We start from the raw sequence: 72,089 nt of genomic DNA, 5'->3' as shown, positions 1-72,089 counted from the left end.
ATATATTAACCTCAATGTTAATTGTTCCTATAAGGGGTGTAAATGTAAATTGACCTCGGGGTGGTGATGGTCGAGTCCTGCCAAGAGAAGCAATATTACAATTCGCTCTTCTTCCATCAATCACTGGGTTTGGATCAGAACATGCTCTCCTTGCTGATTCTTGATCGCGGAACGTTACCTGCTTTATTTTCATTCATCGTGAGAAATAATGAAGAAAAGGAAAAGAATGAAAAGAATTAAGAAGAAGAAGAAGACATACGAAACCGTAGCCTTTGGATTTTCCTGTGTTCTTATCAGTGATGATAACGGCTTCAAGGATTTCACCGAACTGGTCAAAGTACTTTCTGAGTTCTTCAGTTGGAGTCTCCCAAGCTAAGCCTCCAACGAAGAGTTTGGTGAATGTGGTGTCTCCGAACTGATGTGGCCGGTAATGCGGATATGCCATCGTCCGATCAACCAAAGAAGCTAAGAGATCAGAGCGTGGTCCTTCAAATCAAGCTGCTTCTTCTTATTATGCTAATGAGACCATAGATGTGTTGTTTCATTCTGGAAGAAAGAGAGAGAAAAGAGAAGTGCAAACGCTAATTTGCTGACGAAGAAGAAGATACAGAGAAGAGAAAGAGAATGGTTTTGTAGTGGGTAGTGACAGCTGCGTAACTATCTCACTAGAGAGAGTGTGTGAGTGTACATCCTCTCTGTCTCTCTCGAGTAAATAATCAACTTAGTATTTAAAAAATCACTTGTTTTTTTAATTAATTTTTAAAATATTTTTTTAATTAAATTTATATTAGTGATCATGTTAGTTTTTCTGTTTCTCTCGCTTTATCTGTTAATAATATCAAAATTTATTAATTAATTCATTAAGTAACATTTTAATATATATCTAATAGTCTTAATTAACTATTAACATAATAAATTTATGAAATTAGATCAATTAAAAATTTAATTGTGACGGAGAACTTAAGACATTAGAATTCTTTATTTTGGAGTTGATTTTATTTAATTTCATAAACTAATTATGTTAATAATCAATTAAGACTTTTAAATGTGTGTTAGGATGTCACTTAACGTGTCACCTTAGTAAATTTTGATATTATCAACAAATAAAATGATAGATAAATTAACATAACTAATTTAAAATTTTTAAAATACGAATTTAATTAAAAAATCTTTTAAGATTTAATATAAAAATAAATAATTTTTTAAAAATTAATTTGACTATTTCTCTTTCGTTAATATACTCGAATCATATTAAATATATACTAAAATTAATTATTCATATAAAATATAAAAAAAAATTGCATACAACAATCTTTATATAAAAATAATATTTAAAAATTATTAAATAATTTAATAAATTTAACTAAATCATATACTTTACATCAAAATAATACATGAATATTTATCATAAAATATATATTAAAAATAAATTAAATAATATATATTTATATATAAATATATAATAATTAATTTCAATAGTTGATATTAATATAAAGGGTAGTGCTAGGGAGCCAATGGCCTAAGTGTATAATGTGTACAATGGATACCAAGGATAATAAGCATCTCAATAAAAATTTAAACTGATTTTGGAGTTCACTAAGGATCGAACTCTTGATCTTTCGGATCTAGAACTCTAATACCATATTTGAAACCACTCATCCTAAAAGCGTAATCTGACAAAATAATGTAACACTAATGGTCGTATCTCTGATACTTCCTAAACCTCCATTGTACATATTGTACGCTTAAGCCATTGGCTCCTTATACTTTCTCTAATATAAAAATGGTATCTTTGAATATACTCGCTTCCTACCGTCAATCACTTCTTCCCTTTTAGTTCTCTCTATGCTTATTGCTAAGTACTCTCTATTATTTTCCCTTTGTCCTCCGTCTTCTTGTTCGTTGATTTTTCGCTTCTCTTTTTTTGACACTTCTCCACCAACACTCCCACATGTCAATCTCTTTTTTTATTCAAAATTAAAAACTTCTTTATATATATGTATTAATTAATTAAGAAACATGTAATATATTTTTACATGAAAAGAAGAAACTAATACTGTTGAAATGGATTATTACAATAAGGTGCATGCTATGCTGTGCTTTGCAGCTTTGGTTTTCAGTTACAGAGTGGGGCTCAATTTTTTTATAGTTCCCTGGCCTCTCCACTTCTTTCCATGCAGTTTAATTTGGTTGCATTGCAAGAGTTATTCATCATGTTTATGTTATTATATAACCAAGTGTTATTACCTCCACTACTTTAATTTTTAATTTTTAATTTAATTTGTTGCCTACAGAGTTTTCATTTGTTGGTCAATTACATTTGACTATGTTATGTGCACACATGCACTAGTGTAATCATCTGCCACCAATCACTATTACACCTTTTTCCTTTTAATGTTGGGACCAAAAATATATATCCACATGACCCCATGTTCCTAAGCCACAATCCCCTAATCTTAAACTATAAACGGACCGAAAATCAAACATTTTACAGTTAGGTTTTTTTTTTTTTTCTTTAAGGAAAATAGGAAATCATGTGCCACAGCCATATGGCAGCAAGAGAAGGGGATAATGGCAAAAACAAAGAAACATGTAACCTAAGATCACTAGTGTTAATTAATTATGAAATGAGTTATGTTGTTTCCATCACCATCGTATCATTCCCTTGTCAATTCATGATCCACAATAATAAGAATTGTTAATACCAACTATATATAAGGGTAACAATAACATGCCACTTATTTTTTAATTAATGATGTATATGGTAGATCATTATCTTATCCACAAGCCCCAGGAGACATGAGAGCCACAAAGTCCTATCCCTTCTCATCTCTTGCTGCCACTTAATTAATTAACAAAAAATATACTACTTTTCTTCCAAAGTATGATTCTTCCACAGTCATACATAGTTGGATCATACATGTTTGGCACTCCCATCATGTTTATATTACACCTTGCCTTTAATCATCAAATAACAACATATATAACTTTCTAAATGACCCCCCCTCTCTTTTTTTCCCCTTTCTAAAAGTAATGAATTAAAATTACAGACTATAGTTAAGAGTTGATTAAATGATAAATATATAATATGATGAAAAAATTGGTATCAAAATGGCGTCAACTATATTGTATACTAACTAATTTTGTATGAATCTCGCTAGGGGTTAATGGAATATCTGTATAATGTGTATAATGAGTTGTTTATTTGATCTAATATGAATTAAAAAATGAATATTCAGGATAATATACTACTAATTTATCAAACACAATATATCCATATTATCCAGAATAATCATTCGAATACCAGGGATAATAAACATTTGATATTCTATTAAATCGAATATCCAATTTAAAATATTTAAAACTAATCACACAAAGATATCTTTACTATTCTAAAAAAGATATATATGAACATATTTAAATAAACATCCAATACTTTAATTTTAATTTAAAATTAACCCTATTATATACATTATACAATACATGTATTCACTCTCTATACTTCTTCATTTCTCATTGAGGCTAGGAATAATTAATTAAGATGTGTGTAATGGGTTTTGGACTGACCTGATTAGAAGTTAGAAGAGAGAAAGAAAGGGTGATTATGTAGCTTGTTGCCAGCTATAAGGACCCTCTAGTTTATATATGTTTAAGAAGCATTGCAAAAAAGAAAATTAAAGGAAGAAAGCATTGAATTGAATACAAGCTAAGGTTAATGAGTCCGTGAACTGGCAGTACTGGCCACATGGGGTCCTATGAGTGCTCAAGAACTATGAGCTGGATTTCCATCTACTACTTAGGGGAGAGGATATGATACATTACATATTAGGCAAAGTACATAATATAACTTGCACTGGTTTTCATCAACCAACACCCACCAATCAATGCCCCCATTTATAAAGTTTTCATCATATTCACATACTTGTTACTAACCCACTACTACTCTTTTCACCATATCCATAAAAGAAGTATCACTTGGCAAATCCTTCTTCCTTATAGATTTCCACTTTGGGACTTATGTTTCATGTCTTTGTTAACCCTCTTCTTAACATGTTTCTTCTTTTGCCCATTGGACAAACCCTCTTATTATTATACTATTATATATTATTGTTCACAAAAGTCGTTGTCGACCTAACAAGATTCTATTTCTAATGTTAAGATAATATTATTCATTTTCACAAACTCTGATAAGTTTAACGGCCTCTCACATCTACTATTTATTTAGCTAGTTTGACAATTAAAGAATATAGGAAGAAAGAATCTTAGCTAGCTTAATATAATCCATATATCTAAACATTTATTAGTATGATGTGCTGAAAATTATGTTAAAATAATTGTATGTATTCTTTTTTTTTCCGCAACCATAGGGAGATCAACAACTAGCACCTATTGCTGCGATGTCTATGCCAAAAGAACCTGCCGCACTCAAGGGGATAGTTGGCTCCATAAACTCTTAATAAATAATCATCATAACGATATAGTTAAGAAGAAAATTATTAACTATTTTTGGAGTACGTATGACGTGTGTTGTATTTACAAATAATAAAAAGATGTAATTTTAGAAAAAAAAATTAACAATGAATTTTATCTTTATAAACTCAATAAGCGTGGCTGTGTGCGTATATTCAAGTTGTATTTTATAAGCACCGGATAATATGCTCTCGTCGAGTTTCATAATATAATATTAGAATTTTTATGATAAAAACTGAGTTTGATCATTGGTATTTTCTAAAAATAAAAAATATCATAAGATAAATAAAAAATAAAAAAAATTATACCAAAAATTCAATTAAATTTAAAAGATATTTTTATTTAAAAGAACATATTAAAAATATAATTATTTATATATTTTTTTCTATGAACTTAAATTTTTAAAAGAAATGACATAATGATATAGTATTAAAATTTCTATAATAAAAAAATTTAGAGTTTAATTTTTGGTAAAATCCAAAATAAAAAGATTTTTATCATAAGATAAAAATAAAAAAAAAATTATAAAAAGTTTAAATAAATTAAAAAAATATATTTGAGAAACATATTAGAAATATAACTCATTTTATCCATTTAAATTTTCGAAAAAAATAATTTCGTGAGGGAACTAATGGTTTTGTTGGCATTGTAATATTAATATATTATAACTACAGCATCCAAATTTAAAAGAATGGTTTTAAGTAATAAAGATGGCATAAATTGAGCTAGACAGAGCAGACAGCTAATCTGATTGGGATCAGAAGTAGCATTAGCCATTAAGGTGAAAAATTAATGCTCCTTTGGTAAGCACTTTAAGGTGTTTTTTCCGTGATTACAAATGCAGCTGACAAAATTAGAGAAGGAAATTATTATTGCAAAGAAGTTTGGTGTGCAATCTTAATCTTACACTATTGTCATAAGCATCTTCATTCTTATTTTGACTTCAATAGTGGTACCTCAAAAAACAAAAAATGAAAAAGAATAAGAAATCCAATGTAATTGAACGTGCACAACCGAGCCTCAAATTTTACCCATTAACAGTCAATTGATAAGACTAAGAACGGATCCACACTCTATTCTGTTTTCATCGGAGACATAAATTTTATGATTCAGGAACTCATCATTACTTTTGTAGGGGTCTACATACAATTTTATTTTCTCTATATCATTCTCAATCACATCAAAATCCTGTTCTGTCTAGAAGGGTAAAAAATACAAAGAATCCAGCTCTATAAAATAAAAAATAAAAAAATTACCCTGTATAAGATGATTATTGTCAAAGACCTAACATGAAGCTGTCGAATTATACTAGACAATACATAAAACCATTGTAGACAATTTCTTCTTCACCAGCTCATAAACCCATCATCTTGGTTCTCAAAACAGGCCCTTGTACAGGTACAAAAACCTTTCTGGCTTCTAGCAAACTAGCACCCAAACCATAGAAGACAAATGTGTATGATCTTAATGTTTTTTTTTTATCTTTATTAGAGTATTAGTTTTTAAATTTATCTTTTTCTTATAGACAGCTCATTAAAACTTTCTAAATATTCTAGCAATCCTGACAATGGTGTTCGGGTTAATTTTGCTTGTGTTAGCAGAGATTGGAAGGGAAAATGGCAACAAAGCTGTCTGGAAACAATTTAGAGTCGTAGTATTTTGCAAGGAGAGTTGTTTGCTATTTGGAGAAACTTTCTTTTTTCATGAGATTCGAATCAAAGAGACATTATATATGAGACAGACTATATAGAGACTTTTACTATTATCAATAATTTACATGATTGTTCTGGTTTTATTGATCCTTTAATTTGGTGTTAAAAATCCGAGATATCTTGTCTTGTAAATGGCGTGCTGATCTCTTATTGATCTTGAGAGATGCAAACACAACAACAGACATCATGACAAAGACTATAATGAAGATCGTTTCTCCTCAAGTGGAGCTTCAGTTGGAGTTTGAGAATAGTATTCAGTAGGATTGTCTTTTTTAAGCAGTTTTTTGTTTATTTTTATTTCTTTCTTTGTTGTTATTTGTTTTTGTTTAAGCCACACAAAAAAACTTTTTAAATATTATACTTTTTCAAAAATAAATGTTACTAGTGTAAATAAAATAAAGCAGCTTTTTTACTCCCCTTTTTTTAAAAAAAAAAGAAGAAAAATTTGAAAGCCGCATCCAAAGACGCTTAGAATCTAATAAAAAAAGTTTTGTTTGTCTCTCTTAGTAAGTCAATCCAAACGCAAATTTATATGACTCATACTTAATTTTAACTAACCATTTCTGTTTCATATAAAAAGTTAGCATCATGAGGGATGAAGAGGATGATACCATAGCGGCAGAAGGGAACTTGGAAATGGGGTTTATTAGTTATGGATACGTGTTAGCTAAGGAACTCTGTTCTTAAATTATGTTATTGTGATCACCTGAAAATGGTTCCATATGAGGATGATCATGATCCTTTTCAACATGGGAAGCACATTTGGCCATGGTTGGAACTTAGAATTTAATTTGCTTAATTATTTCATCACGAGAAGAGAACAGGCATAAAAGTAGCTATAGGGATAATTATTGAGAAATGAGAATGCATTTCTTATAATTTACAATGTTTTTATCTCTTACTGGCTTGTGCATACTTAAAAAAGGAGAACAATAATAGATGGAAAATAAAATAAAATCAATGAAATCATTAATTTTTAAGGTATCAAATTATTAGCACATGGTTTACATGGTTGATAATTTACACGCAAAAGTCATCCATAATAATGTATCGGAAAAGTGATGATTTTATGAATAGTGTAACTCGGCCCGAATACTATTTTTCTTTTTCTCTCTGGTCTATACTCTGGAGTTTAGAACATGTATCAACATTATTTTCTTTGGGGTGTTAAAGAAAACCTTTTTTTTCTTTTGTTGTAACAAAAAAGAAATAAGTAACTCTTGTTTGTTGAAAATAAAAACCAGCCATTTACATTAAAGGCCACTATTGGTAAAGGGCCTGTAAAGGAGCAAGGCTTATAAAATAATAAAATACCAATAAACCCAAATAACATTGACCACTCTTACCAAAAACATTAATAAACTTCAAAACCAGTCTGACAAAAAAAATCTTCAAAACCAGAAAAAATGAAAATTAAACAATTATGCAGATCCAAGTCCAAAAAAAAAAAACAATTATGCAGATCTTTTTTGGGCCTTTACTTTCTTGGTTAGGAGGCCTTTGGTTCAAGCTTTATTGGGTGGCATGTTGTCCTTGGGCTAAAACAAGACCTTTCATGAGTATTTCTTCTACTTTGATTCTATGTTGGATTGCAGTGCAATTTTTGTTAACAATAAACTTATTGGTAAAAAAAAGGGGGTGGTGGCGCAGTTGGCTAGCGCGTAGGTCTCATAGCTTAAGAGTTATCCTGAGGTCGAGAGTTCGAGCCTCTCTCACCCCATCTTTTTTTTGTTCTAAGTTCCTTGTTTTCAGTCTTTTTGGTCAACAAACTCAATGGTAATTTGTGAAAAATATTCAACCCATACAACATGCAATGAAACGTTTTTCAAGTTACATTTTGGTTTCTGTTTTCTTCATTTGGTCAACAAGTGATTATAATCACTAATTAGATTATGCTGCTTTTTGTTTTTTCACGTTCGTTGTGGACCAAAGACAGGCCATGATAATACTACTTTTTATTGAACTTGTGTACGCATGCATGTGCATGTCGCTCTCCCATGCTGCCTGATGAAACCCTAAATTATTCATACATGCCCATTCTTCAATCATGTTATCTTGATATGGCTTGTACTAATACCCATTGGTGTTGTATGTGATCGTCATGCCATATTAATTGTTACATGTACATGTAATATGAAAATCACATATAATTTACATAGAAGTAGGATATATAGTATGAATTTAATTTTAAAGCAATGATAATGTAAAAAAAAATATATAGATATCTAATTGTATATTGTTATATTAGTAATTTTTAAACTTATTATTTAAGAAATTATTTAGATATATAAATATGATTAAATTATCATGTAGGATAATTCTTTCACTATTAATAAGCTCAAATTAAACTCATATAATTTACTAATGTTATATTAAAAAAATAATAACAGAATTCTTTATTTCTTGATGTATAGTCACATGCAGTGCGGGGTCTAATGCTATTAGGTAGGCTTACTAAGTTGACATGCCATATTGGTTATTGATGGAGCAATGATTGAATTTGTTGAAAGAAGTGACATGCAAAACGCAACTCCGATATCCCCCCCTTAGTGGATGACATTTGTTGAAAGGAATTCCCATAAACAATAAATGGGTAGGAGTGGATCAAATTAAAGTACGTTCCAATCTTGGACATGAGGAGGTAGGCCTAAATGTCTACTTCTATATTGGCTATACAATTAAATGGATTATGATCCGCATGTGCACCGGTAAATTTATAAGCAAAAGTTGTTACCACATACAGGTAAATACTATAACAAAAATCTACATTATTTACACTGAAATCGAAAATTCTATTTGTGCATTAAAATTAATTATTAATTAAAATTAATTATTATGTATTTTGTATATAAATATATATTATTTAACTTATTTTTATTAAATATTTTATATTAGTGACTGATTTTAATATACATTAAATATAGTTGCACAAATATTTAATTATGAAATTAGTTATTAGGGCAATTTACATAAATAAATTATTTGTTCCTCAAATTTATGCAATTGCATTGTTTTAAATATGAAGAAACAAATACATTGTTTCATATATCTATATAAAGCGCTACTGTTAGTAGCGGTTTACCGAAACACATAATCCGCTATTACATGCGAATGAAGAACACAAAAATCACTAGAGGTTATAACGGTTTCTGTTTGTTGATGCTTGACCATAAACCGTTACTGCAGTAGCGGTTTATGTGTAATGGGACACGTGTGCAGCAGTTTACGTGGAGTATGAAAACAAATAGTAAAACTAATCTTTATCTAAAAACATAATTACAAAACAAATAATTAATGGTATATACTATTTAAATAATATCATAAATAAAAAAATTAATTTATCATTTCACAATATAATTTAAAAAATATAAATATGTATGTAATAAATTTTTTATTTGTATTATTATTAAAAGTGAGACTAAATTACAAATAAAAAAATACAGTACTCAAAGTATTAAATTATATAAACCAAGGCTAATTTTTTTATTCTCATATCTTTTAAAATTTATAAATAATAAAATAATTTATTTTTAGCCAAAAATTCCCTAAAACATATATTTTTCTTTTTAAAAACCACTTCATTCTCTTTTATTTATATTAACCATACAAAGAAAATTCCGAGAGTTTGAAACATGAATTGTGTTCTTTGCTACTGATTTGCATTTGATGTTCTAGCTAAATAAATTTTTTTTATTTGTGCAACTTTGTTGTCTTATGCCAAAAAATAAAAACTATTTGTATTTTATAGTTGATTGATTGGATAAATAATAGTGATAACATCATAATTTTGATGAATAAAATAAAAAATATAAATATGCATGTAATAATTTTTTATTTATATTTATTATTAAAATGAGACTAAATAGCAAATCAAAGAGTGAGTACTTACAGAATACTAAAATATATAAACTAAGACTATTTTTTTTTATCTTCATCCCTTCTAAAACTCATGAATGATAAAATAATTTATTTTTAGTAAAAAATTCACTAAAGCATACATTTTTTCTTTAAAAATTACTTCATTTTTTATCCATATAAATCATATGATTGCAAAAAGATGGAAACTCAAGTGCAGTCGACTTCATGTGAAATTGATACTTGAGAGCTGTTAGATGATTTGACTAAATTTTCATCTAACGGCTCTTAGATATCAACTTCACATGAAGTCGACTTCACCTAAGTTTTCACCACTCAACGTAAGTTGTCTCTAGCGGTTTACGCACGTGTCCCAATATACATAAACCGCTGCTGCCAGTAGCAGTTTATGGCCAAGCATTAACAAACAGAAACAATTTACATGTCTGCTGCGACAGCCTCTAGCAGTTTCTGTATTCCCCCATTCACATGTCTGCTGGCTATAGTGGATTATGTATTTCGATAAATTGCTATTGGCAGTAGTGATTTCTATAGATATATAAAACAATATATTTGCGTCTTCATATTTAAAACAATGCAATTGTCTAAATCGGAGGAACAAACAATTTATTTATGTAAATTGCCTTAATTATTATGTATATGTATATAAATATATATGATATTTAACTTATTTTTAATATATATTTTATATTTTAACGTATAATTTATACGAATAATTAATTTAGTAACTAATCTTTTTATATATACCTAACATAATTGATAATATAATAATATTATTTGCATTTAACTTTATCTTAGTTTGTAGGGTAAATAGTGTTTTGAAATATTTTTATAGGCCTAATACTAAAAGTTAGGTTTAAGAGTATAAGAAATTTTAAGGAGCTGGTTTGATAATTAAGTATTCTCTTATATTCTAAAAGATATGTTATAAAAAGGACACCAATTTTTTATAACTCATTCTAATACCTTATAACTCAATTTTATGAGGTTAATTATTACATTATAACTATCATTCTACTATTAAAAAAAAATGTTATGATATTGACTATATAAAGACCTAAAAATATTATATAAAAGAATATCACAATAAAATATCAAATATCTTATGATTAGAATAATTCATAAAAAATATGTACACTAAAGTATGATCTTTAATTTAGTTTCTCTTGTGATTCATACTAACTTTAGCGTCAAAATCTTTGTAGCAACACCCTTCACCATCGAGACATTAGAAATTTAGAATAAGAGGATGACAGCAATATCGTGTCTCCAACTTATTCTCTATAATTTTTTTTAGGTAACTTTCAAATTTAAAAAAACAAAAATACTTCTGAACAAATAGATTGATTGAATGTTTAACGGATAAATAAAAAAAACAACAAAAAGTAATAATTATATATTCAGAGTATTTTTTTTGCTAATTTAATGTTGAAGAAACTTGACAACTCGTAGAATCATGCACCAACAAGATTAATTACGTTGAAGAAGGTACCTACAATGACAATGTCATGCTTAAGTTAGCTTTGTATGTTTTGTCTTTTGTGATTATGAAAGTTAGATTTATTCTTTTCAATTCTTTCTTTTTTCTTATAGCATTTTCCCCTCCGTTTACTGAAATAACGACTTTTCTTTTTAACAAGGTATCATGATTCTGTTTGTTACATCCATTATAAGCATTTTAATATTATTTATCGGCTCATAATCATTTTCTCATGCCGATTTTAAGGCATCAATTCGAAAATTTTGAGATTTTTCAGGTCTTAATTCTTTCTTTTCTATGGATCCTTTTTTGTAATGACCTTTTTAGATCTCATTTTCTTTTTAGCTTGGACTTAATCTATACAAACTAGTTAATAGATAGAAGTTTTAGATGTATACATTGTTTTTTAATATATTTTTATATTTTGTTGTTTCTCTTATTAATACCAGTAGATAAATATTTTGGGACATTCATGACTATGATACCTAAATTTTGTTACTTCCATAGATTTTAAAACCAATCTAAACCTACTTTCTTTGCTTACAACTTTGCTTACTTACATCTCTTACATATATTGAATCTCATCCACAATTCCACATAAGATTAAATGTTCTATGTTCCAGATTAAGACTGAAACGTAGTTAAATGTATGTGCTGTTAGTTTCAAAATTGTGCTTAGTAAAAAATTTTTGGGTCATCAATTTTTAGTATTTTTTTATCATGATTTAGATAACATAAATATTAAATTGTCTTTAATAAATAAATTTTTTTTATTTATGTATGTAAATTCTGAAAAATATAAGTATAAACTATATTGATTTATATGTGTAAAATTTTAATAAATATAGGTACAAACTAAATGTTTATTGTGTACAAAACATTTATAAATATAAATATAAATTATTGCTGGTCAAAATAATAATATTTACTAGCAATATAGTATTGCTCTTTAGGTAAATTATATAAGAGTTAGAATCAAGTTGTAAGGGACAGTACCAACTTAGTTAAGTTAAGTAGCAAAACAGAACAAGAAAACCAAGACTCAAGTGTTAAAATAGTTAGTTTTCTTATAGCAGTTGTGAGAGTCTCTGACTTTTATTTGATGCACTAGGTTATAAATAATTCTCTCTATGTAATTGAAGTGTAGTTGCTATCATTTTTTTAATAATAGTTTAGTTTACTTTCGGTTTAATTACTCTATTGGTCTTTATAATTTTGCGAAATTTTCAATTAGGTCTCTATAATTTTTTTCTTTTAATTGGGTCCCTATACGTTAGTTTTTTTTAATTTAGTCCCTATTAACGTTAAACGTCAAAAAATGTTAGTGAATTGTGAAATTACTTTTATACCCTTAGAGACCTAATTGAAAAAAAAATATAGGGACTTAATTGAAAATTCGGTGAAACTATAAATATTCAATGAAAGATATTCCTATAATCCAATTCAATAATTCTAAGACATGAAAAATATTCCTATAATCCCTTTTATTTTATCAGTATCATTCTTTTGCTTATTTATATACAAATTGTACCAAAAATACCTTCTCTTTTTTTTTTGACTTTCAAAATACCTTATCTTGAGAACCTAAAAAAAGAATGGATAAAATGAAATAGAAATAGTAGTAATAAGCATATATAAAATTCACTTTTCATCCTTCAAGTATTCATTATGATAATGTAACATTTTACATTTGTGTGGATTTATAGAATATAATTTGTGTCTTTATCATATCATGATACATAATAAAAAATTACAAGACTATGTAATTTGTGTTATTGAAATTTAAAATCTGAACATCAGTTCTTGTGTTGCAGCCTTCTCACTCTCTGAACTAGTATAGAGTAGATCAACATATCTATGTACATTTTCATAAGCTGAATGAAAAGCATCTTCACTAAATACAAAGAACAAACCTAAAATTAACATTAAATACAACCAAATCCACATTACTGCATGTAAAAATATACTAAAAGAACTAAATTAAGAAATAATTGCAGAATACACATAGCATATCAATGATATGTTTTTCAGTTGATTATGAAAATATTTTAATGTAGTTACTATCCAAGTAAATTAAGTATAACCAAATTATATATCAACTAATCAAAAAGATTTTACTGTTGGAATTCATGTCTCAGAAATCACACACACATTTGATATAATATGATCTAATGACTAATGACAGCATAAGAAACTTTACATTAATACTTAAGAGCATACTTACATCTAGTTTGGAATTAGAAGAATACATCCACTAATTGATATTGTATACAAATAAGCAATAATCGATGTAAAATAAAATACTACAATTTTGTGTGCGCCCTTTAGCAAATGGGCAAAAGATTATCACTATAAAAATCCATGCTATGCCTAATGAATGCAAAATTGGGTGACTTCAATTCAATAGGTAGCTACTCATTACTGTCTAAGAATTTCTCTATAACGACTGAGAATGCCACAAAGCCAGCACAACCAGCACATGCTGCTTTTGGACCACCTACAATCACAAAGCAACACCAAAGCATTCTGAAACAAAGGCAGAGAATACATTTTTGAACTAAACAAGAAACATTTAAATCTTAATTGAAAACAGTGTATTCATGCCACATTTAGGATCAGAATAATTATAGTTCTTTAGATCATCCTGGAAATTTTCAACTCATTTTTATCCTCCAACCAAACATACTCTAGTATTAAATTTTTAAGGTAATTTGCACGTTCACAACTACAGATTATGTCAGAGGCAGAGCAAAGCTTGAAATCAATACCTTTTCTAAGTTTATCAATCTCCCAAACAGAAGCATAAGACTAGAAATAGGACTTCAAATCAATGGCCAGCCACAATTTTGTTCACAACTACAACAACTAGGTTTGATCCATCACTTTAAGTAAAAAACGAACGATAGTATCTAAGCAAGAATTATCCCAAAAAGTGTTACTTCAAAACAATATCTATATGAATACCAAACACTAAAATTAGAGCAAACCAATTTTAATCATCTTCGAAAAAATTGACATATGCATAAACACATTTCATTAACATCGAAAAAATGAAAAAAAATCAATTTTAATGTCACCTATTTTGACAAATCGAGTACAGGCAGATCGAGGCGCAGCGCGGTGAGGCGCGGCACGATGAGGCGAGGCGCGGAGCAGCGAGGTGACGCGAGGTAAGGCACGGTGAGGGCTTTAACGGGCAAACAACGCAGAAGACCACAAAACAGAGCGACGCAAAACAGAGCAGCACAGGGAGGAGGATGCGACAGACGGACGACCACCAAGCCTTCGCCACGGATGATGACGACTATGGATGAAGACTACGAACCGATGGAGAAGAAGTGCAGTGCACACGACCTTTAGAGAGCAAGTTAGGGCTGGATAGGGTTTTTTTTCTTTGGGATAAAATATCAGGGGTTCTTTTGGTATTTTAAAAAAATAGATGTATTTTCAACTAGCTATTCTAACTAATTCATAAGAATATTCGTTTTTTAAATAAAATATTCCGTTATCTTAAACGTTATACTCATGGCAGGGACTTAATTGAAAAAAAATTAACGTATAGGGACCCAATTAAAAGAAAAAAAGTATAAGGACCTAATTGAAAATTTTGCAAAACTATAAGAACTAACAAAGTAATTAAACTTTTACTTTCACTACAAGTTATCTGTTTTTCTAGCTTCTCGATCTTTTCTATTTAGTCCTTATTCATTCTTTTTTCTTTCTTTCTTGGGAGAGTTTCTAGTTACTTGTCATTCATTAAATTAAGAGAAAAAGCTTTCACAAATGAGGCCAATATGAATTTAAGCAAAATATATATTGCTCATAACTTATTATAATATTTTTAATTTTTTTATTTCAATTTCACGTTTCAAATTACGTAAAATTATTATGTTTACATAGCTGCATATAGTGGGTAAATTCCCCACACACGCACAAGTTGCGCTCGCAGGTTTGAAGAGCGCCATGAATTTTATTTTCACATTACAATTTATATTTTGTTCTACAGTTAATTAAAGTTAACAATATATTAAAGGTTCTTCCATTATTAATATTGTACAACCAAGATTAATTGTAACGTGAAAATACTTAGGCTCGTAATTTAAAAGAGTTCGGTGAATTTTGATCGTTATTGATTCTTTTTCATTTTTTTATCCTTTATTTTTTTTAGTATTGCTAATTATTTGACTGTCATGATTAGGTATAGCTCATTCTCTTGACAGTTAACTCTGAGTTTTTTGTCTCTATTCCGAGCTTCTTATCCGGAAAGGGATGCGTCTTGGTGTAGAAAGAACAAAGAAGAAGATACCTGCAAAATGCATTCCAATACTTAAATCAGTCAATGTATGCATAAAAGTATAATATGTTTTTGATAAGGTGTCTTACTGTCTTACCTCTTTAACAGTTACACTTTAGAAATTATTTGCGTTAAAGAAGAGTAATATCATATTAGGATGTTATGATATACGTTTTGGTATGCGGGGCTTAGTTATAACGTTTGAACGAGTTATAACACACGAGACTGATTTATGGCATTTTGATTGGATTATAATAGCTATATTATAGCCCCAAGCTTGGCATGTTGATATTTTGATAAAGCAAGTTGAGCTTTTTAAGAGATGAGTTATAATCCGGTGAGTGTTACAGATATAGAACCCTCAGTTCAACATACTTTATTAAAATTGAATATAAAAGAAGTCAATAAATAATTAATCAATTAAATAGAAAAATTCATAAATAGTGAGAGAAAATTGATGACATCATTAAAGAGGGTGTTTTACCTTTCACACTTACCTATGGTATTTGGACCGTTTGTTGTGAAAGGATATAATGGTGGTGATTTATGAAATAGAATTGAAGCAATTTTTTAACTGACATGTAATTCTATTTTAGAATCTAAATAGTTTTTATAAATTTCACTTCCCTTTCATCAAAACGTGTTGGAAAGAATACTGATAAAGACATGAGTAAAAGGGGTAAGTACTTGCGTTTGTTTTCTTGATTTTATTTACTTCTTCTACTTTTCTTTTTCGTTTGAGATAGAGATGGATAATGAGAAGGGGAAATTGGTATAGTTAGTGGTAAAAGATTGTACATATGAGTGGGTTAGTGAGGATGTGAAGATACGGGGTCACTGTTTGTAGATAAAGAGAGTGTTAGTGAGATAGATGTGACGAAGATTGTGAGGGTAGGTTCTGAAGTGTATGTCGAGTTGTTGTCATGTTCTAGGGCGGATCGTGTGTTCCATAGAAGAAGTGATTTTGAGTTTTTCTATATGCATAGCTGTGTTCTTGAATAACTGTGCGTTAAGCTTCCGTTTACTGTTTTTGAATGTAATATATTGACGCAATTAAACTGTGTGTCATCACAACTGCACCCAAATGGTTGGGCATTCTTGTAGTATTTTGAAATTTTGTTGGATTTTTTGGATGTAAAACCTTCACTGGAGTTGTTCTTTTCCCTGTTTCAGGCGAAAGAAATTTGGAAGGGAGGTTGGATAATTTTAAACAGTACTCTTAGATTTTTTGTCTTTAAATTGTATAAATCTTCATTCAAAAAATATTTTTAAAGGTGAAGAATGCTGAGGATATGTTTCCATTTTATTTGGATGAAAATCTGACTGAAAAGTTTTCCTTGTTTTGGTGTTCTCCACTCCAGCACATTATGGGCATTGAGAAAATTAGTATGAAAAATGAGTGTGTAATTGAATATTTGGTAGAAGTTGTGGATAGGAAGAACTTGATATCGGTGTTTGATTTGCTTCCCTAGAAAGACAATAAGCAATCTGTAATAGATTATTTGGGTAAGAATTTATAGATATACAAGAAATAGCTAGGGATCATGTATTTTGGATAATTTTGTTGATTTTATTTTGTTTGTTTTGTCAGGTGCAAAGTATCCAGGAGTCTTGCCTGCAAGCCTGAGAGCTCAGTTTAAGAGTAAGAATTTGAAAAAGGAGAATTCATAATTAAACCCCAATAAAAGAGGTGTAGAAGACAAGGTGAACCAAGCTCACTAAAGACGAAAAAAGGTTATTTTTAAGAAAAGAAAGTCAGATTTCATATATGTTGGTGTATTTGATGATTTGTCTGAGAAAGGTAAAGATATACCATTGAAGAAACTTATTGCTTTTGCGAATAATCAAAAGAGGCTCCACGGGTTTGCCGAAGATACTGATGGTTCTTCGATTTGGGGTAAGGATTTCCCGTTTATGGTCGTTACGGATGAGGTATGCCAAGCGTCGGCCGATGTGGCCTTGTCTAATGAAGTTGGGGATATAGCCATTGATCAGTATATGCAGGTATGGATTTGTGATGTTTATATTAGTAACATGGTGGTGCCTAATTGGTGTTTTTTTTGGCAATTAGGTGCTCGATTTGCACTTAGCTAGCTTAGGTCAGAGTTAAGAAGTGAAACATAAGAAACTATTGGGCCTAGCCGAAGAGCCAAACAAGCTGAAGGAAGAGTTAGATCTGAAGAAGAATCTAATTGTGGAGTTAGAGGCTAAACTTGCAGAAAAAGAAAAAGAGTTAAATGTTGTGAAGAGTAATTATAAGAACGAGTCTGAGTTGCTGAATAAGAAAGATGATGATTTTTGTACTATGAAAGATGAGGTTATCGAGGTTACTGTAAAATTGAAGGATATGGAAAAAGGTAAGCAAGCTGATATTTTGGATACTTTCGTAGAAGGTTTTGAGCATGCTGTGATGCAAACCAAGTTTTTAGTACCAAGTCGAGATTTTTCTCAAATGGAGCCTGGTAAAATAGTTCGTGAAAGGGCTTTGGTCGATGATGAGGAAGGAGTTGAAGAAGGAGATGAAAATTTGGGACAAGATGTATGACTTTTCTTAGTTTGTATTTTGAATTAGTGGTTTAGATTGATCTTGTTTATCATCAGTTTTAGGATGATAAGAACTATTTATATTGCGCCAAGTTTGATTGGCCTTTTTCTAATTGTTTTGGTGATATGAACTTTTTGTACATATTGTATGTTTGGAATGTTTGCTTTTCGAGAATTTGGAATGGATTGGTAATGTTGGTTGTACGAGGAACATTGCACGGGTATCTGAGTGTTCCTGATAGATTAGTAGGTATAAGATTGATTGATTGATTGATAACTATCATTGATGATAGAAGAAGTTTGATTCCAAGAATGTTTGGCATTAATGGATTAGATTGAAATGTGCGTTAAGCATGGATTTGTGATAAAATTTGTATGACGTAAGTCATTATTTGTTTTTTTATTGTTATATCTCAGAGAGATATAAATCGATATAGAGAGGAAAAATATAAATTGATAAAGCAAATATGATGATAATATTATTGACCTTTGCGTACAAAAGTACAGGCAGGCTAGACTTGTTAAAACTTCTCCAAGCAAAATCCTTTTTGGAAAAAATCTTGTGAGTAGGAAAAAGAGTACCAACATGTCCCTGATTTTTAACTGTAATAAATCTTTAAAAGGGATATATTATATGTATTAGGTAGAGTTATACCATTTAAAGATTGCAAACGGTATGCACTATTTCCTAAGATTTCAATAACTCGGAAAGGACCTTCCTAAGTTGCGGCTAACTTTTCATCTGCTGGAGGTCGCCTTGCTTGTTCAGTTTTTCTTAGCACCAAATCATTTACTTGAAAAGATCGGTGTTTGACCTTTTAGTTGTATCGCCGAGTTATATGTTGTTGCATAGCTCAGTGACATAGGGTTGCTATACCTCGGATTTCTTCAATGTTGTCCAAATCAATTTGCCGAGCCATATCTTGTAATTGATGATCAATGAATTGAGTTCGAAAGGATTAGCTCGGTCCACAATCCTTTAGCATCATCTAGCTTTTTGCATAAAGCATGTAGAATAACCTTGTTCGTTGTTTCTGTTAAGCCATTTGTTTATGGGTGTTCCACTGAAGAAAAGTGTTGTGTTATTTTTAAGTTATGCAAAAAAGAGGTAAATTTTTTATCGGCAAACTGGCGGCCATTGTCAGTGATAATGTGTCGAAGTATACCACATCTACATATGATATGCTTCCAAATAAAAGAGATCATTTGTTGAGATGTTATCTTAGCTAAGGGTTGAGCCTCAATCCATTTTTAAAAATAATCGATAGCAACTATTAAAAATTTTACCTGGCCTGGTGCTAAAGGGAAAGGGCCGAGGATATCAAACCCCCATTGATAGAATGGTCAACTTACTTCGGAAAAGTGCAATATCTCGGTTGGAATATATGTAATCGGAGAGTGTTTTTGACAATTAGGGCAAGCTTTCACTTTGGCATTGCAGCTTGTTGTAAGGTTGGGCAGAAGAATCCGGCACTAAGTATTATAGAAGATAAGCTTCGCGCTCCGACGTGTGTTCCACAAATACCTTCATGAGCTTCTGCTATAGCTAGGTCGGCCTCGGGACTGGAAAGACATTTTAACAAAGGTCGAGAAAAATCTCGTCTATATAGACAATTATTGAATAATGTAAAGAAAGACGCTTGACGTTGAAATTTTTTAGCATTATTAACACTGTGTGTGATGTTTCCAGTTCTGAGATATTGGACATAGGGCCACCGCCAATCTTCCTCCTGTGTTACACTTAAAACTTCTGGTAGATTGATGCTTGGTGTGAGCAACGTAGATTGATCAAGAGAAGAAGTATGTGATTGTGTGCTTGCGAGCTTGGATAAAATGTCAGCTCAGTGATTATTTTTCCTAGGTATGTGATGGATTTCAAACTTAGAAAAATTGGTGACGAGGGATTTTACAATAGCCAAGTATTTTGCTAATATAGGATTTTTGACTTGAAAGAGATTGTTTACCTATTGTACGACTAGTAGAGAATCGCAATATACCTTTAGTTTTGAGATATGTAGGTCAGTTGCTAACCTTAAGCCCGCAATCAGAGCTTTGTACTCTGTCTGGTTGTTACTTGTTGTGAAAGAAAGATGTAAAGAGTGTTCAAAGACAAATCCGTTACCATCTTCAAGGAGGACTCCAGAACTACATCCTTGAGGATTGGATGCTCCATCCACATAAAGGGTCCACACCGTGGAATGTGCTTCCAAATTTGGAAAAGTGAATTTGGCAACAAAATCTGCTAAGTAGTGTGATTTGGTTGACCCTATGCTTTGATATCTAATGTTAAATTTGGAAAGCTCAACCGAGCATTTTATAAGTCGGTCAGCTAGTTCCGGTTTATTAAGGGCTTGCCGTAGTGGTTAGTCAATTTGGATATTGATGATAAGGCTTTGAAAATATGGTCAGAAACATCTAGCTGAGAATACCAAAGCAAAAGCTAGCTTCTCTATCTTCGGATAGCGAAGCTCAGATGCTATAATGACTTGCTTACGAAATAAATAGGCCATTGCACTTTTTCTCTTTCTATAACAAGAATTGAGCTTAAAGCCCAGTCAGTAACGGATAGGTAGAGATAAAATTCTTCTCCTTGAAAAGGTTTTTGTAAAATTGGAGGCTTTGAAAGAATATCCTTGAGATTTAAAAAAGCTTTTTCACACTCATCAGTCCAGTTAAAATTGTTTTTCTTTTTCAATGTTTGGAAAAAAACAGGAAGATTTATATGCTAAGCATGGCAAGAATTTAGATAAGGCAACAAGTCTCCCTGTTAAATGTTGGACTTCTTTGATTTTCTGTGGGCTTTTCATGTCCAGAATAACGCAGCACTTGTCAAGATTGGCTTCTATACCTCGTCTTGTAAGTAAGAATCCTAAAAATTTGTCTTTCTGTACACCGAAAGCACATTTTTCCGGATTGAGTCGCATGTTATAGCGTCTAATTTGGTTAAAAATTTCAGTGAGATCATCAACATGCTGGTTGTCAAGCTTTGTCTTTGCCACCATATCATCAACGTAAACTTTCATGTTCCGTCTAATTTGGTTTGCAAAGACCTTATCCATGAGACGCTGATAGGTTGCTCCTGCATTATTAAGTCCAAAAGGCATAACCTTGTAGAAATAATTACCATATTTAGTAATAAAGGCAGTTTTATTTTTATCAGAAGGATGCATTAGAATCTGGTTATAACCAGAATATGCATCCATAAAGCTTAATGTTGCATAACCTGAAATATTATCAACTAAAGAATCAATAGATGGTAAAAGATAAGCATCTTTTGATCATGCTTTGTTAAGATCAGTGAAATCAACACACATGCGCCATTTATCATTGTTTTTTTTTTACCACTACGATGTTGGCTAACCAAGTCGTGAACCTTATTTCCTGTATGAAGCCGGCATTGATGAGCTTTTTAGTTTCCTCCAAGGAAGCTTGTTTCTTCTCAACGCCAAGGTTGTGTTTCATCTGAACTATAGGTCGGACAGATGGATTGAGTGCTAGCTTGTGAGAAATTATTGAGGGATCAATCCCAGGCAAATCAGCAGGAGTCCAAGCAAATAGGTCGGCATGTTGCTGTAAGAAGTGTGTCCTTCTCTTCCGCGCTTAGAGTGGTACCTACATAGGTAAATTTGTTTGAGTCGTTAGTGAAGTAAACTTTTTGTAACTCCTCCATGGGTGTTGGCCTTTCGAGGAACTCAGCTCTTAGATCTAGGTCAACTGGTACTAGATGCTCACCAGAGTTCTGGACCGTGTTTACTTGTGCACATATAGCTCAGTTTGGAGTTTGCGACTTGAGGCTGATGTTGTAGCACTGATGAGCTTCACGATGGTCGCTGTGAATTGTTGCTATTAGGTCATCCTGCACAGGAAACTTGACACAAAGATAAATTGTAGATACTATAGCGCCGAACTTATTTAAGAAAGGTCAGTCAAGTATTAAATTATAAGGATTGAAACAATCAACAACTAGATATTGAACATTAGAAGTTTTAGCTAAAGGATGCTCACCCAGTGTGGTTTGTAACCACACAAATCCCAATACCAAGACACGTTCACTTGAGAACCCTACCAGATCTCTAGCGGATGGTTGGAGTATGTTATTGCTTAGCTTCATTTTCTAGAATGTGGAGTAAAATAAGACATCTACGCTGCTTCCAGGATCAAACAATACTTTTTGTACTAATAGGTCTCCCAATTGGATAGAAATGACAACAGAATCATCTAGATTGGTTGTTATGGTGTTGAAGTCCGATGGCTGGAACGTTATTCATGGGAAATGAGGTAGTTGCTGGGACTCGTTGAAACTACCCTCCACCGAGAGCATAGCTCGGTAGGTTCGTTTTTAGGCGGAATTCGAAGTCCCCCACCTGAGAAACCACCAGATATGCAGTTAATGACTCCTCGTGGTTGGTCAGGATAATTATTAGTCATCTTCTCCTTGTCTCGGGAATATTGTCTTGCGGAAGAATTGTCTGCAGAGTGTGTTGTACGCTTTTGAATATGGCCGCTTATGTATTTATCCAAATGGTCTTGCCGAGCTAATCACTCTAACAAATTTTTGGCGATCACACACTCGTCAATAGTGTATCTATGCTTTTGGTGGAAGGTGCAATATTTGAATTTATCCACATTCTTCATGTCCTGATAATTACCGGCCTTCCGGGGAAGCTTGATGAGATTTGCATTTAGGATCTCTTTGATTATGTCGTCTCTCTTTATGCTGAACTGTGTATATGAATCATAACGGGGAGTTAACTTAAAGGTCTTTTTGCTTTCCCAAGTTTTATCCCCGTCCTTGTTACTGTAGATTTTTTCTGATTTCCGAGCTTGACGAGCTCCTCAATCTCCATTTGACCTTTAGCTTTCTCACAGAACTCGGCGAGTGTTTTTGGCTTTGCTACCGTGATTGCTTCTTGGAATTTTTCTGGTCGAAGTCCGCTTTTGATAGCATGTAAATGCACCTCAGGATGAAGATTTGGTATAGTAACTACTACCTTAGTAAAATGAGTAATATAGTCTTTCAGGCTTTCATTTTGGTCTTGTTTGATTGTGTTCGGATAATCAGAATCATGTAAATAAATAGAAGACGCAACGAATTGATCTTCAAAAAGTTTCACCAATTCCTGAAAACGAGAAATAGAATCTGCAAGCAAAGAACAAAACTAATAAAGTGCAGGACTGTCTAAAAAAAGTAGGAAAACAACGACATAAAACAGGGTCAGAAGCACCGTTTACTATCATGATAGATTGAAATTCTTGATGTGCTTCTTCGGGTCGCTCAACCCATCATAGGGAGTGAAGGTCGTTGGCAGCATGAACTTTTTGGGCATTTGAAAGTTCATGACATCAGCAGTGAATGGACCAACAACATTGTCCAATTCATCATCTTTATCGGCTTGTCGACCTTCTTCGTGCTGTTGAGTTTTAGAAACATGTGTTGGATCAGACTCGCGTTCCTCATCTTCTGGCCGTTCATTATGATTGTCATTATTTTCAATCCGAGCATTGGTCAATTCGGCGATTTGGTATGCCATTCTTTGATTTTCTTCCGCTATACGTTGATTAGCTTACTGCAACTTAGTTACCATCCGAAGAAGTTCGGAAGGTGTCGAAGGAGATTAATCAGCCATGGGTGGATAAGGAAATTTTGGGGTCTAGAAAAGGGAAAAGAGGGTTTTATTTCTTAGACTCCACGGTAGGCGCCAATTGTTCTTACGTGAATTGATTAGGTATAGCTCGTCTTCTTGACAGTTAACTCCGAATTTTCTATCTCAATTCCGAACTTTTTGTCAGGGAAGGGACGTCTCTTAGTGCAGAAAAAATAAAGGAAAGGATATCTGTAAAGAACTCTCCGTACTTAAATCAGTCAATATATAAAAGTATAATATATCTTTAATAAGGTGTCTTACTTTTTTTATGTGAAGCAAAATATTAAAAGTTATACTTTAAAAATTATTTACATTAAAGGAAAATAATATCATATCAAAATATTATGATATACGTTTTGATATGCGGGATCAAGTTATAACATTTAAACAAGTTATAACACATAAAATCAATTTATAACATTTTAATTGGGTTATAATAGCCATATCAAGAAGTTACCCACTTATAATACAATAATTCTATTCAACACATAGTGATATACATTAAATACGTGCCCTTCTTGGATCGTATATATTGAGATTTGAACCGCGCACTTCGTTATATATTGTTATTAGATCTATCCCACTGATATATAATATAATTTTGTAGTTATAAATGTTTGAAGTATGAATGCGAATCGTATACACTATAGATCTACAAAATAAAGGCTATAGACATTAGTCAAACATTATTATATATTGAAGAAAAACCAAGATAGAGTTCTAGATGCGCCGACCTCACATCACATGAAATGTTTTAATTTGACCTTCTACTATTTCCAATTTTATATATATTAATTGCACTCCATTCTCCAATTAATTCTTTTCTCGCAACTATATATTATTTTATTGATTTCAGCAAAATTATGAATTCATAGGCACACACTAGTGTGGTCAAATTAAGGACCAAGATCCACCGAGTTTGTGGAAATTGCATTAGGCCGTGTGTTTGTGTCAATGCTCCTATTTCCAAATACTAATACACCCCACTTGTGTGTGTGTTAGTGCTTTTAATTAAATACCTGCAATTATTAATCGCAGATCTCTAGAAGTTTTACAATTATTAGCATTACAAAGGTTCGAAATTATAACTAATTACCGTAACAGGTGGACTTATATCCAACCATATTATTCAACTAGTCATATTGATTAATTATGATATCTATGGTGAGGTTACATCCAAATTAAAATTAGGTCGAAAGCAAGAAATTAAGTAGATATGTATTTATTCTTATTAGGGTTAAATATTTTTTTCGTCTTAAAAATTTTGGGTGAAAATTAAATTCGTCTTTGATTTTTTTTATTATTAAAATTATTTTCAACGTTACTAAACATTTTAAAATCATCCTTTTCATAAAAATAATAATGTTTTAACGATTTTGTCTGACAGTTCCGTCTGCATCCATTCTATTCGTTGTTTTTAATAAGTTTTAAACTCAAGTTGTCACTTGAGTTGAGGGGAAATGTTAGAATATAATTAGAATCAATTAGGATCAATTAGCATTATTTAACATATTTGATTATTTATTATAAGGTATTACCGGAATAATCGGGAACCGGTGGCCTAGCCGGTCCAGGTGACGTAAAAAACCGCCTGGCAAAAAATCGGTGAAAAAACCGGTCGAACCGGCGGTTAACTGACAAACCGGAAGAACCGTCCGGTTTTTTGGCGGTTTAGTGGTTTGCAACCTCAATGCCAAAACGACGTCGTTTTGGTTTATAAAAAAAAAAAAGAAAAGGCAAACACGTAGCGCCGAAACCTAACACACTACCACTAACCCTAATTTCAATCTGAGCTCAGCTCCCCTTTCCCCTAACCTAATCTGCGCCAGCCTCCATTCACCCAGCAAGGCCACCATTCGCCACCGACAACCATCGACAGCAGCTGCGACCACCACCGGCCGAGCCCGCCTCCTCGTCGCCGAACGTCGCTTAGCCCGCCCCTCATTCGCCACCCACAACCATCGACAGCAGCCGCGACCACCACCGGCCGAGCCCGCCTCCTCGTCGCCGAACGTCACCTAGCCCGACCCTCATTCGCCACCCACAACCATCCACAGCAGCCGCGACCACCACCGGCCGAGCCCGCGTCCTTCTGAATTCGGTAAGACTCTGTTTTATGCTCCTTCTTGATTTTGGATTTTGATTTTCTGAGGTTCTGTGAGCTCGCCTGTTCTATGCTGCCTTCTTGATTTATAATTTTGATTTTCATCATTGATGTTGTTGATTTTGAATAATGAATATGTTTTGCTGCTTCTGGTTGTTGCTTAATGATGAAAATTTTTTGCTACTTCTGGATATGCTTGCTGTTTCATTATATTCATGGTTTTCTGAATCATTGCTTTTGTTGATTTTGAATATGTTTTGCTGCTTCTGTTTGTTGCTTAATGATGAAAATTTTTTGCTGCTTCTGAATATGCTTGCTGTTTCATTATATTCATGGTTTTTTGAATCACTGCTGTTGTTGATTTTGAATATGTTTTGCTGCTTCTGTTTGTTGCTTAATGATGAAAATGTTTTGCTGCTTCTGAATATGTTTGCTGTTTCATTATATTCATGGTTTTCTGAATCATTGCTGTTGTTGATTTTGAATATGTTTTGCTGCTTCTGTTTGTTGCTTAATGATGAAAATTTTTTGCTGCTTCTAAATATGCTTGCTGTTTCATTATATTCATGGTTTTCTGAATCATTGCTGTTGTTGATTTTGAATATGTTTTGCTGCTTCTGTTTGTTGCTTAATGATGAAAATTTTTTTGCTGCTTCTGAATATGCTTGCTGTTTCATTATATTCATGGTTTTCTGAATCATTGCTGTTTTTGATTTTGAACATGTTTTACTGCTTCTGTTTGTTGCTTCATGAAGAATATGCTTCTGAATATGCTTGTTGTTTCTTGCTGTTTCATTATATTCATGGTTTTCTGAAGATGTTTTCTGGTCTTTGATTTTCTGATTGTTATAGATGGAACAATCACAAAGTAACCCACAGCCACAAGATAATGTTGTTCAAGATTTAATATTTAATTAAACCGGTTGAACCCCGGTTGAATCCCGGTCGAACCAGTGAACCATTAAACCAGTGACCTCACCGGTTTATTGACCGGTCCGGTTCTCGCAACCTTGAATAATACACAAATTCTTTTTCCAATTTAGTCTCTTCTTTCTAACAATTAGATAGAATGTGAGATTAGTTTCTTAATTACTTTAGATTTTCATTTAGTATTAGAGAAGGTTTGATTATTTGGCTGAGCTTGTTCAAGCCTCAAAGATTGCTATGATGCAATAATGTGTAAGGGTCTCAAGATTTCAGGTTCAGCAATAATGATGAATGGTATTTATTCTCTTAAAAGTAAACCAGACAGCAACTTGATGCTCCTACAATGATATCAATAAATAAACTCTCAGGTGACAAGGCAATATTCGGGTCCAGGGATTTAAAAAATCTTACCATTATTATATATATAAAGCAAAAAGATAAAAAAAAATGAAAGCCGGAGAGGAATCAATTGTAATGTCAGCAAAGAAAGTGTCCCACAATCAAGAACATATTTTGAAAGTATAGTTTAGGATTTTTTTTTTTCATTTTCTAATTCTTTTTCAAAGTAAATCAACATGCAAAATGGGAATACAATCAATGGAGGGTACAGATTGTTGCAACTCTGCACTACAGTGTTTAATTTGATGGTGGGGACAACGGTGAAAGTGCACTGTATCTTAGACAAGATCTGAGAAGAATGTATATATATTTTATATCAGAGATGGTGGTCTATGATTAAATGATTTTGATAATTAAATTTAATTTAGTTAGTTCAATAATTATTTATTGACATAATATAAATTAGTTAAAAAAAGAGAAGAAAATGTATAAGAAAAAAAATTAAATTATAAAAATAATTTGTTCACTTGATATCTTTTATATCTAAAAGGAATTTCAGATGGATTGCCAAATGGCAATATAGGCAATACTCGGAGCACAATATTTTAAAGTGTGGTTACAAGAAATATTTTCGAATATTCCTCCTCTTAATTACCAAAAAGTTTAAAAACCTTTTTTATTTCATTTAATTTTATCGTTTTTTTATCTCTCTTGTCAAAATTGATAAAAAAATGTTTAAATATTTTTTGTTAACTGATTATTAGTTTAAAAATGTTAATTTTTCAAATGGATTGTTTTCTAATTTTGAAAAATAAAAGTGTATCCGATGAAAACTTGCATTATTTGGTTTAGGAGTGTTCAAGGTCCGGTTTGATCTAAAATCCAAATCGAACCTAAAACATATTTTTCTCTGAGTTTGGATTTGTCATTTTTTGTTCGTTGTTATTTTTTGGGTCGGGTTCGATTTATATTTTATGTTATTTGACCCAATTCGAAATTGTCTTTTACAATAAAAATATATATTTTAGAATGAGATTAGTAAGGTTATATACTTTTATATTTTACTTAATATTTTTTATATTATACAATATTATTTTATTTTAAAATAATTTATTTTGATATAAATATGATATAATATTTGTTAAATTTAATTTTTAAAAATAAAATTTTATTATTTTAATATATAAAATTTACAAATTTGTATATACTAATTTTATATCGGGTCGACTCTATTTAACCGGTTTATTTTCGGGTCACTTCGAGATCAGGTCAAAATAAACTCGAGAGCTCCATTTAAAATTTGTCATTAATCGCTGAGTTGCTGCATGCACTCAATACTTACTTAAACAAACTAGTGAATTAATCAATAAACTAACTCAACTTGGTTACAAAAACTTACATTATAATACTTAACTTATAATAATCTTCTTAATTTATATGTGTAATTAATTCTAGACATTTATTTGGGACAAATGCAATAGTAAAAGGAATTAGCAAATGCTGAAATTTGCATGTTAATTCGGAGGAGCACGCAAATTTGTATTGTGAGATAGGTCCACTATTGATGCTAGTGTGCTAAATACTATAAGGCTCCTGAGATACAGAACTTGATGGGAAGATGAAGACAAATTCCAAATTAGGGAGTATCTGTTAATTAGTAAAATTTATACTCCCAACAAAATCTTACACTCACTCGGTTATTGGTGTTTGGTGGAATGTGGGTGAAGGTCGTACACTTTACCTCACAGAGTGTACAATACGCCTTAAATCTCAGTCGTTGATAAGAGATTGCATAGGATTATTTATATTGAGATCTGAGCCACTAGATTACTCATTATATACTTTCTTTGGCATTGTTCCATCCCTAACTCATGGTCATGGTGATTGCCTAAGAGACTTTCAAATCAAATTGCCTCTTAGAAGCAAAATAGTGGAGGTTAGTTGAAGAATAATTAATTTAGATCATTAATAAATTAAATCAATAACTAATTTCATTTAGACGTAGTAGAAAAACTGAAAAAGTACAAGACATACAAAACAAATTCCACAAGAAAAACAAGAAATAATGTTTAATTATTCCGCGTTTACGCCACTGACCGCTCACAAAAAGCCACAACCGCACAAACACCCGTCGCTATATACATATATATATATGCATCCCTCTCAAAATTCAATTGAAACCAAAACACTAATAAATAAATATACTAAATCCATAACAACAATCAAAAAATCTTGAAACTCATAAATTCAACACAATAGAATACATAAATTTAATTATAATTATAATTTTATTATTTTTATCTTATCTTATCTTTATTTATTTTTATATTATCTTTATTTATTTTATCTTTCATAGGATAATGCTTTATATATATATATATTTAATTTTACTTTCATAATTTACAATTCAATTCAATCAATCGAAAAATACAAATTAAAATATTCTTTTTTTTCTTATTCTTTTATAGTTTTATTATGACATCAGAGCTAGCAAAATTGTAGAAAGAGGCAGAGGTCATGTTCCACCTCTTAAGAACACGATCCACAGATAGCAAAAGGATTCTATGAGTCCTACCTCCATCCCAATCAGGCGACTGTTCTCATCCCTTACCTCAAAAATCCTCATTAATGTCGGGTCCTTGAGCGCCAAGAATTTGCACTCCTCGTTTATCTGCTTCTTTGGCATTGCCAGCCGGTCGTTGTTGCGCTCCAGATCCGTTTTGTTTACTTCCTTCTGCATCATAAAAGTTACGTCCGTAACCCCTAATAAAACGATTATCGCTTTGAAAATTTTCGATAGTTCTGGAATAACGATACTTGATGATCCCGATCCCGACGAAGTTGTATTTTTTTTTTGGTTATTTTTAGCATTCTTGCTTGATTTCTTGATTTTATCGTCACTGCTAGTCTCACTCTGATGATGAGACACTTCTCGGGTCGCGTTCTTTATTTCTTGTTTGTTGCCATTATCTTTTATACGAAGTACATCAGATAACAAAACTCGTCTCATCTTCGTTTTTGATGGGGACCTTGGCTTTGTGGGCACACGACATGGAAAGCTGGAGTGCAACGAAAACCGTTTCAAGAACATGTTAATCTCGGCCAGGTTCTCTTTGCTGTAGAGCTGCGGAGTTTCTCTTGACACTAAGACGTTAAAGGCCCTAGAGAAATCTAAGTTTTTTATGTCCATCTTCGGTAACTATTTCAAGGTTTCCTTGTTTCTCGATTTCAAATAAGAAACAATTTCCAAAAAAATGAGAGAAACAGATTATGGTATCAAAGCCATGGTATCTTTCTTGAGTAGAATATATAAGTTATCATCTTTCCGGTGAGAAATCACCATATTTTTTTCAACCTCCTCCCACAATGAATAATCAATCTTACAATTTAGCTCAGGATCCAACCAATCGTTGTTACATCCATCCAAATGAAAAAAATCCTACCTCACTCTTGGTTACCCCTATTCTTTATCAGCTTCTTTCCGGCAGTTCCTTCGCGCAGTTCCATTTGGGCCTTCTTCCAGCAACTCCGTCTGCAGCTCTGTCTGTGCCTTCTTTTAGCAGTTCCGTCTGCATTTTGTTTTAGCAGTCCCGTCTACACCATGTTTCAGCATTTCCTCTTTCTTATCGCGCTCTACGCGCCCTCTTTCTAACCGCGCTCTACGCGCCCTCTCTTATTGCATTCTACGCGTCCTTTCTTATCGCGCTCTACACGTCCTCTTTCTAACCTCGTTCTACGCGCTCTCTTTTATTGCGCTTTACGTGCCCTCCTGAAGATCACTCTTATCGCGGTGTTCGCGCCCTCTGAACATCAATCTTATCGCGCTCTTCTGAAGATCGTTGCTTGCTCTTTTTCCCTTAAACACGACGTCTCTTTCTATGTTTCTGCATCACCTCGCCACACGCGTCTTTCTCAACTATTTTATCGGAACTTATCTAAACTGTGGATTATCGGCATCTTCCATTCACCAGCTTGTGGGGGCGTATTAAACCACTCTTCCACTTTAACTCATGACAACAATAAAGAAGTTTCGCAACCCACAAATTCAGGCCAATAGAATACATAAATTCAGTTAAAATTTTGGCTTTTATTATCTTATCTTTATTTATTCTTATCATATCTTTATTTATTTTATCTTTCATAAGTCAATGCTCTCTCTCTCTCTATATATATATATATATATATATATATATATATAATTTTATTTTTATAATTTACAATTTAATTCAATCAATTCAATTAATAAAAAATACAAAGTATAATGTTCTTATTTTTTTTTATTCTTTCATAATTTTATTAAATATTTATCTAGGATCATAATAATAAAGCTATTTAAAGTGTGTACTATTCCAAACACATTTTGGTTTATCCCTATATGCTGACCGACATGTCAGTGTTTTGGTCCACCTACTTTTAATCCTATGTTATCATTTTACTTTTCAAAAATAAGAGAAAATTCTATATAAAAGGATATATGCAGTAGTCTTTCTTAAAACTGCTAAACAACTTTATTTTTTAACACAATTTCGGGGTATCAATTTATTAAGAAAGAAACCAAAGTAGTTGAACATTAACTCGATATGTATATATGTCAAGTATAACAGATCAGAGTGAGTGGAGATCAAGAAAAATGTAACAACGTAACGAATTAAAGCTCTCTAATTTTATGATTAAAATTTATAACTTGCTGCTACTACTTCAAATATCATTTAACATTGTGCGGATAATTCACACAAACAAATCAAATAGTGAATAATATTATATCAATATCTTAAAATGAAAAAACTTATATATATGACTGTTTTTTATATTAGTTCTATGTAAATCGAAGTTATTAAGTTTGATTTACATTAACTTTATATAAATCAAATTTATTATGTTAAATATATATAAATTGAATTAATTATTTGATTCGATTTACTTGCAGCATAATATCATTTAATATTGTCTAATAAAAAAAGTCATTTTTTATATATAATTATCAATTTTTTCGAATAAATTTCTACGCCACTTTTCTTTAACTTATTATTCTATATTCAAATAACTTATCCTTTATGTAAACTTTAATTTAGATATACCAAATAATTCTCTTACCTAGTATGCCTTAGTTGTGACGCTCAGGTCATCAAAATGAATATGCTAATTATTATGTATTAGTATATATACCGTAATTTGTATGCTTTAAAGTTTGAAAATCTGTCTCGTGAATATATAGTGAAAATTAGGGGTGAGTATGGTTCGGTTTGGCCCGAAAATTCGGTTTGGTTTCGAATATTTTAGGGGTTAATTTGGTATGATTTTATCGGATTTAGAGTTGGGTAAGGGTCTCAAAAATAGACCCGGTCATTATTTCGGATCGGGTCCGGGTCATAGCTCGGGTCACCCAAAATCGGCCTGGTGGTCCGGTCACCATACACAATAAATATTTTGTATTATTAGTGATGGATGATGACTATTATTATGTGGAATTTAAGTATTGTAAACCTTAATATTTTGTATTATTAGTCATTATATATAAGACTATAAGTTAATATTTTATATTTAAAATGTATAAGACTTTAGACTAATGCATAATATTGTGTTATTTGTATTGATTTAAATATTTGATATTATTAGGCAATATTAGTATTGATTATGGGTATGCTTTAATTTTAGAGAAGAGTTGGTTCTTGAAGTGAATTTTATCATGTCAAATAATAGTTGAAGCCTTGAAAATTTGGATATTTTTACATACTAACTTACAAGAAGGTATCAAGGTAATATAATGTTAACAGTCCGGTTTTCATCCGGCATAGTTGTGGCCCGAAAGAATATAAATTTCATCGGGTCTAGAATCGGATTCGAGTCTCACAAATGGACCCGATATATATTTCGAGTCGAATCCAAATCACATTAAATTCGGTTTCACTCGATTCATGCACACCCCTGATAAAAATGATGACATTCTCCTGTTAATCCTCAAAAGTGCAATCATTTCATAGACAACGAGATCTCAATAAAGTGATGAGATGTCAAAGCAACCTAGCAGTGTAGCTACAAAGTGTTTATTTTTCCAACGAAATTAAAACACGTTATTAAACGAAATTATTGGGTCTTAGCCTTTCACAGATAGTGGCTAAACTTTACAGAAATGTTAGAATCTTTATGGTTAAAAAAAATTAGAATTTAATTTTTATTGAACAAAACAATGTTTTAACCTGAGATAAAATAAAAAGAGATATAATTATTTATATATTCTTTTTCACTAATTTAATTTTTTTTTAAATAATATCATGATAAAGTATACATATAAAATTATATATCAATTCATGTAATATTTTATAATAGAATTTGACAACAAATTTCGTAACACAGTATACACTAACATACATATACATATACATATTAGTTGTTAGGATAAAGTATTAAATTGGTTTTGTATTTGGACGTAATTTTATTTTAGTTTTTAAAATTTAAAATAGTTTATTTGAATTTAAAAAAAATTATTTAATTTTAATGTAGTTCTAAAAGTAAAATAATTAATGTAATGTCTTACATAACAGCAATACAAGAATAAGATAGAGGTACAAAATTAATCGTAGATATATTGATATATTTATTTATCATTTTCTTTAGTTATATAAAAAATATTTTATTTAAATTATAAAAAGAAAGATAAATAAATATATTGATGTATCTATAGTTCATTTTATACTTTCAGAACTTGTACTTGTTCTCCAAATTATCAATATTTCGTTATTTATTTAACTTCGATCTTACATTGGGATTACAATTAAACTAAATAAAACTTTTTTAAATTTAAATAAAACATTCTAAACTTTAAAAATAAAAATAAAATTATACTCAAATATAAAAGATCAAATTAATACTTTATTCTAAATATTAACATATAATTAAATTAATATTATTTAAAGATCAAACTCTTTGGGGACCATGGCTACCTTAGCCCACTCCACTGCTTAAATGTAATTAGAAAAATATTTATGAGACGCAACGTGTGACCTCATGCAAGCGTGAGAGCGCCCAAATTGTTTGCATTTAGTGAGTAACGATATTTGAGATGATAAGCGATAACACACTAAGGTGTGGGTCTAAGTGCATTATCTCACATTTTCATGCTCTAAGCCAAATTTCACATCACACATACCACAAAGTTACAAACAATGCGTTGAATCTGATAGTTTTCTCTCTATAGTCATATAATTCTCTCTCCATCATTCTTCACTTAGATCTACCCCTTTCGCAACCCTTTCTCTCTTACAGCTAGAAACCCTCTTTTTTTTTTTTATTATCCATGATAGTTCAGGTTATCTTTTAATTCAACAAGTTAATGATTAATTCATCGCGGATCGAAACTCTATTTAAAAATTTGTCGTTGATCTATAGATTGCTGCATGCATAAAGTGAGTTTCGAATTCCTAACATTTATTTAAATGAACACCACTCGATCAATCTAAGTTGGTTTTTATTATTTATAAAAGCCAAAAAATCCACATTTTCCACTTCGTTCATTTATTGTTTACAAGCCAAGCTGGCTTTATACTTCATTTAGAAGAAACACGCGTAATTACTAAATGGGTCGTAGATTTCATAATTTTTTCTTCAAATTGTGGGGTAGAATATAATAGTAAATTTTTGTTGCTCTGAATGATTAATTGGAGGCGCTTTTTTAGGCAGCTTCCTAAGTTGCTATCTTTCATTTTCTTAGTCCATTTTTCTCTTCTGTTCCGCCACTCGATGCGCGCAGAATTAATTAACGAAAATATTTAATAATAAAAATATTAATAAAAAATTATCAAAATTTATTATTTCTAAATTTATTTAATATATTTTATAATAAATAAATATTAAATAAGATAAATTTAAATTATTTGAGTTAATTATTTTTTATTTAACTAGTATTGTTAATTAATTAAATATTTTTTCTATTGGCTGGCGAATCAATTAAATATATACATATAAAAGAAATACTCTAGTATCGGTGAATATAATAAAACGAAAAAATTCCACTTAGGCATAGGGTTTAGTAATAGTTTTTTGTTTTTTGCTATTAAATTAATTATATTTTAATTTAAAAATATAGAAACAAAAAAATATAGAGATAAATAGGTAAAGACAAATATTTTGTCTTTAATTTCAGAAATAAAAAAATGTATACATAGTTATTTTTGGATAATTTTAATTTATATTTTTGTTTTTGTTTCAATAATTAAATGGATTTTTGTATTTATTATCTTTATATATTCTTTTCTAGAAAACAATACAAATACGGTCTAAAGATACTTATTAAATATATTTGTTAAGTTTACTAGTGATGAAAAGTTTTATTTTTTTAATATATTCTTGAGTTTATGTTTAAGATACTTATTAAAGTTATCCTAGTAGAAAATTATATACATATCTTTTAATAAATGTATTTTAAAAACTTAACTTTAATGTTTCTTAATAAAAGTAATATTATATTAAATATCTTAACCGACACCCTTAACAAATTTTATAATTTTTTCACGTGACAAATACTATAAAAATTTACTAAAATTTTTATTCCTTTTACAAAAGTAGTATTTTCCATTTAGTACCTTAATAAGTTTTCTATACTCTCAAGACACTCCTTAAGTTTATTACTTTAGTATTTTCTAATACTAGATTTAAGTTTACTTTTATTTTGAGTCGCATTAAATAATATATTAGTATTTATAGAATCATAAATCACAAATAGTTATTTAAAATAGTCACCAAAAAAAAAAAATAGTTATTTAAAATTAAAAAAATTCATTAAAAATTTATATGAATAATTTTATTAAGATAATTATACAAATATTAAAATTTTATTAATTTTTATTAAAATAATATTATCTCTTTAAAGTAATAAAATTAATTTTATTTATTTATTAATTTTAATATAAATTTTAATTTTAAATTAATTTATTTTTTAAAAATATGAAAAATTAATACTTTAAAAATACTCTATTTAATAATAAACTATTAAAATTTATTATTTTAATTTTTTTAATATATCTTATAATAAATAAATACTAAATAAAATAAATTTAAATTAATTATTTTTTTAATCTCTCTAATATTACGGTATTAAACTAAACCCGTCAAACAGTAATTAATATCTAAAGGCGCGTCCTATTTAATATTCATTTATTTATTTATTTATTCATAACTCTTACTCTATCTATTTATTTATTTTGCCAAAATATATTATTATTTGGGCTGAGAGCTAAGAGTTATGAATCGCGATCGGATCAGTACAAAACGTGCTTCTTCTTTTCAGTCTATCGTTTTTGTTTCGTAAGCACTGTTTTGTTTTAGTAATAATCCACTAACACACTCAGTGTTAGAATCAGAATTTACACACAAAACAGAAACGAAAGAGATTGAAGCTTGTCGTTTTGATTCGTTTGGGAGCAACCTACAACCCCATCACAATTTCATTCACTATTTTACTTTTTTTTCTCCCTTTCTTCTTCTCTTCTTCCTTTTCTTCCTCAACGAGGATTAGGTACTTGTTGCTGGTTCAAAAGCTCTTTTTTTTTTGGGGGTTTTGTGCTTTGGTGCTTGGTTTCAGTGAGTTTGATCTGGGGTTGTTTCCAGTTGCAGCATTGATATAACTGGGTTTCTTTTACTTTTTTATGTTTTTTCCACTCTGAATTTCAATTGGGATACGTCAAAATCTCATTTTTGGTACCGAAAATGAGGTAGCCCTTTTATAATGGCACTTTCTGCATTTAGTGAAGGTGAATTATTATTTATTATTACTATTGTTATTTTGCTTTTTTGAAAATAAAGGATATATACTCTTTCGGGAAATTACTTTCCATTGTTCAGATTGGCTTCTGGGTTTTAGATTAGGAACCACAATGAAGGTTGCTTTTCCAAAATAGATTTTTTTTTTGGAACAAAAATGAGCTTGTGGTTTTATGAGTAATGGTTATGGAACTAGCTGCAGTGAGTTATGTTAGTTACTCACCAACCTATCTGCTTTTACTACCAACTTTATTTTTTTTTTTCCCAACTTTATTATTCTTTCTAAGTTCAGACTTGTAATTATCACCCAGATTTTAACCCTTTTTTTTGGGTTCTGATTTTTATTTATATAATATTTTGTTAGTACATATTCATTTCAATGTTTGGTCCGTGATGGATCTGGTAGCGGTGAATTAATTAATTAATTAATGGCTAACCTTGTCGCCACTCCAATGCTCTTTTGATTCTCTGAAAATGAAGTTTGTTTTGTTTGCTCACTGAATTTGTTCACTCCAACTTGTTTATAGTTACTTGGTTTGTGCTAACACCATCAACATCAAGCTGACAAGGTACCTATTTTCTTTTCCTTTTCTTTTTATGTTAGGTTTGTATATGCTCAACTGGATGTGGATTCTCCCAATGATTTTGTGTACACAAATCAGAATGATGTTAGAATAGCACCTCTGTGTTGGATTCTGGGCTGTGTTCATCAGGCATTTGCAGTTAACTATCAATTTCTTGTTCAGAGAGAATGTCCAGGCCTCTGTATAGAGGTGTATCAGGGGTTCGGACACCTGAACACAATCATGATTCTTGGGAGTCTCATAACAAAGATAAATTAGATAAGGAAGATTTGGATAAAAAGGGTTCCTCAAATCACAGCTCTTTACCTCTGAAGTCTCCCTTAAAGTTGCTATTTTCAGATAATTCTCATTCTAAATTCGGCACCAATGAGAACGGTTACTCATCCGATCCACTCATTGGAACTGCGAGAAGCCGGCATAAATTGGTTCTGCATTTGTTGAAGTGTAGTTTAGTATTTCTAGTTATTCTTGCACTTGCTGGTTCGTTTTTGTGGACGGTGTCGATTTCGACCACATCAAGAGGTCAAATTTACCATGGTTATAGAAGACTCCAAGAGAAACTTGTGTCAGACCTGTTGGATATTGGGGAACTATCTAGTGCTCCCTCAAAGATGAAAGAGTTGGAATTTTGCTCGCCGGAGCTTGAAAACTATGTTCCTTGCTATAATATTAGTGATAATATGGGTTTGGGTAATTCTGATGGTGATCAGCTTGATCGGCAATGTGGCCCGGAGCTCAGGCAAAATTGTTTGATTCTCTCACCAACAAATTACAAAATTCCTCTTCGGTGGCCTACCGGAAGGGATGTTATATGGGTTGCTAATGTTAAGATCACTGCACAGGAGGTTCTTTCTTCTGGAAGCTTGACCAAGAGGTAAGCGAAATACATCTCTCCTTGAAGCTGTTATACTTTCAGATATCATTTGATGTTAAAAATCATGTATTTTCTTTGGTTACAGGATGATGATGCTCAATGAAGAGCAAATTTCCTTTCGTTCAGCATCTCTTATGTTTGATGGTGTTGAAGATTACTCACATCAAATTGCAGAGATGATTGGACTCAGAAATGAATCTAACTTCATTCAAGCTGGGGTAAATAATTATTTTTTATCTATTGAAAATGGCGTAATTGAGTATGCCTATCCTTATATTTTGCAGTGGCTGTCATCTATTGTTTCACTTAGTTGGTACATGTTAAATATTGAAAATATAACTATGGTAGGTTGTTAAGTGTCTTGGGTGTATGTTCTCGAAAAAATCATCTGCATGCCTGATAACTATAGATACGATACTATGGGCTGTTCTAAGCATGTACCTTATTCTAGAATAGATTTTTCTTAAGTGTCATTGAATCACACTCGATTATTGAACATATGTAGGATTGTACCTTGCATTTGGACAAATTTGTGATCGAATTTTCTGATTGATTATGGTTGTAATAAATAAAAACTAGCTCTCTATTTTTGACAAATATATCCCTTTCCTGAATAACATTCTGTAATTTACAGGTTAGAACCATTCTGGACATTGGCTGTGGCTATGGTAGTTTTGGAGCACACCTCTTTCAAAGTCAGCTCTTAACAATGTGCGTGGCTGACTATGAGCCTTCAGGCAGTCAAGTTCAACTCACACTTGAGAGAGGCCTGCCTGCTATGATTGCTTCTATCACTTCAAAACAATTGCCATTTCCATCTCTTTCGTTTGATATGTTGCATTGTGCTAGATGTGGCATTGATTGGGACCAAAAAGGTATTTTTTGAAAACCAACATTATGCTATTATGTTTTAAGCATTTGTTTGAATGAAGCTTTTATTTTCCGGATTTGTAAGCCCTTCTAAATTAAGATGTTAGATTACAGATATCATTGGCAGTACAGTAAAAATGACAAAACAAGAAATAAAACCCATTATTGCAATAACTATCATCCTGTCTCTTAAAACTTTGGCTTTGTATTTTCATATGCTCTCAGGCATTGAACTTTTAAGTTGGTGTAACTTTTCTTTTGAACTGCAAAATTAAGAAACACTATATGCTTTAAGGAAGAAAGAATATACACAGGGAGTTAACCCAAAGTTAAATATATTAATCTTTTTCCATCTTTGACCACCCTAGTTCAATCAGCTTATTAAGTATGTTGCTGCCAATGTGAAACTAAACATAGTTTAAGCATCTGGTCATATGTAGAGAAATCTTATTATGTTTATTTCCATAATCGGTGATTATCCAACAAAATGAAGTTATCTTTTCATATTCTTCCTCCCCCATAATTGTGGATTTCATTCATCAAGCCTCCTTTATTTGCTTTTACTATCCCCCTTTTTTAACGTGTAGAATCTGGATTCTTTTACTTTTTCTGAGCTTCAAACTGTAGTTTGAGTTTTTCTAGTTCACTAATTTTGTGGCACTTTAAGGTCAATGAATTATTGGATTCTGATGGGTCTTATGAATGTTCATATTGCATTTAGATGGCCTTCTCTTGATTGAAGCTGATAGACTGTTAAAACCGGATGGTTACTTTGTCTGGACATCACCGCTTGTAAACGCCCGAAACAAAGATAATCAAGAAAGGTGGAAGGTTATACATGATTTTACCGAAAATCTTTGCTGGGAAATGCTTTCACAGCAAGATGAAACTGTTGTATGGAAGAAAACCAGTAAAAGAAATTGCTACAGCTCAAGGTAATGCTGCTGTGCCATGCATATATGCATAAGTATTTTACTTCTTAATTTACTTCATAAAAGATTAACAAGTATTCCTGATTCCTAGCATTCCCAATTTGTTCATATTTTCAGAAAGAATGGTTCTCCCCCTCCTTTATGTGGTAGAGGTTATGATGTGGAATCTCCATATTATCGGGACCTGAAAAACTGCATAGCAGGAACACACAGCAGCCGATGGATTTCTATTGATAAGAGGGCAACCTGGCCTTCTCGGGATAACTTGAACAAAGAAGAGCTTGCAATCCATGGTTAATGTTACATTCCTGAACATTTGTGTATAGTGGCATAGCACTCTTAATTATCACAATGTACTGAATGAAATTTCTCACTAGGTTATCTTACTATTGCCCCTATTCACTTGTGTTCAGGTTTGCAATCCGATGAAATTATGGAGGACAATGAAAGCTGGAGAACAACAGTCCAGAACTATTGGTCTCTTTTGTCTCCATTAATATTTTCTGATCATCCTAAGAGGCCTGGGGAAGAGGACCCTCCACCACCTTACAACATGCTAAGAAACATTCTAGACATGAATGCTCATTTTGGTGGTTTTAATTCTGCATTGCTGCGTGCTGGGAAATCTGTGTGGGTCATGAATGTCATACCAATATCTGGGCCAAACTATCTCCCGTTGATTCACGATAGGGGTTATGTTGGTGTCTTGCATGATTGGTATTTTTCTCTGCTTTTTCCTTCTGTTTTTTAATGTCAATGTATTTTCTGATTTTTCTGTGAAAAAAGTATTGATGCTTTGATATACATGCCTATTCAATTTCCCCTTTTCTTTTCGTGGTCACCATAACATTCACACTAAGGTTAAAGTATTCTTAAAGACTTACATAATTGAGATCGACGACATTGGTTAAAACTTAAAAAAATATATGTTAATAAAGGTGTAAAAGCTTAATAGTTAATGGTGCTGTGCAAGTCAAGAATTCTTGGGGGATATAGGCATAAGCATATATAAGTTGTTATATTCAGAAATTCTACTTAATTATTATTGGTGGTAGGCTGGGTGCAAGGATATATTAAATTATCAACCACTATTATGATTTTGTGAATAAGTGTTACTGTTTTCTTACATGTATGATCTTTTGTGGCTCCTAGGTGTGAGGCTTTTCCAACGTACCCTAGAACCTACGATTTGGTGCATGCAGACGGACTTCTATCCCTCGAGACTTCTCAGCAGCGCAGATGCACTATGTTTGATATGTTTATTGAAATTGACAGGATACTTCGCCCTGAGGTATGTAAGCTTAACTCTATGGTCTTAACTCCTTATTAATGGTCCTTTTCCTTCACTTCATTAAGTTATTTATTTATTTTCTATTCAAATTATTTGGTGTTGAGGTATAAATATATAGAACAAGGAGTCATGACTACCATAAAATGAGAGGAATCCACCAATGTCATCCCTAATAAAAGTAGTACAGGGGACAAAAGAGTTCTAAGGGATTTGAAAATTACAAATTCATATTTTACTAGACAACTTTGTCCATTACCATTCCTTTACCTGTATTTTTTGGTATAGAAAGACTTATTTGTTACCCTTTTTGAATGGTGAAGGACAAATTTCTTGTTTTAAAAAACTTGATCAAGCCTTTTGATATGGCATTGACAATGGTCCATGCATGCAGGGATGGGTTATAATTCGCGACACAATTCCTATAGTAGAGTCGGCGAGAGCTCTAATAGCGCGGTTGAAGTGGGATGCACGAGTTGTAGAAATCGAAAGCGACAGCCATCAAAGACTCCTGATCTGCCAGAAACCGTTCTTTAAGAGACAAGCAAATTGATTCATTGAAGAGATGGAAAAACCAGACCCATAATATTCATATAAATTCATTTTCATAATGTTCATTTATATTCATAATGCTCCGCCATACATACAGAAGTGGGGATTGAAAAATTTTGGACAGAAAGAAGCCGGAAAAGACGGTAGAAGACGGAAAATACAGTGGATTCTTGTCAGTGATACTGATACAACCACAACTCCTGTGTAGCCGCAAGGTGTATGCATAGGGCCATGTAATTACCAAAAAGAGGAGCAAGAGCAGATGAGGCAGTATACTTGGTAGATTTTAATTTTTCATTCCATGTCTTATCACAGTTACATAGACACATGAATGTTGTTCATTAAGATTGGGAAAGTTAATTCATAGAATAAGTTTATTTTGTCTGCTTTGGTGTATAAAAGTGCTCAGTGGTTAATTCTCTGTTATTACTATTATAGAATTATTATTTTCCTACTCTCATTTTATAGGTTCTTTCTTCTTCTTGTTGTAATGATAAAATCATATTCTCCATTAGTCCAAGATTTACCCCAACTCCTGGTTGGTTTGTCAGCAATGGTAGATTGGATTAAACAGAAACAAGTTACATGTGAATGAAGAGAGGCACATCAGTGATATTTGACAGGAAAGTAAATTAAAGAAATTAAGCCTTAAAAGAGTTGGTCTAAAATGAAAATCTGCAAATGATAAACGGATTTCAGGTATATATATATATATATATATTGCCCATAATATCCTCCAACACAATAGGTCAATGACTAATTTGCTGCGGATCTGAGATCTATTTAAGGGTTTGTCACTGACCAATGGGTTGCTACATACATAAGGCGGGATTCGAACTCCCGACACTTGCTTAAGCGGACGAGTGAGCTGATTACTCGACCAACCCAAGTTGGTTTGGATTACATGTATATTAGTCTAGTAAGAATCATAGGTCAGTTATCAAGGAAATTGCATGTGATTTTCATAGATTTGATATAGATGGTATGTTTATAACCAGATCAATTGGTAAAGCTTGTTCAAGCATATACTAATTCGGTTTTCTTACATAATTAGTCTTTTGTGATTTTGGTCTTTTTTTTTTCTTTTATCTTCTTTCAGTTGCTGGAAAACTTATATATATGAGTCTGGCAACATTTCATTGTGTTCATGATTTATAGATTGTAATATAAAAAGTAGATTCAACCCATTTTTTAAAATTAGTCAAGTGTTTCATTTTTTACTAATTAAAAATAAGAGGATTATTAAAAGACTAAAATTTTCATTTTTAAATTTCATCAAGTATTAAAAGGATTTCTTTAAGAGAGATGTCATTATTTATAACTCGAACACTGTAGAGAGACTTCATCATATTTCTAGTCACACTTTTATTCCCCCGGTACATAGTTAATGGAGCTAATCAGCTAATTCTAAAACTTTGAAACTTATGTGAATGTTATATGATGAATTAAAATTATAGTGTCTTAATTTTCAATTCCGACCTTAGCTCAGTTGGTAGAGCGGAGGACTGTAGTGGGAATTGAAACCTCAGCCATCCTTAGGTCGCTGGTTCGAATCCGGCAGGTCGGATATTTTTTCACCTCCTTTTGACAAATTTTTAGTAGTAAAAATAAAAGCACTAGTAAAATAAAAAAAAGATCTTTTTTGAGAAGCTGTAATTTATATTTTTTTTAAAAAATCTTTTTTTCTTAAAAAAAAGATGTTTTTCATGTAATAAATAAACAAAAAATACTTTTATATTGTTATATCCAAATATAAAATTACTTTTATTTTTCCATAAGATTTTTTTAAAAAAAATAACTCGAAAAAAGATCTTTTCTTAAAATGCTCACCCAAACATACCCTATATACTCAACTTCGAAAAGAAGTCTCAACTTCAGTAGCAACACAAATATTAACAAAGGAAAAAGAAAAAAAAGAACAACTCATGAAAAAAGAAAAAGTAAAGAAAAGAGCATTACTAGCTTACTGCATGTATAACTATTGTTGTAACCCTAGTAACAGTGCATCTCTTGATTCTCTCTTCCCATGAAAATAGAACAACAGCCGAAGCAGGCCAACAACATCAACGTGACTCCCTCAAAGCCTTAACCTATCTTCTGCTCCAGCAGCAACTTGACTCCCTCGCTCCCTCGTCTTTTGTTTTTACTTGCTCTATCTCTTCTCTTCATCACTGTCAATGTTGTTGTCCTACCTCCTTCCTCTTGCATTTGATTATCAGATCTGTTTCTCAGTGTTTTTTTCTTCTCTGCCATAAACGACTTTTGGGTACCATCTTTTTCCCTTTTTTGGCCATAAATGACGCCGTTTGATCAAAACCTTCCGGATTCCGGTTCGGTCACTGATTTCCGGATTGTTTTACATTTTTTTGGCGGTTTGAACATTAGACGATTTTGTTTATAAACCGAATCGGACTAGACATCGGTTTCCGGTTAAACCGGTTCGACCGTACGGTCCGGTACGATTTTCAGAACATTGCCTGATAACCGTCCATTCATCATCAACCGTGAGAGCTTCAATGGCTTCGCGCTTTTTCTTCCTCCTCCGTACCAACGCCATCAATAAACCCTCCAAAGCCCTAATCCCAACCCTTCCAAACCCTATTTTCTCCATTTTCAGTTCGCAATTGTCCACCTCCTTCCTCGTCACCAAAACCCCAAAGAAGCTCCGAAAGAAGCGCAAGAAAAAGGACAGTCCAAGAACCAAGCGCGTTCAGACCCAACCCAACCTCATTCCTCACCTTGAGCGCATTGTCGAACGCGACGCGCTCTTCAGATTCATCAACAAAACCAAGCAATTCCTCTCCGCGCAACCGGAGCACGTGCTACGCCTCGACGACGCCGGGAAACTCCATCGCGAGCTAGGGTTCCCTCGCGGCCGCAATGTTACGCGCTTCATACTCCGCCACCCGCTTCTCCTCCAGACCTACCGCCACACCGACGGCAAGATGTGGTTAGGGTTCACTGATCTCATGGAAAACCTTCTCATGGAGGAGCAGGCAATCATGGATTCCATGGAGCAAGACCGCGTTGCAAAGGTACGAAAATTGCTCATGATGACGTCACAAAAGCGTGTTCCTTTAAGCAAAATTCACCACTGTAGAACCGTGTTCGGCATACCTGACGATTTCAGGGATCGGGTGAAGAAATACCCGAATTACTTTCGGGTCGTGGATGGTGGTGGCGGAAAGAGGGTCCTTGAGTTGGTTAATTGGGATCCTCTGTTAGCGGTGAGTGCAATTGAGAGGGAATTCGTGGTTGATGAGGATGGTGCTAAGAGGAAGTTTAGGTTTCCGGTGAAGTATGGTAGGGATTTGGGTTTGGAATTGGAGGATACTAGGAAGCTGAACTTGTTGAACACTTTGCCTTTGGTTTCGCCTTATTCGGATGGGTCGAAGTTGGATGTGTGGACCATTGAAGCGGAGAAGTTTAGGGTTGGTGTGGTTCATGAATTTTTGAGCTTGACATTGGAGAAGAAGGCATCAATTCACCACCTTGTGGAGTTCAAGGAAGAGTTTTGTTTGACAAAGCATACTTACCATATGCTGTTGAAGCAGCCAAGGGCATTTTATTTGGCGGGGACTGAGATGAACTGGGTTGTGTTCCTGAAGGATGCTTATGATGAGAGTGGTAATTTGGTTGATAAGGATCCACAGGTGATGTTCAATGAGAAGTTGTTTAAGTACGCTCAGATGCAAGAAATGGAAACTGGTTCTGAGGCTGAGATAGAAATGCAATGATTTACTTGAGGTTTCTGAATGGCGAGTCCGTGTTGGGTTTATTATTGTATTTGCCGGGATTGGAAATGAACCTGAAAAATGAGCTTGCGGATTTATGAGTGAATGTTTATGGAACTAGTTGCAACTGGCAGGTGATTTAACTATAAATTGTAATTTTGTATAACAGCATCGCATTGGAACTTCAATAAATATAAATTGGTTCGGCAAAATGTGGGCATAAATGGTGGTCAAGTTCAACTCACGCTTGAGAAAGGATCTTCCTGCTTGGAAGTTGGAATGATGGGTGCTCTAAGATGAAAGCTCAAAGATTAGAATGAAATGGCTTTCTGATACTATAGATGAACACGATGTTTCCTTGGATAATTCATTCTGTTCTGGTGATTGGCTTGACATGTATTCACTAGTTCCCAGGATGAAAGAAGAGGTTGGGGAGAAATTAAAGTTGATAATGTCTTGTCTTAGATGGTTTGGCTTGCACACATGAACATTACATAGGTGGCAACCATTTTAGTTTGTCGACCACATCCTCTCATCTAACCACACTATAAGATTCTGTCTACTAACGTGTAATATAATATCATGGTTTCATTTGTTTCAAGACTTTCATAATTATTGGCATTACAAAGCTCTCCTCTGATTGGGGAGTAAATACTAATTTTCAAATATCCTTTCTAGTTTCCATCACCATATGCTTTATCTAAATTGTCTTTTCCAACACAGTTTTATGTGAATTTAGGCTAACAGTTAAATATCCGACAAAATAATTATAACTGCTCCTGACTTTGCATAGCTGCTTTTTGCATCGAGTTTGATGTTAACCTTTAAATATATGCCACAAACATTGTGTTATATTCCATTTTTATCTACTAATCATGGACCAAGCTAGATAATGTCTCCTTTTAATTACTAATCACTTGCCTTGGTATTCAGTGTTCATATAACAGATGAAACCTGACCCTAGTGATGATGTTTAGTTGCACGTGAAACACAATGAAGAATGCATTATATCAAGGCTTCTAAATGGAGAGGCTGTTGATACCAAGTACAGTCTCATTTATGGTAGAAACTGAGAATCACACACTCATGATAACATGTTTAAGCAAACACAACCATTACAGGTTGAAGCAGGCCATTACAGAATACAAGCATTTGGAAATACTGATATCCACTTTATTGAGTCTTGAAAACTGAGACAGTGAGACTCGTGAGTTGCTCCTTCTAAAGGCAACTAATGCTTTCTTGTTCGGAGCTTTGGCATGCTCTTACTTTTCTGGACAACACTAGTACTGCTTCTATGCGCATTTGAGGAACTGGGACCTCCATGGTTGCCTCTCTTCGGTGATTTTCGGTTGTAGTTCCGGCTGCTGTCACCAAGTGCAGCTTTGGCAACACTGTCAGTGAGTACTTCTCGTGCCCTCTGAGGCTTGATGGCTTGCTTGTTCAGGTATCCAAGCTTCGGAAGAAGACTGCAAACTGATTTCCGCAACTGCTCGTCACTGATGTTGTTTTGAACTGGATTTCCAAGCAGATTCAAGGCCTGAAGTGAGTTGTAGTTAGCTACAAGTTCCCCTAATGCTTTTGTTGTTGTGATCTTGTTGAAGCTCAAATCCAGAACTGTTAGCTTCAGTAATCTGTGTAGTCCCTGAACATCACTTATCTTATTCCCAGCAAGATATAGCTCTTTGATAAGTGTGCAATTTGATAAACCTGACAAAGACACATTGCAGAGTTTTATTTTAGACAATACTTGACGAAGACTATGAAATCTGAGATGTGAAAAATTACCATTGAGCATCAACTTAATACAAAAACTAACCTTGTCCAATTCTTGAGATGCGATTGTAACTCAAGTCAAGTACTCGTAACCGGGTTAAATCTCTAAGCCCCTCAATGGTGCTGATCTTATTTCTTGACAAATTAAGTGTATGAATACCCTTTGGGAGAAGTCCAGGCACAATTTGAACTGCAAATAAATTGAAGAGAAGAGACAATCAGTGGAGCCAGTTATATAGTTATCAGTAAATGGTTTCATAGTAGAGGCTACTTTCTTCAATCTAAGTGTATACCTATGAAATTGTTGGACAAATTGACAGAGCGGAGGCTGGAGAAGTGTGAAATACCAGGAATCGCTTTTATACCAACACCAGATATATGAGCCACAGTTGAGGCTGGATTTAGGGATTGGACCAAACTATTGGCATGCAGAATCTCCTTTGAAAGATTTGCATCTGTATGGTGACTTAACTGAGATACGGTTCTTGACATTGATCTACCAGCATTAGGAGAAGGTGGGAACTCAATGTTTCCCACATTGTCATTATCAAAATTATCCTCTGGAGGCACCTGCTGAATTTCAAGATCATGCACCCACTCCTCCACTCTATTGAAGGATGATGATCCTCCTGAGAAGGCTACCCATTGATTCTGTGGCCAAAAACCGAAACTCTCCTCCTGGAATCTGCTCCTCCTTTGGTGATCAATGTTTTTATCACTATAGCTTTTGCGAAAGTATTCACCATTTGATGACCTTGGTGAGGGTGATTCCACATTTCTTGGTGATTGCTTGTGCTTCGGTTCAAGGGTGTCGGAAGAGTACCCGTATGGATTGTGCGTTGCAGCCACACCAGGATTCACCTGTGTTGATTTGCTTGGAATAGGTCTATGTATGTTCCTATGGCTCCAGAGGAACATCTTCCACCAGAGTCTCTTGCTTCCGGAAGGAAGAACTTGGCTTGAGGAATGCCTTCTCAACATAACTCTATCAGCACTGCAGTGAGTCATCACAGACCTGGGGCTTTCAAGATTAGCAGCCACTTTACCTGCTGTAAGTTCCTGTAAATTCTCGAAAGATTGCGACTTTGAATCTGGGAATTGATGAATTGTATTACCAAGAACATCCCTTCTTTCCAGGTTTGAGCATGATCGAGTGAGCTTGGGAGAATCCCAGAAGTCTTCCCTCCCAATAATCCCAGGATCACTGACATGCCCACTTTGCACTAGTTCGCCGCTCTTTTCGCTGTATTTCGTCTCTTTATCCGTTGCTGGACTTCGATCAGACCTTACTTCCCTTGACACAGCAGCTTCATGAGCTTGGAGATCAATATCAGATAGATCCCTTTTGAGGGAATGCGAATCTTCGCGCTCGTCTTCCCCTTCATAAGCTTCCTCAGTCTCAGTCTTTAGAGGACTCTCAAGATTCATGACCCTCATGTTGCACCTTGAATTCTTCGGGATATCACAAGGAACTACAACTTCTCCGGTGAGTGGCTTCACATCGCAAGCTGGTGAACCCGAGGACGTCTTAGCCTCTTCTACTTTAACAAGTAGAGTGTTAACGTGTCCTTTCTTTGAAGACCGTTCAGCACCCTGAAAATCAAGCAAAACAAAAAGACACAAGCAAGGTAAATTCACATGGTTTACAAGAACCTTAGCAGAAGCAAAACTAGACACACTATGCAACTAGTTCTTACCTTGTCTTTCTTCTTCTTCTTCCCAACCAAAACATCAACAACATCGACACACCTACACATGGCCATGTTAATTATTTAGATGAAGCTTCAAGCTTGTTAATATTGCTGTTATTTGATCTTGTTTTACGCTTCAAAATCCTTTGCACGTACACAAATTCTATTGCAGCTCACATCTCTGCCCTATTGAAAAGCTAAACAATTATAGAGAACGCTTAATTCTATGTAAGATCACATCGAAGAAGAAGGATTGTAGCAGTGATTAGCCATAATCAGTGGGGAGACGCAGGAGCAGAGACAGAAGTGTGTCGAAACAGAAACAAAACCAAGAACAAGAAAACCAAGGGCCAAGTCCTGCTACGATTGGCGACGATGATATAGCTGAAGAGTTGGCCAGAGTTGAATATGGTTCGCCCCTTCAAAACCAAAGCTCCAAGAATATTTGTCCCTGGAAATAGACACCTTACCCAGTTAAAGACCAAACACTTGGATAAATAAAATATATGCGAAACATTGGTTTAGAAAATTCCGCAACCCAGCATCGAATACCAAAAGGAAACAAAACTTGCGGTGAAGGAATAAATTCTCTTTTGGAATTTTATATTTTATATACATCTAGATATTTCTAAAAGTTCACATAATTCACATACACTGCATCGATCAAATAGGCTTTGAAATTCTCTTGCATAGTCATGAGGGAAGAAAATAAATAAATAAACAAGAAGAACGTCAGGCACAATGGTTATAAGTTATAAGAGTCAAAAGAGAAAGACAAGAAAGAACAAAACTATAAGCATGAAGAGGGGGACATTTTGGTAAAAAGAGCAAACCTGATGGAGCGTAATTTCGCCAGGTTTACAGAGTAAGTGAAACACACAGAAGTGGGGATTGATTCTGAATCCTCGAAGGAAGATTAAGATAATAATTGTGTCGTGGCTTTATGAGGAAGAACGTGAAACAGTCTTGGGGTAGGTTGAAGTTTTTGAGGTTGTGTGTTGGCGATGATGGTGGAATATAATTGGAGTGTGGTTAGTAGAAATTGTTGTGATTGTGAAAGAGACCATGAAAGACGTACGCGCAAGCAACACGACGTGTTCGGTTATGAGTTTAGTAGTTACTGGTTAGTAGCATGCTATTATGCTAATTGCTAATTGCTAATTGCTAAGTATTTGTATTTATATTACTATATTAGTGTAGCTGGTTGTGCCATGTGATGCTCTCTGAAGCTTGTGATTCAGGTGTGGCCCCTGCATGTTGCTCTGTCACTCAATAATTTAGCCAATCACAATCACGACTAGATGGTTTTCTTTTTTTGGTTTTTTTAGGGGAGAGCCGACCCCACTTAGTGGGACAAGGCTTTGTTGTTGTTGTTTTGTTGTTGTTTTTTTAGGGGAGGCGGGCTGTTGGTTTGGGGAGATCATTAAATTGTTTCTTATTATGAAAGACCTCATTTCTTTTTCTTCCTTTTTTTGGTTATCATAAAAGTTCTCTAAATCAAATATGTAATAATTAAAATTAGTAACCAAATTAATACCAAAAAAATTAATAATCAAATTAATTCTCAACAATTTTTAAATTAAATACTTTAGATTCTAATAAATTTTTATTTTTTTATAAGTTTTTGATAATACTCTTACCAGACATTAATTATTTCATCGTTATGAAAAAGACTAATTTATTTTATAAAAATAAATTTTAAAACCTAATTGTTTTATAATAATTATCTTTAGGAATTTGTTTATCAAACAGGCATACAAAAAACTTTATTGAAAGCAATAAAATAATCAATATGTCTAGCGAAAATAATTTTTAAAGATCTTTAATTAATAAAAATTTAATGAAGATCAAAGTGTGATTCAAATATCATTTCTCTTTATTTAAAATCATCACTTAGATCATGTGAATTTGGACTATGGAAGTTGAAGCTCCTAGAATTTTTTTTTTTACTTTCATGGTATTTCTAATATAGTAGGTAAACGATTAGTTCGTTGCGGATTTGAGTTCTATTCTGAGACAATACTTGAAACCAAGGTGATATAGGCTTAGACGTAAGGTCCAGACTATTTTGGGTGTAAATTATGACTTGTTCACTGGTGTGACGAATCGGTCCGACGTCTTCGTTAGAATGATGATGGGAGATACCTGTAAGGGACTTTAATATTTAAGTTAGCAAGAATTTGAGACAAGTTTAAGTGAACTGAAATTGAGAAATACCTAAATTTGATGGAGTATTTATAGAAGGAGGTGATGATTTGGCCATCACTTTGAAGTTTCTCCACTAGCCATAATTGGTGGTTTTTTCCTTAGTATTTTGGAAGTTATCCTACATTAAGATAATGGTCAAATTGTTAACGAAATTTGAGGTAGTGGATGGCAAGCCCATACTTGCCATGCAAATTGAGTCAAACACGAGTCGTGATACTCGTGCCCCAAGTAGGTCGGGTGATTCCACCCATATAGTTTTGGGATAGATCTATTTGGATCTAGACAACCTTGAGGCCCATTGAGGGTGGGCCAGCCTTCTTGGATTATGGCTTAGATTATTGGGCTATTATATGAACAATGATCATGCTCATGGCCAAGTTTAGTGAACTTGGGCCTCGAGCAAAGGATTTTGCCAGGCTATAGCTTGTAGCCTTCACTTTTCTGGAGAAGATGCATAGAATAGAATTCTTTTATGTTGAAGAGGTCGGTACTTTCGATATCATTCAAGAGAATATAGTCGGTCAACTCGATGTGATTTTTAAACTATCGCTTTGTTTTTCTATAACTATTCGCACGTCTTTTCATTTTTTTATAACTGTTCACTACAAATAAAACATGATAAAATTACCTTTTTTTCCTTGCTTACATATATATTTGACTTTTTCTCTTCTCTTTCCAACTTATTTTTTTTTGTTACGAAAAAATTCTCCTCTTCCTAATAAAGAAAAAGCTCTTATTCTTTATCACATTGTGCCAATCACACCATGTCATTTTCGTCTCAAAATATCTTCTTTCGTTACCTTCATTGGTGCTTCTGAAGTTTTCCAGGCGTACTCATTGTTTCTTTGCTATTTTTGTTTTAAGGTTGGTTGTTTCTTCTTTCTTTTCTTTTTCTGAACATTCATTTGTTCTTGGTTTTATGATTTTCTTACATGCTAATAATAGTTGCAAACTGTTACTTTGAAAGATTATTTTTTGGTTTGTTTTCGATAACTGAGAGATGCTCTTGAGAGGGTTATTTTCCAAGAAAATTTATTGTTGATAATTTAATTTTTGAGGAATGATATTTTTGCTTGAATCTTGGTTATTATGTGTCTTGGATGTTTCTTACCCTTGAGTGCTGGTGTTATTACTTCTAATGAGAGTGCTACTAGTAATTTTGTGTTTCTGACTACTTTCTTGGCCTCTGCTATCATAAAAAATAGTGAAGATTGTTTGATTCTTTTGATGGAGATAATACCAATTTGTTTTATGTTGTGGCCGACTTTTTTTACTTCACACGTGTAGTTATTTTTCTTTTATAGGTATACTGATTTCTATATCTCCTTCTGTAGTAAATATAATGCCTTATAAAATTTTTTAAGGATTTAGACTGGGTAAATAGTATTGTGTTAGGAGTTGTTTCTGTGATAGATAGAAAAACTTTAGGAAAATTATGTTTCAGTTGCCCTTGATCTTGAGGAGAGAATTTGTTATTCTCAACTTAGCAAATCGGACCCACATTTTATTTTTATGTATGAGTGCATTTTTCTCAAACTTGGTATAAAAATTCTATTTACCGACTTCGAGCAAGACATTTTTTTGACTTGCTGAGTTACTCCTACCCAACTTTACCCGAATTCTTAAGGTTTTATGAAGATTTATCATATTTTTAATCATACACTTGATCTCCCCGTTTTTCTTAGGATTTTTTTCTATTTCTTTCATTTGACAAAATCTTTAAGCTCTAAAAATAATAGTAAGCTTCTTTCAAAGCAATTTAGGATAGAAAGGTGTTTTCTATTTTTGAAGAATCTTTTCACGACTTCGAAAACTATTACTTTAAGATTCAGGCTAGAGATGATTATCGACCTTTTTACTTTAATGAGAAATTCAAGTATATATTTTGTTTGTATTGGGAGGAAGAATCAATAATTATAAAGTATAATTTTGAGGATCTTCATGAGGAGGAGCAAATGATCGCGACTCTCTTTCAAGAATTCTAGGGTTGAGCTCCTAATCTCAATATCGAGAAATTTCTTATAGCCAAGATGAGTTATTTCAAACTGAGTAGGTAGATGGATTTATTTCTTATAATAGATAATATATGTCTGTATATAAGTCTCTTGCTAATATCTTTCTTCCTTCATAGAGGGGATGGTGAACAACTTAGACACATACAAGAAGTTCAAATTGGCCAAGAAGAATATAGATGCATGTCAAGCCAAGAAGCTTAAGGCAGTTAAATCGGGGGCAACTCGACTTTATCGTCAAATTCGAGTCCGATTTCTTCTTAGACGGCGACACCTCTTCCATCTCATCCTCAATCTCAACTGCAGATTTTTCCTCAAGTTCCTCATATCCCTAAATTCTTTGAGCCCTCAAAAGACTCAGAATCTGGGGCTTCTCGCAAGCACAAAACCCTTTACAATAGGTACGGCAGTGTGTTCAACCCTAGTTTTGATGCGATGGGTTTTAGCGAATATTACATCATGTCGAACAGTCAAATATCCTTGAATGATGCAAACCTGGAGAAGAAATTGGAGATTTTGGTGAAGGGAGGAATCTGAACTGCTAGGGTCTGTATTGCTATTATAAAAAAAGCTTTGACAAACTCCCCTTGGCTCTCTCCAGGTCTAGGTGGAGGAGCTCCGTGCTAGAGTCGTTGGGTTTGAAAAAGAAAAGACCAAGTGGGAGGCTGAGAAGAAAGTTGGCATGGACACAAGTAGGACATTTCTGAACATAATTGGTGGCATCTTTTTGTAAGTAGGCTAGTATAACCCAACTCGGATTATTTTTTTGGCTAATGGCCGAGCTCTGAAATGAATTCTGCAGATTCCTACATGGACTTCTTCCAATACTTCTTTAGCTTTGGATGTCAGGATGCACTTGAGCAGTGGTGTGAAAATTCTTGCATGGATTTCTTCTAATACTCCATTATCCATTGCAACATTGGACCCGCTTTGTCATTTTTTTATAAGCTATTCTTCAAGATTGGTTAGTTCGAACTCTGACCATATGGGCTTGAAAGTAGGAATGCAACCTTTTGGATGCCAATACAAATGCATAGACTACCTTTTCAATCTTCTAGTAATTGAGTTTAGCTTATTGTAGTGCTTTACTTATGACGTATATAGGTTGTTGCTTTCATTTTTCTTATTGGACAAGAGCTGTTGCCACAGCCTTCATAGCTACTTCTAGGTAGCTTATAAGCTCATCCCTGAGTTTTGGCTTTGTTAAACTTAAAGGTTGAGCTAGGTATTCTTTGAATTATTGGAATGTATTTTTGCACTCATCGGTCCATTTGAAGTCGACGCTTTTCTTTAACATGGAGAACAAGAGCAAGGACTTGAGAGTTGTTCCTGCAATAAATCAGAAAAGACCCGTCAATCTCCCATTCAATTACTATACCTCTTTGAGATAATTCGGACTCGACATGTTTAAGATGGCAGAACATTTGTTCAAGTTAGCTTCTATGCCTCTTTGGGTGAGCATAAACCCTAGAAACTTTTTTGTTCCTATTGCAAACGCACATTTGGCAAGGTTGAACCTTATGTTATACTTTCTGATCATACCAAATATCTTCTGTAGGTCGGGCACTAAAGTTGCCTCCTCCCTACTTTTAACAAGCGTGTCATCTACATATACTTCCATCAGGGACTCGAGATGTTCATGGAATACTTTGTTCATTAGCATTTGGTATGTAATCCCTGTATTTTTTAATCCAAATAACATTACTATATAGCAATAATTTGCCTTTGAGATGATGAATGAGGTCTTTTTCTAGTCTGGACATGCATGGGTATTTGGTTGTACCCCAAGTAAGCATCCATGAATGATAAAAATCTGTATCCTGATGTTACATTTACCAGAGCGTCAATGTTAGGTAGAGATAGGGGTCATTAGGACATGCTTTGTTTAGGTTGATGTAATCAACACACATACTTTATTTTCCGTTTTGTTTCTTGACCAAGAGTAAATTAGCCAACCAAAGCGGGTATTCCACTTCCCTAATGAACCCGGCTTCCAAGAGTGCATCCACTTGTTCTTCTATTACACGGGCTCTCTCCTCACCGAACTTTTTTTTTTGTTGAATTGGCTTTGAGCCAGGATATATCAACAGCTTATGTGACATTAACTCGGGTGAGATGCCTAGCATGTCAGACACTTTTCATGCAAACAAATATGAGTTCTCTTGCAAGAGTTGAATCAACTCCTGCTTGAGTTTTTGACAGAGTTCTAATCCTACACTTAAAGTCTGCTAAGATCTCTTTCCAATTTAAACTTCTTCTAACTTTCCTTCCAGATGAGGTCGAAGAGAATTCCGTTCCCTTGGACTGCTGATTTTTAGCACAGAAATAAGTTCTCCTGTTTTTGTCCCTTTGAGGCTTAAACTTTTGTTGTATCATCGTCTTCCAAGGACTTGGTCTCTGTGAACTGTTGCAATTCCTTCCTTTGTTGGGAACTTCATGCATAAATATGGTGTAGAGACCATCGCTGCTAACCGCTTCAATGTACCTCTTTTAATGAGTGCAATATAAGCTGAAGGGATATGACCACTATGTAGTCGATCTTTATGGTGCTACTTCTTAGACTCTTTCCAAAGTTCATATATAAATTGATGAAACCGAGAGGGTGGATGGATGTTTTCCTAACCTAAACAAAGTGTTCGGGTATGCCCTTAGATATTTTGCATCCAGTTTGAGCTTGTCGAATGTCTCCTTGAAAAGAATATTGGTTGAGCTTTCTTGGTCAACTAAAGTTCTGTGCAAGTTAGTATTGCTAAAATCGTCGTGTTTACTACTGGGTCATCATGTCTGGTAACACATTTCGAGCATTCTCTTTTGTAAAGGTGGTCTTGGGTAGATGACGGTCTTGTTTTTCGGCTCCCACCTGATATACCTCTTTTAGGTGCCATTTTTGGGAGATTTTTGAAATTCTGCCTGCGAATCCTCCTGCGATCATATGGATATGACACTTTGGAGTTCTCTTAGGTTCATTAGTCCCCTCTCTTTCTTTCCTCTTGTGGTCTTCTCTGGATGCCCTGTATTTCCTATCCGACTTGTCGATCACCAGATATTTATCGAGCTTGCCTTCTCGTGCAAGCTTTTAAATAATATTTTTGAGGTCGTAGCAATCATTGGTGGGGTGGCCATAGATGACCTGTTTTCTCCTTTATTGCTTTAGATAGGTTGTGGAAGTGGTAACTTTTCAACTTGACAAATACCTCTAAAAGCTTCAACTAGGAATACTCTTAAGGGACTCTAGGAGTGATACCTCTTTGTTAGACCAATATAGTCTTCATTCTTTCTTTGTTCCTCCTTTTTGCCATTCTATCCGCTTTGGTGAGACTTTTTGAGCTACGCAGATTTTTCCATGCTTATGTATTATTTTTGGTTTTTTCTGGACCTCGTAGAGAGAGCTCGGGTGTCTCTTTGAAATTGACGTGAGAATGGTCTGTAATTTGAGGTCATTCACTACTCCCCTTATGATCGCCTCTATTGGTAGGATTTAGATTTTTAAGCAGGCTTTATTGAATCTTTTCATATATACTCTAAGAAATTCTCCTTATTCTTGTCCCTTTAGATGAAATAATGGATGAGAAAATTCTTTTCCAAATCATCAAAACATGTCATCAACCTTGGGGGTAGGTTGTCAAACCACTTTATTGCCGCTTTAGTCAGTGTGGTTGAAAATGCTTTATGTCGAATTACATCAAAAGCATCTGCTAGATACATATGACTCTTGAAGTTGCTAAAGTGATGTCATGGGTCGGTGGAACCATCGTAGATATCTATGTTTAGGCTCTTAAAATTTTTGAAAACTTTAGCTCGCATAATATCTTTCGAGTAGGAATCACTTCCTGAAGGAGTTGTGTCCTTTTCTTCTCAATTTTTTCTGTTCTTGAAGTCAGTCTCCAACTTCTTCAATTTGTCTTCCAACTCTTTGCGGTTGTATAATTTTCTCCGCAACGGTTGCTCAGACTCTCTTTGTTTTTCCAACTCAATTTTTAGTTGTTCGAGTCGTCCTTGGTGACCATGGACGAGCCCATGATATTTGTTGCGTTTCTAGTTCCTGATCCTTCTGGGATGTGAACTTGGGAGCTCATTCTTCATCTTCTTTGCTCTCCTTTGTTTCTTTCAGAATGCTAAAATATAGAGAGTGCTCGATCATTATTACGATGATCTCCACTTTGTGATCCTGAGTCAAATGCAGTACGTCCATATTTAAGATGTGCGTCCACTATGGTTGAAAGTTAATCTCCGAATCTCCAACAATGACGCCAATGTTTCAAGACAATACTTAAAATCATGGTGATATAGACCTAAATGTAAAATTCAGACTCTTGAGTATAAATTCTGACTTGTTCACTGGTATTAACAAGTCAATAGTGGATGGTATCTACAAGGGATTCTAATACTTAAGTTAGTAAAAATTTAAAATAAGTTTAAATGAATTGGGACTCAGTTAATTAAGTTTAATCCAATTTTATCCAAATCCTCTCTTTTCCAAAGCTTAATTTATTCTAAGCCCCGCCTTTTCAAACCTTAATCTATCCCAAACATAACCCTCTTCTATGTCATTTCCCCCACTGTCGCCTTCCTTTCCTCCTAATTGAAGAGTGTATAATTATGTGATTAGCCATTTAGGTCATCAAGAGAGGTAAAGGTTGACGAAAAAAAAAATGAATAAGAGATTATTAGACGTACAATCCAAGGACACGACACAAAGGTGGGGCTGTGGGCGGTGTGAATATCATCAGCAGGTGATGGCCACTTCAATACGGTATAGAGATAAAGAAGTATTGATTTGCACGAGACAACCTTAATCCTTATTACAAGATAAGGTAGATTCAATGCTTCATTTGTTGTTTGTTGATAATAACAAACGTCAAAAAAAAAAAAATCTCTTGTTAATTCATAAACCAAGAACTTGTGACTGGTGTATGACACTTTCACAATTTTACGTTTGAGCGTCTCTAAAACAGATCATGAGTTTGGGACTGAGTTAGGGACTACATCACTGCACCATATGCATAATATTTTACTAGCTTAGTGTATTACATAACTCACTAATAGATGATATTATTATTATTATTAAAGTCTTAACGTAACATTAAAAACGGATTTTTGTTTTGAATAGGTCATCATTCAAAGCCCAAACGATTAATTAATCTTAAATGAGACATTATTATAGTAGCAATAATTTGGGAACTAAGTGACGATAGAATTGATGTTCAACTAACCAACAATTTATGTTCAGATTAGTTGATGTGTGTGTGTGTGACACTGCTGCAGTGAATACGACCAAGAAAGTCACAATAAGCAAATTAAAGTTAACTGAGCTTATTGACTCTTCACCGTGCCACCGTCAGTGTAGTTGAGTCGCCGGCGGCTACAACTATCGTCAATTCACCACTCTCTAGCTAGTCATCGTTGCCATTATTATTGTTTTAATCGCTAATTAACAACCTTAATTAAATTAATAATATTAGAATATAATTAGGATCAATTAGGATCGATTAGTATTATTTAGTATACCTAAATATTTATTATAGGAATTACAATTCTCTTAGTACCTATAAATACTCTTTTATATTATATCATTTCAGACAACATAAATAAACAACTTGAATACACACAAATCATTTTTTCAATTTAATCTCTTGTTTCTAACAAATAACATCCACTATTGTTCTTTGAAGTGTGTCATAGATGCAATAGTGACTGACTAACTCGTAAGCTTCAAGTCTTCAACGAATCCAATTGGCCAATTGGTAGCAATTAGTTAAAAGCTGACGTCACCACGGACGCATGCATAATTGCATATTGCATTGCATATATATCTAATAAGATTGGGCGATTATGAAACAAGAATGCGACGGTTATAATTATTGGAGGCTTGTGCGGGTAATACTTTTCAAGTTTTGTGGAGTATATTTATGTTAAGCAAAAGTTGTATGTACATATAGAGCCGTTCAAAAATAATTGAAATTTGCAAGTTGGCTGCGGGGAATCCTAAAAAGGCGAATTAAGTTCTTAAAAATATGGCTCTTTTTGAAGCAAATCAATTTAGCTTGTTTTAAATAACTCGCGAATTATGCGAATTTGAGTCTCGGAGTTTTAATAGATCGTTTTTAGTTTTTTTATATTTTATTTTAAGAAAATAATATAAATATAACAATTTTACTTTTAAAGTTCATATGAAAATATATGAATGTGTAATAAAAATTTGTATAAATGTCTAGACAAAGTTCTTTAAATTCTTTTTCCACTTAAGAAACTAGATTTTTTTAATATTTTTTAATAAATAAATAAATAAATAAAATATGAGTTAGTATTTGTTTAATTCGTTAGCTCAATCATTTTTTGGCTCATAAGGTAGGCTAATTTGATTTTTCATTTTTGCTTCGTCGCTTATGACAAGTTGATTGAATTCACTATTTACAGGTTTATTTGACAACTTTACTTGTACAATTATTTATTTACTTTTTTAGATAAAGATAGGTATTTATTTTATTTCACTAGAAATAAATGGGTGATCCACACTTGCACAACAAAACATATCAAATTGAAAATCTTCCAAAACAAATGGATATAAGGAGGCTCATTTTTTTTAATATTGGAGTCCCTTTAGTGTTATTCCCCGTTATGATGTGAATTCGTATTTTACTTGAATATTGGTTAAAGGCAGAAATCGCTGCTAGTAATTTGTGGAGGAATGAAAAATAATAAAGAAAAGCTAGAAAATGAAAGGAGTGATTACTGCACAGTTGTAGAGAGTTTTTTTTAATAAAACAAAATGGAGGGGCGAATTGATAGATAGTGGGGGTGACTTGACGTATAAAGGGGGCGATTTGTTCAAAAAAAAAAAAAAAGAATTGCAGCGGCTACAAATAAAGTCTCAGCCAGGCTTCACATTCATCTTCCTCGTCTTGTTCTTCTTCTTCCTACTCTACGTCTCTGTTTTTTTTTTTCATTCATCTGAAGGTGTAAAATTTATATGTGAGAATCCATGTGATATTATTGTTCCTTTCACCATATTATTTGAAGAAGTAAAATGTATAATTTGTGAAAGGATAGATCCTCATATATTGAAAAGAGTGACTAGTATTGTGTATAAATATCCTGTAATAGTATTTGGAGGATTCATACAGTTCGAGATGAAGTATGTCATTGATGAAGCAACGATGCAAGAAATGTTTTCAATATATCACGAAAGTTGACCACAAGACTTTGTCATCGAGCAATACGTTGAGTTCGAACACTTGACTTATGGTGTTGAAGAGGACGATGGAGACATGGATTGGGAAGACTACAATAGTGAAGGCGAAGATGAATTTGAAGGCAACTATGAAATAGATGATCTAAACATAGATGGAGACGGTGTTGATTGCATTAATGAGCCAGATGTAAAAAAAGTGGCAAATGTCCTAGCAAGCCAACATCCATTTGGGGAGCTGTCTTTTATGCACCCTTTGGACCTTGCAGCGTTGAATGCACCAGAGTTTCCTGAGTATGTGACTGCTGGTATGTGAATATGATATTAAGAGAGTAGATATATTTTCTTTACTATGAGATGATGATTCTACCGTGGTTGGTAAATCATATTGTTTAATTGCTTTTTGTGGTATTGTTGCAGAAACCACCTATTATTGCAGATGACAAATTTGTTATTGGGATGGAATTCAGTTCCAGAGAAATTGTGGATGCAGCCATCAAAGACTATATAATTCGTAGAGGAGTTCACTACCGGGTATACGCGTCTGAACCAATGACATTTTATGCCAAATATGTACAATATGGCAACAATTGTGATTGGCTTATCAGGGTAAGTTTGATCCGAAAGAAATATTGTTGGGAAATAAGACGTTATAACGGTAGCCACACTTGTACCAGATCTACCATTTCTCAAGACCACTACAAGTTGAACTCAGACATAATCGCCAAGGTTCTGAAAATCGGACCGGCCAGTTCAACCGGGTTAGCTGAAAACTGGTCATTTGGTCAATCCGGTCCACCTCTAAAATTGTGCTGCAAAAAACCGGTAAAAAAATTGATCAAACCGACAGTTAACAACTGAATCGTCCGAACCGGCCAGGATTTTGAAAGTGTCGGTTTTCAAAATCCACCAAAACGGCATCGCTTTGATGCTTTAAAAAAAATTAAATGGCTGAAGGCCTGAAGCTAAAACGTGAAACCCAAAACCCTCCTCTTCCGTTTCTTCCTTCTCTCACTCAAAAAACCCTAATTTGTCCTCTGATCCCCTTAGCCCTCACTCCCTCTCTTCTCTTCAAAGTTTCAACAGCCACCAGCCCACCACCCACTAGCCACCATTTGGAACCCATCACTCACACTCGTCGCCTAACCCTTCTCCTCGCTGTGGGTGCCATCGTCGCTGGTGGAAAAGTCTGCTCAGCCATCTTCTTGACGTTCCTCCTCTCCTGGCGTCGACGTCGCGAAGGATTGCAGGGTCCGTCGGTCATTGTTCGAGCTCTCCCTCTGGCTCTTTCTGTTTGAGCTCACTTCCCTTCTTGTCGCTGTCACTTTCGATTCCGTCGTCGCCATCACTTCCTTTCTCCCTTGCTGCTGGTACTTCAATTTATTTTTGCTTGTTTTCTCAATTTTTTAATAATACTGATTCTGTGATTCTGAGTGGTTAGGTTTACTATTTTGAGTTATTGAGTTAGAATAATACTGATTTTGTGATTGCTGGGATTAATATCCTGAATTACTGCTGCTTGTTTGAGTTAATTTTGTTTATGGTTAATTTTGTTAGTTTCTGATTTTCTGATTTGAAAGATGCAATTACAAAATGATTTTCTGAATTAAATTCATTTCATACAATACAAATATATGTTAATGTTGGATTTTTTTGGTAGAACATTATGTTTGTTATTTTTATGCATTTTGATTTTGTTTAGTGATCAATTTTGTTAATATATGTTTGTTATTTTCTGAATTTGGGTAATTTTGTGTTGTGTACTGTTGTGAGAATTGAGACTAATTGATTATGGAGGGTGATTTGTTTAAATTTGTGTAAATTGTGTTGTTTTGTTTTGTTTGGATGGTGCAAGCTGAAATTGCAGGAGCATTTGCAGTACTACATTGATTACCCTGAGGAGATAAGCAAGCTTGCCAAGGTTTAGAATTAGACTTTGAAAAATTAACATAGTACTTAAACATCATAAATGAGGCTGCTATATTAGTTTAGTTAGCAACTTTTTCAAACTTCTCAAACTCATGCTGTTATAGTGTTGATATTTTAACTAGTTTTGATTAAGCATGTCAGATTTGGATCCGAGGTATTATCAGTTATATATTCTAGTTCTTTTTGAATTTCAAGTCATTGTAGAAATGTGAGAACTTTGTTTCAATTAGATATGCATTTTTCTTTTTCCTATAGTATTTGTTGATCTGGTTTTGAAACTTTAATTAAAATAAAAAAACATTAGTTATGCATGTAGCTTAATCAATTAATTTAGTAAAAAGGAAGCCTTTGGAGGAATAGAGCCAGGGGGAGCAAGGGGAATTTCGTATATTTAAAATTATATATTAAATTTTTATATAATTTAATTAATTTTAATGTATATTTAATTATACCGGTTCAACCACGGTTCGACTCCAGTTGGACCATTAAACCACTGAACCTGTCACTTGACCGGTTCAATGACCGGTCCGATTCTTGCAACCTTGACAATCGCAGAAGCGATAAAGCCATTAATTAAAGCTGACCCATCTCTGAAAGTTTGATCTGAGATTGCAGATGTGCAAGCAAAGTTCAATTACATCGTGAGCTATCGCAAAGCATGGTTGTAAAAACAAAAAGTAGTGGAGAAGATTTTTTGCGGTTGGGAGGCCTTATATGAGGCTCTGCCAACATGGTTTGAAGCTATGTGTAATAAAGAACCATAAGCAGCTGTGCAGTTTGAAACATTGCTTGATTATCGAGGAGATGAGTTGGCTCAGGATACCTGGGTATTACAGCGTGTGTTCTGGAGTTTTTACCCTTGTATTAGAGCATCCAGACATTGCAAACCAGTTGTGCAGGTAGATGGCATACACTTATATGAAAAATACAAGGGAGTTCTGATGGTTGTAGTATCACAGGATGGCAACAAAAATATTGTGCCTATTGCCTTTGCCATTGTCGAATGGGAGACAACTGATGCATTGTACTTTTTCCTTTCTAATTTGAGAAGATATGTCGTGACTCGGGATGGTGTGAGTCTTATTTCTGATTGTCATGAGTCCATTACTTCAGCCATAGCATGTAGCAATGGAGCATGGGATCCTCTGAGAGCTATCCACATGCATTGTATTAGGCACATAGCAGCAAACTTTTTGAGAAAGTTCAAGGCACCGTACTTGCAAAATCTTATTGTCAACATAGGTAAATAAAATTATAGAATTTTGAATCTTTTTCATTGTGTGTAAATGCCTTAGTAGATGGATCCCCAGAATGCCCGGACATCGACGGCATGTGAAGTCCAGAATCTAAAGACATATGGCCAGGCACCATTTCAAATGGCCTATTGTCTTGAGGTTGGAAGACTTGACTTTCATCTGGATAATTGCCCCAATGTGATTGATCTGTGTCATCAAGAAACCTCCAAATTTGGTTCATGGTGGCTTGATCCTCTTCAAAGATAAACAACTGTTGTTGGTCCACTTGGTTAAAAGCAATGTTCTGAAAATCGGACCGGTTCAACCCGGTTAACCAGAAACCAATCACCTAACCAGTCCGGTCCACCTCTAAAACCGTCCTGCAAAAAACCGGTGAAAAAACCGGTCAGCGGTTAACCGGCGAACCGAGCGAACCGGCCCAGTTTTTATAGGTGCCGGTTTTTCCCGCTGCTAGTAAAACGACGTCGTTTGTTAAAAAAAAAAAAGATGAAGAACGCATGACTTGCAGGCTGCCACTCCAAAATTGAAAATCCAAAATTCCTAATCTCTATTCTCCAAAATATTCGAAGAAATGAAGACTGAAGACTGAAGACTGAAGAAACCTCCACTGCCACTCCCAACCATCAGCTCCACTCCCAATCTATTCTCCACTCTCCAAAATTGAAGCAGCTTCTGCATACAACGAATCATAGGACGCCGTGAAGAACACTCGACGTTCGGCCACGTTCGCACACCGTCGCGCACCTGGGTTTCTAGGTTTCTCCATTTCTGGCTTTTAGGTTTCTCCGTTTCTGGCTTCTGGGTTTCTCTGTTTCTGGCTTCTTGGTTTCTGGGTTTCTTGGTTTGTGGCTTCTGTTCGTGCTGTGTTGTTTTCTGGCTTTTCTTCGTTCTTCTCTTGAGGTAAGATCTGGGTTTCTGGCGTCTGTTCAGTGTATACTGTTTCAATTTTTTTTTCTGGCTTCTATTCTTCTATTTTTTTATATGATTAATCAAATGTGGAATAAATTTGTTGTATACTTGTATGTTGGATTTGAGAATAAAATTGATGCATGTTGAAATTAAAAATTATGTTCTGCTCTGTTCTTCAATTTTTTTTTTTTGAATCTTTTCAAGTCTGCTCTGTTTAGTTTTTTTATTTTGTCGATTCTGCTATATTGAATGCATATAAAATTATAAATTGTATGTACTATGAACTATGAATTGATATATTGGTCTGGATTCTGGGTTGCTGGCATTCTAAATTTAGATGGAATAGTCACAAAATGATCAACAACAATAACATAATGCTGGACAAGAATCTCAGACAGCTTCCTCTCGAGGAAAATCTGACCCGACTTGGGAATATTTCACTGTGAAATATGATAAAAATAATAAGGCACAATATACATGTATTTTTTGTTTGAACACTTATAATGGAGGGGGGATATATAGGATGAAATATCATCTTGCGAAAATTTCTGGACAAATCAAAGTATGTAGCAAAGTAACTGAAGAAGTTGAACTTCAATTCAAAAGGATTCAGATGGAAAACAAGAAAAATAAGATGGAGAAAAGAAAATTTGAGGAGGAGGCTTATGGTGGGAAAGCACATGCACAAGAGGCTGAATCGCCTAACCCTATACAAGTTGTTGTTCCTACAACAACGGGAGACAAAGGAAAGAGAAGAGTTGTAGTAGCTACATAAATTGGAAGTTACTTTAAAGAAAGAACTACTCCAGGATCTCAACCGACTTTGAGAAGTGTTTTGGCTAGCAAAGAAATTGTGCACAAGGCTAAGTTGGGACTTGCCAAATGGATTGTTGATGCATGTATTCCTTTCAATGCAATTCAATCACCTTACTTTCAACCTGCATTGGATGGTGTTGCTGCAATTAGACCTGGTTTTAAGGGACCGTCATATGATAAAATGAGAGTTCATTTGCTGGTTGATCTTAAGAGAGAGTGTCAGTTGCTGGTTGAAAAGTATAGGAGCTCATGGAAAATCACGGGTTGTACACTGATGGCAGATGGGTGGACTGATCAAAGGCAACGAACTTTAATTAACTTTCTAGTTTATTGTCCTGCTGGTATGTCGTTTGTTAAGACTGTTGATGCTTCTGATGTGATAAAAATTGACAATGCATTGTTTAATTTGTTTGCTGATGTTATTGAGTGGGTTGGGCCTAGTAACATTGTGCATGTGGTCACTGATAATGCTGCTAATTATGTATCTGCTGGAAAACTTATTCATGAAAAATACCCAAATATATTTTGGTCTCCCTGTGCTGCCCATTGTATCAATCTTATATTGAAAGATATTGCAAGTATTCCTCATTTATCTGACCTTGCTTTCCGTGCTTCAAAAGTGACTGTATTTGTCTACAATCATATGATCTTATTGTCTTGGCTTAGAAAAAGAAAAAGTTGGACAGAAATTGTTTGACCAGGAGTCACACATTTTGCCACTGTTTTTATTACTTTGAAAAGTATATATGATCACAAGGTAGATTTACAGACATTGATGGTAGACCAATATTTTACTTCTCATAAGTTATCCAAAAGTGCTAATGGAAAGATGGTTAGTTCAATTGTCTTGAACAGTAAATTTTGGCAAGACTGTCTTACCACTGTGAAAATTGTTGGTCCTTTTATTAAGTTGTTGAGGCTTGTTGATGCTGATGAAAAACCCTCTTTGAGAATCGTGTATGAAGGCATGCAAAGAGAAAAAAAGGCTATCAAGACCATGTTCAGAAATCGGAAAGCTGCTTATATGCCATACACGAGTATCTTGAAAATAAGTTGGGATAAGCATTTGAAGCGTGATCTCCATGCGGCAGCGTACTTTTTAAATCCGGGCATTTTCTACAGTGAGGGTTTTGTTGAGAAGGCAAATGTTTTGAGATCTTTACTTGATTTGCTTGATGTTGAAACACTTTGTGATGACTCAGTTGCTGCAATGCAAGAGATACAGCTGTATCGAGATTGTAAAGAAAGTTTTGGGAGGAAAAGTGCTAAGAGAGCGGCATCAAGACTCGAACCTAGTAAGTTATTTGACTTATTTCATATCCAAGTTTAGTTTAGTATCAAAGTTTATTATGTTGGGTGATAATTGGTAAACATTAAAAAGTATTTGATTTTTATATCTACGTAGGTGAATGGTGGAGGCTACACGGTGGGAGTGCTCCTAATTTGCAAAAAATGGCAGTTTGTCTTCTTCATCAAACCTCTTCTTCATCTGGATGTGAGAGGAACTGGAGCCTTTTTGAACAAATCCATTCAAAGAGGAGGAACCGATTAGAGCATCAAAGGTTAAGTGACATTGTTTATGTCACCTATAACCTACGCCTTCAATCTATGTTGCATCGAAAGAAGAGGAATTATGACCCAATTGACATTCAAAGCATTGACACAGTAGATTTTTGGGTAATGACAGATGAGGATGATCCTGAATTTACTAATGAAGATGTTGAAGGCATTGAAAGTTTAATATACACTGATAATGCTATGCCTTCGTATCCTAATGGTGAGTGACATAGCAAACTTTGTTTCCTTCCATAAAGATACATGTCATTAACATTGATTTCTTATTGAGTTTTCTTTCTATTTTATTAGATGGTGGAGACATGGAAGTTGAAGTGGATATGCCTGATGTTGTAATTCAATCCTCAAATACTTCTTTTGGTGGTATTTCTGAAGATGCTGGCTTTGGATTACCGATTTATGATGGAGACATCGGAACACTTAATGATGATTATGACTTCTGATGAGTAGTGTCTTTGTTTAGTTGAAGTATTGTTTGTTGAACATTGTTTTTTTTTTTGTTGCAAAACATTGTGTTTGTCATTTGTCATTTATGTGCGTTTTGAATATTGTCATTTGAAGTTGTTTATGGCCTTTTAATGATAAATTATGTATTGTTCATTTTGTGAAATTGTTAAATTTTGAATCTTATTAGTTTAAAATTATTGAATTTAACTTTTTAAAATTATGTATTCAATTTTTTATAATTTCACTCTATATTTAATTAAATCGGTTCAACCACGGTTCAACTACGATTGAACCATTAAACCAGTCACTTGACCGGTTCGATGACCGGTCCGGTTCTCACAACCTTGGTTAAAAGACAACATCTCAGGACCCTGTCAAACTTCTTGTTGTGGATGTGTTTGTGACTATGGATGTGGTGGTACTGATTGTTCACCAGGATTATTGACTGTGGCCAACAACAAGTGATTTGAAAATTGACATATGTACCAACTCATATAAAACTCATCCGCATCATAAGTAATGACCGGATTAAGATTAGTAAGTCGGCAATTAAATCAGTCCTGCCACATTGATATCCAATTATTGTACGCTACAATCCAATTCAAATTTTTTGGTCCAGTCAACACATTGTTATGCGCACCGCCAAGATCCCTTGCGGTGGCTCCCGGAATGCCTTGTTGCATACCGAACTATCTTGTCATCCTATCCATTGAATGCCACTCCACGCACTCAAATGAGACCAAAGGGACCATCGCATTCCAACATAATTTATCATGACAGATATCTGCCGACACCAGGTGGGAAGAAAGCCTGTTTTGATTGTATAAATCTCACACAAACTGCAACAACATGGAAAAAAATCACATTTTATCGAAAACAGATGCTAAGCATTATAAATGAACATTAAATGACAACTAAGTTAAGATATGAATCTATACCCTAACAACATCATCCATCGTGTCCAATAACTCCCTAAACCGTCATGTTGTCCAATTTCTATAATCATTCGACAGAGATGTCCAATCAACCACCTGTCGAAACACAGTTAAGTCAAAGGAAAAGCATGAATTTAGAAACTATGCACATTATACAAAGTAACACGTACCGGTAAGCTAGTGAAAACCGTGGAGTTTGAGGAATTGGAGCTAGTAAAGGCATCCGCTCCCAAGCCCATAATTGGAGGAGAAACTAAATTCCCTTATCCAGTGAAATTCACGGAGCAACAGTAAAAATTTTCAATGGACTCCGGTGCCAGAGTTATCACAAAACAAGGTTGTACTAAATAACATCATAATGTCAGCTTTTACATACCTTTGTATAGCAACAATATCAGTCAAGTCTACATTATTTTTATACCGCCTAAGCTAGGTCAACTTAATGAAACTTTTGCGACAATCCTTCCCTATGGGTGCATTTCCAAACTGATCCATGCACTCATCCACTAAGGAGGCTGTGACTACTTATCCTTAACCCTGAAACTGACATGCCATTGCTTCCAAGGCCAAGAATCATTACTACATCTTTTAAAATTACCGTATATTCACCAGTCAAAAGGTGCAAAGTATGTGTATCTAGATTCCATCTTTCAACCAATGCTGTTAACATTGCCAAGTACTCTTGTACTCTTCCAATATGAAATATGTGTTCAAACTCAGTCTCGTTTAAAAATTCAGTAGCAATTGAATCACATAATTCTAACACATTCAAATATTTGAGTTTCAATAATCTTAAACCCTGATCAACAAATAAAAAAAATATGATAAGAACTAAATTTAAAGTACGTATCTTTAATTTTTTTCATAATTGGAATAGAAATATAACTTAAAACAAACGAATTATAACTCTCACCTTTGGACTTTGAATGATTTGTGTTTGTTAATATTTAAATACAGTAACTACATATGTAAAAAATACTATTCCTAAATAAATTTAATAATTCATGTAATTAAACTTATTAAAAAACTAACCTTATAAAAAATTTCTATTTATTTATCGTTTTTTTTCTCAATAACAATTTATTTCCTTTTTAAAAAGACAGTGTTTCTATACAAATATACTAACGTAATAAAATATATTAAAATATTAAGATAATAAAAAAAACATTCATGCTTGTTATTAAAATTTAACAAGGCAACATAACAATAAAAATCATACCATCTATCTTCTAGTATTATTATCATTTATAATAGAATTATAACTTTTTAATAAACATATTTTAACGAATATTAGTAAATATACTAGCAAACGCTTTTAAACTTACTTTTAAAAAAAAATATTAATAATAGCTTTTAATATGTTCATTCTACACATATTATTATCGTTAGTATTCTTTTTTTTTAAATATTAATTACAACTTTTTGATATTCCACTCTTATTAATCACGTATTATTTTTGTTAGTTATACCTATATATATTACAAAATAAATTCAAGTACAGAATCTAAAATTTTAACTAATTATATCAACTTTATATTAACTCAAAATATTTTTTAAAATAATTTACTTTATATATTCTAACATTTAAAAATTAGAGCACTGATTATTTTACCAATATCTTAACTAAATTAAATTTTTAAACTACACTAACAAATTATAATATATTAACAATCTCTAAATAATATTAACTAATACGGTCAACACTAACACTAATTAAAATTAATATTAAATAAATTAACTTACATATATAAGATGATCTAGAAATTAAATAATGTGTTTTTCAGGTTTAATGAGATCATGAAGCACCATGTTTGCTTCGCTCTTCTAATATTGAAATTTTATTCTATTCCAGAGAAGCTTTCCTTAGAATCATTGTAAGAATCCGGTTTATGGTAAACATATTTTTTTGATTATTTTAAAATTTATTTCGCAAAATCTCGAATCACGCCCCAATAAAAAATAGTGAGGCTGACTCAATGGTAAAAAAAAAACGAAAATTAAAAAAAGAAAGAAAGAATAAATTAAAAATTAAAAAAAGGCCATTAATATAGTAATTAATCTCCTTAAGTCAAGTTTGACTAGTAAATAATAAATATTAGCTTACCATTAGTTTATTTTTCTCACTAGAAACTTTTAGAGTCGGGAATTCACTTTTAATGATGGTTTTGCGTGCGTCGAGAAAAATTCTAGTAACCAAAACCCTCGGAATCAGTGGTCAAAATAATTTCTACTCAACTAAATGTGCCTCAAGATTTATATTAGTTATCCATCCATGATTTTCTCTTTTAAGAATAAATATTAGCCATTAATTATTTTAGCGCACGATAAAAGTTACACGAACCGAATTTTTGACTAGTATTCTGCAAATGACTCCTAGAAACCCCAAATCTTCTTACTTGGTATCCAGGTAACTTGTATCTCCTTCTAAACCTCTAAGTCGAGACTATCTCAGCCTTTTATCGCCTCTTTGCTGTGCATTTAATCACGAGTAACTAACTGCGGTTAATTGTGGATAAGTTCGACATGCAAGCGCTGACTAAGCTTCCTCGTTTTCACGCTCCTTATTCATTAAAGCCCAGCCCATGACCATGAAAATTCCAGCCCTTTTTACCATCATAAATTTACTAAGACTTTGATTTTTTATTTAAGGAAGCATTTGCCACAAAATTCACAAAACACTTTACACATTTTTACACTCTTTTGACCAAATTCTTGAGAGAGAAAGATAGAAAATTCTTAAACTTGTTCTCTGCGCCCCGGCCACTATTTCAACTCTTCTTCCATTGTTCTTCATGTATTCTTCAAGGACTCAAACCATACAAGCACAAACTGTTGTCCGTTTTCTCTAATCCTTGCGTTTATACCAAAATTTTGGCTAGGTAAATCCTTGTTCTTCCTCTTTTTTTTTTCTATTTTAAATAGTAGCTATGATGAATTCTAACTCTTCTCCATCTATAGAGAACTCATCTTGAAGCACCCATGGAGCACGCCTAAGAAATTAGACAGATTCGAGCTCAAAGTGGTTGAATTTCGACGTTTTTGCGACACTTTTGGCCAAAAGCGAAGTTGCACCATCATCAATTGTGCTTCTGCCTTTGTGTGCACATTTTGTAGTGTGTGAAAGGTTTAATAACTGAATTACATAAGAGGTAAGGGTTAGGATTAGTTAGAGTATGGTTGTGCTTATTTTTGGTGTTCATATGAGCCACTTTGTGGTGATTTTGTGATTGATTCTTAATTCTGAAAATTCAGTCATGCTTCTATATTTTTGTGATATATGAAGCTTATTTGCCTCTGCTGGAAATTGTATGAAACTACTAAAATTATTTGGAATATTTAGGGTTTAAGTTTCAAGCCTTAAAAGT

General features: G+C 33.3%; 5 protein-coding genes and 2 non-coding genes across 11 annotated transcripts in view; 5 read left to right on the top strand and 2 right to left on the bottom strand.

Annotated features, from left to right (window-relative positions):
• LOC112706184 (uncharacterized) overlaps nt 1-681 on the bottom strand; it is a 5,068-nt gene extending 4,387 nt beyond the window's left edge. The window contains exons 1-2 of one of the 2 annotated variants that reach the window (XM_025757352.3): nt 260-681; nt 55-178 (exon numbers count right to left, since the gene is read on the bottom strand). In XM_025757352.3, coding sequence (XP_025613137.1) covers nt 55-178; nt 260-445 — 310 coding nt within the window. In that variant the 5' untranslated portion in view covers nt 446-681. The remainder of the gene's footprint in view (nt 1-54; nt 179-259) is intronic. The other variant, XM_025757353.3, reaches the window with a different exon arrangement.
• Nucleotides 682-7,817: 7,136 nt separating this feature from the next.
• Nucleotides 7,818-7,902, top strand: TRNAM-CAU (transfer RNA methionine (anticodon CAU)). The gene is given in 2 exon segments: nt 7,818-7,855; nt 7,867-7,902. It is a non-coding gene; the product is annotated as a tRNA-Met (tRNA).
• Nucleotides 7,903-36,559: 28,657 nt separating this feature from the next.
• Nucleotides 36,560-42,801, top strand: LOC112706183 (probable pectin methyltransferase QUA2). 3 transcript variants are annotated; one of them, XM_025757350.3, is made up of 9 exons: nt 36,560-37,137; nt 37,752-38,605; nt 38,691-38,823; nt 39,240-39,480; nt 40,197-40,410; nt 40,525-40,700; nt 40,821-41,124; nt 41,560-41,698; nt 42,090-42,801. In XM_025757350.3, the coding sequence occupies exons 2-9, from the start codon at nt 37,899-37,901 to the stop codon at nt 42,246-42,248; spliced, it is 2,073 nt and encodes a 690-aa protein (XP_025613135.1). In that variant the 5' UTR covers nt 36,560-37,137; nt 37,752-37,898; the 3' UTR covers nt 42,249-42,801. The 3 variants fall into 3 exon arrangements, with proteins under 3 accessions (XP_025613135.1, XP_025613136.1, XP_072056822.1); XM_025757351.3 differs by having other exon boundaries at nt 36,591-36,902; XM_072200721.1 differs by having other exon boundaries at nt 36,658-37,357.
• A 920-nt stretch (nt 42,802-43,721) lies between these two features.
• TRNAY-GUA (transfer RNA tyrosine (anticodon GUA)) lies at nt 43,722-43,814 on the top strand. Its single transcript has 2 exons — nt 43,722-43,758; nt 43,779-43,814. It is a non-coding gene; the product is annotated as a tRNA-Tyr (tRNA).
• A 139-nt stretch (nt 43,815-43,953) lies between these two features.
• Nucleotides 43,954-46,647, top strand: LOC112706182 (protein WHAT'S THIS FACTOR 1 homolog, chloroplastic). Its single transcript, XM_025757349.3, has one exon. It carries the CDS (start codon nt 44,764-44,766, stop codon nt 45,982-45,984), a length of 1,221 nt encoding a protein of 406 aa, XP_025613134.1. The 5' UTR covers nt 43,954-44,763; the 3' UTR covers nt 45,985-46,647.
• Nucleotides 46,648-47,016: 369 nt separating this feature from the next.
• Nucleotides 47,017-50,611, bottom strand: LOC112706181 (uncharacterized). Of its 2 annotated transcripts, XM_025757348.3 has the most exons (6): nt 50,282-50,600; nt 49,605-49,899; nt 49,455-49,506; nt 48,051-49,350; nt 47,801-47,947; nt 47,017-47,691 (listed from the first exon to the last, which is right to left on the bottom strand). In XM_025757348.3, exons 4-6 carry the CDS (start codon nt 49,192-49,194, stop codon nt 47,213-47,215), a joined length of 1,770 nt encoding a protein of 589 aa, XP_025613133.1. In that variant the 5' UTR covers nt 49,195-49,350; nt 49,455-49,506; nt 49,605-49,899; nt 50,282-50,600; the 3' UTR covers nt 47,017-47,212. The 2 variants fall into 2 exon arrangements, with proteins under 2 accessions (XP_025613133.1, XP_025613131.1); XM_025757346.3 differs by having other exon boundaries at nt 49,455-49,899; nt 50,282-50,611.
• Nucleotides 50,612-66,542: 15,931 nt separating this feature from the next.
• On the top strand, nt 66,543-67,785 carry LOC112705020 (uncharacterized). Its single transcript, XM_025755881.2, has 3 exons — nt 66,543-67,062; nt 67,173-67,544; nt 67,634-67,785. The coding sequence occupies exons 1-3, from the start codon at nt 66,543-66,545 to the stop codon at nt 67,783-67,785; spliced, it is 1,044 nt and encodes a 347-aa protein (XP_025611666.2).
• The last annotated feature ends 4,304 nt before the right edge of the window (nt 67,786-72,089 follow it).

Source organism: Arachis hypogaea, chromosome 8, assembly GCF_003086295.3.
Source record: "Arachis hypogaea cultivar Tifrunner chromosome 8, arahy.Tifrunner.gnm2.J5K5, whole genome shotgun sequence".
Lineage (NCBI taxonomy): Eukaryota > Viridiplantae > Streptophyta > Magnoliopsida > Fabales > Fabaceae > Arachis > Arachis hypogaea.
The sequence above is the reverse complement of the archived record's forward strand: the minus strand, read 5'-3'. Positions and strand labels throughout refer to the sequence as shown.

Excerpts from the sequence above, each read along its gene's own strand:
- LOC112706183 (XM_025757350.3), top strand. The coding sequence starts at position 37,899 with ATGTCCAGGCCTCTGTATAGAGGTGTATCAGGGGTTCGGACACCTGAA. Across the intron at positions 38,606-38,690 it reads TCTGGAAGCTTGACCAAGAG|GATGATGATGCTCAATGAAG; the intron begins GTAAGCGAAATA and ends CTTTGGTTACAG. Across the intron at positions 40,411-40,524 it reads AGAAATTGCTACAGCTCAAG|AAAGAATGGTTCTCCCCCTC; the intron begins GTAATGCTGCTG and ends TCATATTTTCAG.
- LOC112706182 (XM_025757349.3), top strand. The coding sequence starts at position 44,764 with ATGGCTTCGCGCTTTTTCTTCCTCCTCCGTACCAACGCCATCAATAAA.
- LOC112706181 (XM_025757346.3), bottom strand. The coding sequence starts at position 49,520 with ATGGCCATGTGTAGGTGTGTCGATGTTGTTGATGTTTTGGTTGGGAAG. Across the intron at positions 49,351-49,454 it reads AGAAGAAGAAGAAAGACAAG|GGTGCTGAACGGTCTTCAAA; the intron begins GTAAGAACTAGT and ends CTTGATTTTCAG. Across the intron at positions 47,692-47,800 it reads CATCTCAAGAATTGGACAAG|GTTTATCAAATTGCACACTT; the intron begins GTTAGTTTTTGT and ends TGTCTTTGTCAG.
- LOC112705020 (XM_025755881.2), top strand. The coding sequence starts at position 66,543 with ATGGTAGACCAATATTTTACTTCTCATAAGTTATCCAAAAGTGCTAAT. Across the intron at positions 67,063-67,172 it reads GGCATCAAGACTCGAACCTA|GTGAATGGTGGAGGCTACAC; the intron begins GTAAGTTATTTG and ends ATATCTACGTAG. Across the intron at positions 67,545-67,633 it reads TATGCCTTCGTATCCTAATG|ATGGTGGAGACATGGAAGTT; the intron begins GTGAGTGACATA and ends CTATTTTATTAG.